Genomic DNA, 72,089 nt, shown 5'->3' with positions numbered 1-72,089 from the left:
GCTCGTTGATGTGGCACGTTTGTCTTGATGCATTGCTGATATGCAGATTGCTTCTCTTTGCTCTTTGTAGGCATTGCATGTCTCCCCCCTTCCTAATTTGTGTGCACGGTAGGTGGACTGTTGGAGTGTATTTGTATGCTCTTGTTTTGCTGAGATCTCTGCAAAATGTTTTATTAACAAACAAGAAAAAAAAAGAATAAAATTTGTTATTGGTGCCAATCACCGAATATAGCCGAGGGGAAAAACCCAGTGGGAGAAAAGTGCCCTGGCTTGTTGATCTTATTGTGGAGTTGATGTGCTTATCCTTGCATTGGCGGTGGATCCGTGTCCACTTCTGTTGGAAAGATTGTATCAATCACTTCAGGATGTAAGGACAACCCTGTACAAAAGCCGGCCTCTGGAGAAGGTGGTAGAGGAAGGAGTGCTTCCTCGCTAAAATATGGTATTGGTTCTATGGAAAGGTTAAGCAGACAATTCCGATTTTGGAATTGCTCAATATAGGTGCTCATAGTGATCCAAAATTGACATGTTGAGGCTGGGGGAAGAAGGGCTTGCAAGATAGGTGGTTGCAAGTCATTTATGCATGTATCCCTCCATTGTTGTGCTTGAACCTCCTCAGGTAATCTACGTTGATTTGGCCCTCGGTCTGGTACTCTCACATCAAGAAGGTTATGGCGTTGGGGTGTAATTCCCACTATTTGTTTCATTAAGCCCGTGCCATATCATCGAAAGTAAGAGCGGCATAGCCAGCAAATGTGTGAATCTTCTCCTAATACGAGTCGTGCACACTCTTGACAATGTGGAAATGGATGATGCTGTTGATAGAATAAAGTGACAAAGTGATGCCCACAACAATTTTCACCTAAGGGAGCATAAAAGTACCTAGAATGAGTTTAAAAAGGTAGAGCACTATAACCCCCACGATGTTCAGGTTGAGAACTATCAAGGTCAATGCATGGTGGACATGTATCTTGCCAAGTATCCATCAGGAGGTATCTGGGCGTAGAACAATGAAATTTAGAAACTTCAAACGTTATACACTTATATCCATCATTACAATCCCTATCAAAAACAATGTAGATAAGATCATCTTAAAAAAAACACAATCGTGTAAAGGCATAAGGAACCACATTAGTAAAAGTGAGGCTATTCAAACACTGATCTACCAAAGAGCTTCAATTGTAGTGTTAATGCCTTACCTTTGGTTTTGGGTATGTCCTTCTTAAGAGGTGGGAAGGATAGTAATTGTCGACGAGGAATTTGAGCAAGATAAGAGGATTTAGGCAGTGAAGTGCTAGAATCTATGCTCAAAAGAGACTCATGTAAAGTTGGATTTGTCTTAGGTACACAAGTTGATGGTGGAAGTGTGTAACAAGAAAAAGTTGGGACAACTGGTGATTCAATACATGTTTGGGGAAGGTCAACACAGGGAGATTTGTAGGTGCTATTACAACCACCTATCCTATCTTGAAGAGGTTGTGTTGATTTCCTTTGCACCCACTGATATGAAAAACCAAGAGTGGCTTTTGGAATCTTATTGATACACTCTTCTTGCCCTAGCAAACCATGGCATTTGGGAAGCCAAAGTGCTGTTGCACCCTCATAATAGCCTTGTGCTTTAAGAACATGCTTTAGGACCCAATGAGTAACAATCTGAGGCTTAGGCTTGGAAAAGATATGCTTTTTAGGAGGTTTAGCAACTAGGCTAGATGGTACAAGTTTGTACGCATCTTTGGGTAGCCAAATTGACAATTCCTTCTTGCCTGGCCTTCTTTGAGCAGTGACTAGAGTAGTTGGAACATGCGAGCCATGGCCCCCACTTGAGGACTCATCGATTATCCACATCATTTGTCTTGGAGCTTGAAGAGCAGATGTTGAAATTGGGTTGTGTAAGGTAGAACTACCACCCTTTTGACATGATAAAACGCGTGGAGTAGCAGATCCCAAGATGCAACCAGAATCAATTTGCAATTTGTATTGTCTATTCTTCCAATCTAATGAACAATTGGTAGCACTTAACCATGATCGACCAAGAACAATCTCTACCACTGCCTTGGACTTACTAGCCACATAAAAGGGAACTGACATCTGGTGATCCTAAATGGACATCATAATGACACATTTTTCCTCTATAGGGTTATCTTCACCTGAGAAGCTTCGTAAGTCAATAGGAATGTGCACAAGTGTTGGTTGTCCCAATTATCTGCACCAGAGTCAATTAAGGCAGAGACAAAGTAGGTAGTCTCATGAAGATGAAGACAATGTGAATATTGAAAGGATCGACATATTGTTCATCAGTAGCCAATTGTAAGGTCAACACAGAAGCCTTGCGACGCTCCTTGGCTTTTGCAACTCTAGCTTTAGCTTCTTCTTGAGTCTGACGTTTAAGTAGGTCATGTGCTTCTTTCCATGTGTGGGCAGCATGCATTTGTTTAAGCATGGCTTCACTTAATGGTTCATTGTATTTCTTGAGACGACTTCCATTAATGAAGTTAGGCATTTGCTCACCTTCTAGTGTCTCTAAACGTACTGCACCACTAGGAGTAAGCTCATTAATCACAAACGGTCCTAAGCCACATTTCTTGAGCTTTTGCTATGCTTCTTAAGTGTGTACAAGAGCACAAGGTCCCCTTTTTTGAATCGGCCCAGTTGTTACATTTCGATCATACCATTGCTTTTGTCTCCTCTTCTCGGCATACATCCCCATTACCGCCAATAAGCGGGTCTCATCAAACTTTTCTAATTCATTAATACGTTGAGAAAGCTCATGACCAGTCCAGTCCAATTGTTTAGCAACTCGTAGAGTAGGTACAAGAAATTCAATGGGAAGAATTGCATTTAGCCCAAAAGCAAGCTCAAATGGGGTTGTGCCCACAGATGTTTTATAGGCTGTTCTATATGCCCAAAGAACTGAGTGCAACTTTTGCTCCCAATCAGTCCTATGTCCCTCAACAATCTTTGTGAGTGCTGTGTAGAGAATCTTGTTAGTACTCTCAGCTTGACCATTGGTCTGGGGATGATAGGGTGCAGAACGCTTGTGAATTACCAGAAATTCTTGAAGTAAAAACTCTATGACCTTATTCACAAAGTGCACACCTTGATCACTAACAATTTCAATAGGTAAGCCATAGCGTGTAAACACGTACTCATACAAGAACTTGGCTGTAGTTCTGGCATCATTTTTTACTGTAGCCTTTGCCTCTACCCATTTGGTCAAATAGTCAGTTGCGACTATAATATATTCGGCATGCGTGTGACGAGCTGAAGGTTTAATGGGACCGACAAAATCAATACCCCATTTGGCAAACGCACGTGTGCTTAACATAGGTCGTAATGGCATATTGTCCTTTGTGATGGGAGGTTTGGTCCTTTGAAAATCGTCACAACGTTTCACATATTCTTCGGCATCCATTTGTAAGGTTGGCCACCAAAGCCTAGACCACCTAATCAACTTAGCTGTGGTATTGCCCAAAAAGTGTCCACCCCCAACACCTGCATGTGCATGAGTCAAGATTTTCAAGTAGTCAGCTTCACATACATACATGCGCAAGTTGCCATCCTTGCCTCTCTTGTAGAGTTTGCCCTCTATCAGCATATAGTTGGCCGCTTCAACTTCAATAGCACGCTTTCGATGTTTAGGAATTGTTCGATTAGTATGACCATGCTTAAGATAGTCCACAATATACTTACTCCAACTTGGTGTAGTTGAAATTTGGAATAATGTGACATTATGAATTGGTTATTGAATATGACATGAAGCATAGTTACGAACAAATTTTTCAGCATCCGCATGCATGGTAGGCCACCATTGCCCATCCTGAGTTATACGTCGCACACAAGTAGTAGCTGATGCATGGATTCCACCACCATTCCAAGATCTCCTCATATTGGTCAGGGTTAGGTATAAGCCGCAACACTCCAGCATTACCCTGACGATATAATCTCCCTGAGATTAACTTGAATGGTCACCATAGGTCCACATTAGGACCCGCTAGTTGTATCTGCCCACTTGTCAAAATTTCTAAGATGGGTTCAGACCATTTAGGAGCTGTCTCTACAAGGAAAAGTGTTGAATCTAACATATCATCATCCACACCCAACAGGAGCTTCTCCAGAGGTGATTCGAGAGAAATGATCTGCCCTAAGATGAGTTGTTCCTTTTCGAACTACCACTTCAAAATCAAACTCAAGAAGGATGACAAACCACCTCACAATCCTTCCAGTTGCACAAGGCTTAATTCACCAAATATAGCAATGCTTGATGGTCCACAAAAAATATAAATTTGTTTGCCAAAAGTGGCGAAACTTTTTCACTGCATATATCATGGACAAACCTTCTCTTTCTGTTGTGGTATAATTCTTCTCAGCATTGTTTAACTGTCAACTAGCATAGGAGATTGGGAAATCCTTATTATGTTCTCCCGATTGAGCCAAAATACATCCAATTGCAAAGTTTGAAGCATCAATATGGACATGAAAGATTTGGTTCCAATCTGGTGCCCGTAAACCCCCAGAACTATCCTCAGTTGTACTAGCCTCATCTTGTTTAGCACTAGGCCCAGGTTGAGGTTGATGCTCCTCATGCACTTCTTGGGAGTAAAAGCTTGATCCTTCATGTTTTGTTTGGAGACTTCTTGAGAACTAGTGGATGCACTCTTAGTTTGCTTGTTGCGGTTCTTTTTCCTCCTAGTGGTCCTTTTTCTATTGGAATGTAGGGTCTTGTCCACTAGATTTGCCTTTGCATCCCTAGTTCGAGGTGTCTCATTAGTCTGCATTTTGGCATTTCGTGTCTGTGATCTAGTCATGACTCTAAGTGGCACGACATCCTCATTCTCTGATGAAGGTGGTAATGGAACTGCCTCTATAAAGTTGAGTGAGACCTTTGGTTGAGAGGTGCCTTCCTCATGTGGTTTCAGTAAACAATCCTTTGGAAAGTGTTCTACACAACACCCTAGACAATATCTTTCAATTGGTGGAAACTGTGGTACTGTTGTATTGGATCGAGCTGCTTGCCTTGGGCGATGTGGTTTCAGTAAACAATCCTTTGGAAAGTGTTCTACACAACACCCTAGACAATATCTTTCAATTGGTGGAAACTGTGGTATTGGATCGAGCTGCTTGCCTTGGGCGATGTGGACAATCACAAGCCCAATGGGTTCTCCGCACTCATAACATGGGCCCATTAGTTTGGCTTCTACTTTCCTTTGCTGCCATTGACCTAAGGGGCCTGGAGTCCTAGGTTGGTAGCCGCCTAGCAACATCAAAGAATTTTGTTCCCCCGGTTGAGGCTCCAATGCTTGGCTTGGATATGCGGGACTTTCAAAGAGATTTTTCTTGGATGAATATGATGCATATTCCTCCTCCACATAGCTTGGGTTTACCAAGTCTCTACACATATTTGAATTGTCGTAGTCAACAAACCTCACAGAAGCAGTCCCAGGAGCAAGAGTTTGAGCTCCAAGTACAGGTCGTGCTTGCTCTTGTGCCATCGGTGGCTTACGTTCAAAATTAGTATACTGTTGATGTATTTGTGGAGCCACTGCACCCCTTTGCTGCTCACGCTCTTGTCTCATTCTTGCAATGCGAGTACATTCCTGTGTGGTGTGGGTATAATTCCAAGCACAGGCCTGGCACCACTTTTTTGTGGGTTGGTTTGTGACTAGAGGAGAAAAGGTATTACATTCTTCGGTTTTATGGTTACCTCCACATGCTCCACAAAGATGACCTGTAGGTAGTACACTCCTCATTCGCTCTGTTGCTGCTGTTGTTAGCTGCATGGGTGGGCGATAGGTTTGTCCCAATCTCCTTAGTACTAGGTTAGCTATCTGGTCTAGATTTACTATTGCGCTAGACCCTGAACTTTGGTCATCACCCCACTGATCTCTAGGTTGCACCTTAGGGCCAGTATCATCTTGGAATTTGAAGTTATTTGTGAAATCCATAGCATCATGGTGGCAACACTCATTGAAATTTGTATGCTTCTTTGCATAGAGATGTGTGTGCAGTGTTGAATTTTTTAGTTCTTTTAAGAAGAGAGAAATTAATCGACTCTGGGTGGGCTTCTCATCTTCTGGGCAACGATTAATGTACTGCTTCATCCTATTTACACAGTCTCTAACACTCTCAGTCTCGCCTTGCTTGAAAGAGTAGATGTTTGCTACTGTGTCATGTTGAATCCCCATCAAGGAAAAAGCAGCAATGAATCTCTCTTCCAAAACTCGTAAAGAAGATTTGTCTGAAGCCTTTAGTGCCTGGAACCAAGCAAGGGCCTTTCCCTCAAGAGTGAGCCCAAACCCTTCAATTTGCGTATGCTTGTCAGCTCGAACTGCTTGCCTAAATGCTGCTACATGGTCATATGGATCTCCCGACCCTTCGTACTTCTTTACCAGTTTCTGAAGATTTGATGGCCTTACTCGTCTTGAATACGGCCTACGGCCTGTCACTCTCAGTGGGAACTGTTCCTCTCTTTGGTAAGATGGTCCACATGCATCCCAAATTGGTGTGGGTCCCTTATTACCTGCCTCACCAACCCCCTCCAAAGATCTTGTTACCTGCATTTCAGGAGGTGCATTTATGGGAGGCCGAGTTGGCTCCCCTACCCTCCGATTGTCATAGTGAGAGAAACGTTGTTATGGTGTGATCTATGGTCGCACTTTTGGTGTAGGATAATATCTTGGTGCTAGAGTTGGGCTACTTGCAGTGGTCCACTTTGATGTTGAGGGTCCCTCTCTAGTGAACTCTGTTAGGGGAGGAGCAACAGTTTCTCCAAGAAAGGCTGTCTCTCCTCGTTTAGCTATATTAGTTGAGAACACTTCCATGAATAATGGTTGTCCTCTCCACGTGAGCTCACGAATCTCCTTCCAATCTAAGGTTTGGTATTCATTGGCCCATTTATCTCAACGATTCGGTTCTTGTATCCTGCAAGCTTCTCGACTACCACCACAAGTGCTAGAGGAAGATCTAGTTCTGGCAATCTAGTTGTGGCATAATATCCTTCTAAAGAGTCCTTATAGACCTCTTGAAGTGGGTCATCCTGAAAGACCTTTGTCACTGGAATTTGTCGTACAAACTCCCATTGGTTCTTAGCCCTCTGATCCATTTTGCTCTTGCCTTTCCTGTCCCTTTCCAAATTTAGATCTACAAAAAGTAAATCATCTATGGATGGCTTTGAGGACTGGGCATTGGATGGTCCAGGCATGTCCAGCTCAATGAGCCAATCATCTCTAGACTCCCATGCTCCGGAAGGCTTCGATAAGTCTAGGAACTCACTCTTAGAGAGTCCTCCTAATTTGTCTACATTCTCTGGATGATAGGTGACTTCGTAGAGTGAACACCATCTCCGCCCATGTACATGTTACCCTGGGCATTGACTAGAGGTGCTCTATCAAGCTCTGAGAAAAAGTCCGCAATCTTAACGAGATACCGTTGTTGTGGATCCCTAAAGATCTTTGCTCCTTGAGCATTCGTGTAGACATATTGAAGTCTCACATTGAGTGGTAACCCCATGATGTCGGCTTCAAATGGATTAAAAGATCTTGTGGGTGCCCTATTTGGGGCTAAGGGATGACTATTTGACGGCCCTAGATTGTCCATAGACAATGAGCTAGTTGTCCTGGAAAGGGTATCACATTGGGATTTGAAAAAGGTTTCAGCAATATCTGCCAAATTTCCTACCGATTGGGTCCCACTTTCCTGCGTAGGCACTCTACAAGGTGTCCTAGTCCCTATGGCAGTGTCTATATGATGTCCCGACCACAAGTGCATAAGGTCAAATTTTAAGGTTTTTTTAAAATTTTATTTTTTTTTCAAAAAAATCCAAAAATTTTCAAGTTGGCTCAAAGTTTGCCAGAACCCATTTGAACCCCCTCGAACATATTAGGGCAAAAAAATAGCATATTTTTCAGGATAAAAAATCGCCTAAAATTTACTAGTTTCCCATACTGAGCTCACTATGGGAAAATGGTTCCGGGACCGAAATTTCGATGATGGGTGTTTTCTAACTCCTCTCGAAAAGTTAGATAACCTCCCAATTTTTTGCGGCAGAAAATGAAAAATTTTTAGACTTTTTTTTTGGCACCCCCTTATCCGGTGCGGTGGTGGTCTTTATGGTGCGGTATGTGGGTCTCTCCGCGCGGTGCGCTGTTCACACACAAACACTTTCTTTTATTATTATTTTTTTTTGAAGTACGTGTGCAGTTGTGAGATTTGCAGCGAATTTAATGCGTGTGCAGTGAACTAAATGCGTATGCAGCTGTGAGATTTGCAGCAAATTCGAAATGTTCAATCTTCATGTGTGTGTACAGATTTCAGTTTCTCTACAGGTGCAGGTTTAATAGAGAACTAAAATGCAGGTTTAACAGAGAACTAAAATGCACAAAATTAAAGATGCAGAAAACTAAACTAAGCTAAGAACAGAAAATAAAACAAACATGCAAAAAATTGAAATTGTAAAAATTATCCTTAAACAGAATGACAGAAATGCAAAAACAGGCACACAAATTGAAATTGGCAGGTTTAGCGCCTACCTCCAATCCTTCCCGTGTGTTGAATCCTTGTCCTGACCTCAAGGGAGAAGCATAGCTAGCCAATCGCACTCAAATTGCAAGACAAATAAATTGAATTTTAGAACAGGTTAGTCTTAAATAAGTACCAAAATTAGTCCCAAAGCCTGCTCTCCTATCCAACAGTTTTGCAACCGATTGAAGCTTAACAACAAGGAGTGGTAGTGTGTGTATGGTGCTCAACTAATGTAGGCACTCGCTCCCCGGCAGCGGTGCCATTGTAGAGCGATTCTCTCTACCGTGCAATATAGTGCTCATAGAGTACTACCGATCAACAAATGTGTTAAGAAACATAATGTCAATCCGAGGACTCGACCCGATTAGTGCATGAAGGCTTATCCCATGAGGGAGAGCTCACATACACGAACCACCACTTGACGATTCAACCATTCAACACCTCAATCAATCTCTCAATCCCTTAAATCCACTACACTAATCAAGAGAACAAGCAATGCATGGCAATCTCTTAATCCCATTCAAACATTGATTAAATCTTAGCTTTCCCTAATGCCAGCAAACCCATAAGCATGCATCTACTAACCCACAAGCTTAAGCAAGTATAGAATGTAACATTCACAAACCCACAAGCTCATATAGAGAGTCTATTCATGAATAACTCATTGCCAATGAAGTGGCCAAGAGCTTGCATCAATGGAGACTACACACATACACACTACAAGCATGCAGCATACACAAGAGAAAGAAAGAAGCATTCAACTAATCATAGATTAATCTACTTCAATGATGCTAAAACAGATTAAGAGAAAGAAGTGGAGCTATACTCATTGGAGCTTGATGTCATTAGAGTATAATAGAGAGAGAGTTAGAGAGTTGCCATAGCTTGAGAGCTCAAGAGCTTCACTCAATAGCTTATGAGAATGGCCAAAAAACGTCCCCTTTCTTTAGCTAACATCTCTTTTATAAAGATGTCACTAACCCTAACCCTAGGCCTCTTTCACACATGGGCGGACAACCCCATAAGTGAGCCTTGCTTAATACACTTAGAACTCTCATTTAGAATCCACATTGACCAAAAACGATTTACATGTCACTAACCCTAACCCTAGGCCTCTTTCACACATGGGCGGACAACCCCATAAGTGAGCCTTGCTTAATACACTTAGAACTCTCATTTAGAATCCACATTGACCAAAAACGATTTACATTGCACTTCGGTACAAAAATATGGAAAAATTATGTGCGTCTTTATGTTCCCATGGCTACAATCCCGCTCTCTCACATTAATTGCTTCTGGCCTCCTTCCATAATCCGTGTTCCCGTGGAACAGACCCCACTATGTACAAGAAGATTGTGGGGAGTTTGATCTATGTCACGAACAGCAAGCCAGATTTGAGTTACATTGTCGGCTTAGAGAGCCAATTTATGTAGGTTCCGCGTAAACCACATCTTGATAGTGTGTGACGCACACTTTGGTATTTGAGGGCTAACCATTGGAGCTATATGGGTACTCAGATGTAGATTGGGCAAGTAGCATCTCAAAAAGGATATCTACTAGTAGATTTATGTTTTCATTGGGGAGTGTTGCTATGACATGGAGCAACAAGAAGCAGCCCACAGTTGCCTTGTTGAGTACAGAGGAGTTGCGGTGGCAACATGTGAGGTAGCTTGGTTACGCAAGCTACTTGTTGATTTGGGGTTGCATGTGGAGAGAAAGGTTGTCATGTATTGTGACAATCTCAGCAATATAGAGTTGGCCAGGAACCTAGTTTTCCATACGTGGACGAAACACATTGAGGTACACTACCACTTCATCAGGGAAAGAGTCTTGGCAGGTGACATCGACTTGGTCTACGTCAGTACATAAGATCAGGTCGCTGACATCTTCTTGGGAGTTGAGAAGCTCTCCAAATTTTGAGATATTCTTGGAGTTCATAAGCTGGAGTTAAGCTTGAGGGGAGTGTTGAGATGTCAAGCTCAACATGAGGAGCATTTATGATTGACCTTCCTGAGATGCTATATGAGCTAGATACTTCAAAAATATTGCATATCACTTCACCTTGCCAAGGAATCTTTCAAGTTACCTAATATACTGGGGAGAAATTTTTTTGGATATGGCCTCCGCCTTAGCCAGATCTATAGCCAATCCTTGGGTTGACACAATGTGTCTTAAAAGAGTTCCGAATTTTACTGCAAAAGCACACTTGGCCGAAATCAACTTCAGCCTTGTATGTCCACACCTCTGCAAGCATAGCCTTAAATGTTAGATGTGCTTTGCTTTATCTCTAGACGCGTTGAAATCATCTACAAATGATTTCATGAAGTCTGTTAGATAGTCATACAAAATCTCCTGCACCATTCCTGGAAGGTAGCAGGTGCATTTTTTAAGCCAAATGATTTCATGAAGTCTGTTAGATAGTCATACAAAATCTCCTACACCATTCCTGGAAGGTAGCAGGTGCATTTTTTAAGCCAAACATCAGAATAGTTGCCATAAAGACACCCCATTCGATGACAAATGCGGTCTTCTCCCTATCTTCTGGAGCCATCTTCACCTAGTTGTATCCGTTAAAGCCATCTAAGAAAGAGTACATCTCCTTTTCGGCTACCTCATCTAGCAAGGAGTCCATGAAAGGGAGTGGAAAAGGATTTGAATTAGTTGCGACATTCAGCTTACAGTAGTCTCTACACAGATCGTGATTTTCATATTCTTTTTGGGAACTACCACAATTAGGGATATTCAGGCAACCTTTTCTACTGGTATTATGAAACCCACTCTCAATAATCTGTCAATCTCTTCTTTCACTTATTTTGCATAATTCGGGTTCATTCTGTACCTCTGTTGCCTGACAGGTATAACTCCTTCTTTCAAGTTGATGCTATGCTAGAAGAATTTAGGGTTAATGCCCTCCATGTCTTCGTATGACCAAGCGAAGACATCTTGGTATTCCTTTAGCAAGGATACCAACTCTTTTTTGAATTCATCTTCCAGTTATTCAAGGTTGATCTTTACATACTTTTCTTATTTTCCATCCCCTAGATTTACCTCCTGTAATTTGTCTGAGCTCCTGAATCTCTTCTTATTTTCCTGGTTCTCCTTTTGCTTTTTTACACCCAGTCCCAGATCTCCTGAATCTCTTCTTGTTGCTCTAGATTCTAAGCCCACTTGATTTCTTTCGAGTCCTTTTCGTGCATAGTTTTGCTTAATTTTGAGCCCTCTATCTTTTCAATATCTTCTTCTTTCTTGATTTGTATATCCGGTGCCTCCTTCTTTTCACTCTCTTCTTTTGCATAATGCCTTATTACTTCCCCCACATTTAACATGTACAAGGGCACCAAGCTTGGGTGTTCATGAAGTATTATGTTCTCTTCCTCGTCATCCAAGCCTTCTGACATGTTAAATGTTTCAGCATGGACTAGTCTCTAAGTGGGCTTCATTTTTCCTCTTGCATCAGAGAGATCAACATCATGCACTTTCTGCTTTCCTTTTTTGATGGTGATTCTATTCCTACCCATAGAGGGGTTTTTTAAATCCCTTTTTTATGGGTGGTTACAAGATGAGGTTATCTAGTTTCTTTTAGTGGGCGCCCTTGGGTTTAGCCTGAAAACATGCATTTTTTCAAGAAGAATAGCTAATCTCTCCTCGTTAGTCAAGGAGTTTCACTTCAAGGTCTTCTAACAAAGCATCATATGCAAATTTGGGCACCTAAAACTATAATTTGATTGAATATCCAATAATTGTAAATCCCCTTTTCTTTGGAAACCAAAATTGTATGCAGGCCCCATCGGAGGTTTGGACAAGTACATTAAATGTGAGTAAATTGCCTATAACTTTTACATTATTACTCATATGATGTTCCCACTTTGCATATCACAAATTCAAATAAACATAGAGCTTAACTTGATTTATCGAGTAATTTTTTATGTGTTCTACTATTTTCTATATTATTTAAAAGGTATTGGAATTATTAAAAAAACATACTATTTTGTCCTCCCACTACATCTACCATTTAAAATGTTCAATTTGTATGGATCTAGTGATGATTAGATTGAGGATGATTAGTAGAATGTGGGTCTAAGGTAAAATTACAAATCAAACGGTTGGATTTTTGTAGATTTACTTTGGAAAATTTGTTATGACTATTAGAGGCTCATTGAATCAGTTGTAATTTAATTCTATAAACTCAAATATTGAATCTTTTAATCTAAGAAACTCTAGGGATCAATATACTTGTTACCATGAATTTATGAAAAAAAAATTAGCTTAATGTGAGTATGGGAAGGTCCATTTTCAATCCTCCCAAAGTGAAAATTCCCATATTGTGTCCACTCTCCCCTTTTCAAGTCTAAAACCAATCCTAGTTAGGTTTGGGAATCTGGGCTTGGTAAACTTCAAAGCCTAGATATCATGCTATGTGTGAGGCTTGGGTAGGCACAAATCTTATACATTAATGCCACTTTATGTCCACATCAACTTCGAGAGGATCCACATAAGCACCTTGCCACCTCCACCCTCCATGATGTCAACATGGTCAACCTAGTTGACTCCCCAGCTCATCATCCTAGTCATATCTAGTTGACTCCCCAGCTCATCATCCTAGTCATCATTAATGCCATATCTTCTTGCCACATTTGCATACCACCTCGCACTTGCTAACATGGCATGCCACATCATGGAATTGCCACATCAGCCATAATAGTGCCACGTGTCAAGAAAAGGCCACGTGTCATACACGCATGTGACACATGGCACCTCCTTCCCACCTTTCCATTTTTTCCAAAAACATAGTTTTGGAAAAGTTAATTAAATATATTTTTAGTATTTAAAAAAAAGAAATAAAATATAAATTTTAAATAATAAAATATATATAACTTATTAATATAAAAGAATTTAAAATCACTAATTTTAAAGAATTATATTTTAGAATTAGATAAATAATATTATTTTAAAAGTTCATGTTATTTAATTTAAAAAAATATATTTTTTAAAAATTTAATATTTCTTGAAAATAATTGATGTGTAGGATAAATCTTTGAAAAAAATACATTATAAAAGAAAATGCAGTTATATAATTATAAAACAAAAGATAAATTTAAAGATATATTTATACATCTAGTAATGATAAATATTTCAACTTGTAAATATTTATTATTATTAATATTTATTTTTAAGTGGATAATAGTTTATCTTTAATTATCTTTATGTTTATCTTAATTATCCAATCAATCTTAGATAGGAAATCCAATGAGATTTGAAGTAGATAACCTATTTTCCTATATAATCACACATCTCTAGTACTATCTCATACTTATCTCTAGTACTATCCCATCATTGAGCCTTCATAATTTTTTCTCTCTTAGCTTCCTTCAGAATGGGTTCTCAAAGTCGTAGGAGTCGGAAACGTGATAGGACTAGACTTCCCCCGCCCACCAAGTTCAAGAGGCGGAGAGGAAAAGGGTAGCTTCTTGTGAGACAAAGAGAGAGTGGAGAGCACGTCAACGAGCAACATCTTCCATTGGCGATGATCCAAGCCTTGCTCCGCCTCTTCCACTTCCTCTCCCTCCGCCCTCTTCCCCCCCACTACCCCTTAGTTTAGATAATCCACATGAACCTGCCCTTCTTGAGCCCCCTTCTCTTCCACAAGAACCCACCCCCCTCCTTTGGGCGCCCATAGTGTGCATAGAAAAGAACTATCAAAGTCAGGGGCGCATCGTTGTGCCCATGCAATCTTCCAATCCTATTTCAAAGACCTCATGCCTTTATCACATGCATGCGTGCTTAATGCTTTGATCAATCTGCCCAACATGGCCAACTGTAGGGCGCTTTCTGACATTGGAGGTTGAAGAGAGAGGAGAGCTGGCATGGCGGTGCTACAAAGTGTTCGTTGTTCCTATATAGTTAACAAGAAGAGGAACTCTGTGGACGCTTTGGCTGCTCGACGGGCTAACTCCCAAATGAAGGGTAAGGTGAGTGCCACATCTCGCATCCTTTCCATAGCACCACACGCACTTAGAGTTGGGTCTATTAGACAACAAAGTGTAGATGCTAATGAGGTTGGTGCTTTGTGGGCGAGTAGTGTTCGTGTAGCTAGGCATGATCGCCTATCTAGATGAAACCACTAGAGCCTTGATAGAAGTTTTTGGGAAGAAAATTGTCATGCCTCGCCAATTTTCAAGAAAGCTGGACAAACATAGACCACGTTGTCACTTCACAGCCACATTTAGGGAGCAAAGGCACAGCCATTGTGCCAAGTGGCAGGATCGTTAGTTCCGAGTATGCCTGGCAGAGTTTCCTATTGGTGTGGTCATCTCTGTGGTTGATATCGCAGAGAACTACACCTTCACTCCTTTTCAGGAGATACAATCTGAGTATTACTTCTCGGAGCAAGTAATGGTTATATGTCATAATATTTGTTTCTTGTTTGAGCTATATTACTTATTTGATTTTTTGTGTCCTAATCGTCTCTCTTGCTTACCTCACTAGGTTGCTTATTTGATCGACATTAGCTATCGACATGTAGAGGTCCATGTAGATGGGATAACGAGTACCCCCGATGCCTGTGTGATTATTCGAGAGTATCGTTTCTATATCAGTGATGATCATTCACATGATGCACATTTTGTGCAACACTATTTTCGTCTACATGACAAATTTTTACAAGATGGTGGGATCGCCTGTGGCCAGCAATGGGTTTGGTTGGATGGCTGTGGCGCACAGTTCAAGTCATCATCACACAACATTTCTATTGGCTCTACAGGTAGTAGTACTTATGGTTCTCTTCTTCGTAATTAAACTAAATTCACTAGAACATCTTAAAGAAAACAATAACTAAGACTTTGTTTTATGGGTTTATAGGTGGCATGTGCAGTCTAGTATCCCAGTGATTTGGTCATTCTTTGAGACTAGTCATGCGAAGGGAGAGCATGATGGTGTGGGCGCGTGTGTGAAACATGCCCTGAGACGTCATCAACCTATGGCAGGATGCTAAGCGGTTCAGAGATGCGGGCCACGTGGCCGAATGGTGCTCCCAACATTTGTGTGGGAGTGCATCATCATCGTATCTCAAACGTGATGCTCGGATTGTCAGGATATTTTTTTTGGCATGTGGATGGTGGCATGATTGACCATAGAGTCTCCCATGATTGTGACACAGTACTTGGCACCTTGGGCTTACATTCCATTAGAAGCACGTGCATGGCGACCCCCACGATTTACACATGACAGTTTGTATGCTTCTGTGGAGCATGTATGGATGGCGAATGGTCACATTGGGCCTCAAGAGGATGGGTAGATGCATGGATACAGACAATCCTCTCCCTCGAGCATCTTTCACATCCAGTGTTGTTCGATGAGCACACAGGTCTTGTGTTCATGGCCAGCTATGATGACCTGACATATTTGCTATAGGAGGGTGATGTATTTGCTGTTATTGCCGGTGAGGATAATAGCAAGGGAGTAGGCTACTATCTGATGAGTTGAACTAGGCCAAAGTGCATCTTTGTTGGATGATCATGGGTTTTATTTTGACGCCCATATCATGATTATGGCAAGTCGGTCCTACCAATAGATTCAACTTCATCGGGGGAGTCTTGAGTTCCAGTAGTGGAAGTGGGAGTTAGAGGCATTTCAGTTCTCTCATCTAGTGGTTGCTACCAAGCTCACTCTTGATTGAGTACAGAGCAGAAAAAAACAGAGTTCTCACCCTCATTTTCGGCTTCGAGTGGGTAACCATGAGAGCATTCTAGAGCATTCGAGAGCTAGAGAGGGTGCTACTGACTAGATCTCTATCTTGATAGTGACTAAACTTAGAGTAGCTGGGTCTATGGGTAATCAGTGTGATCGCATCAACCAATCTATATAACGCATATACCAATATGTACAGCAATGTCACACGGCCTGTCACGCAAATGTAAGATACTAACCACAACAATGTACATCCGTCATCCCACAGTCTAAATCGGCATGTGAGGTCTCTGGCGAGGCTCATCAAGGGCATGCTCCAATACCTAATCCACCTCATGGTGCTTTACCATGCACTCACGACACGAGGCTTCAAAAAAAAACCTTCCACGACCCTCCAAAAGGCTAGCACTCCAGATTTCCAACAAGAATCATGTAAAGATGATACATTCCACAAACGTCATGCATGGACTATCCACATTTACCATGAGTAATGTCATTCCACAGTTGCCATACAAATTGTCACAGACTCCTCACAATGCCACCATCGAGTATAAACGATCAATAGTGCATGACCATGAGATATGGTATCTCAACCGTACGTATAAATATGCATACAACGGAATCAATATGCACAACACACTGTACCAATAGGTACAAAGGCAAAGCCAAACACCTGTGTATGTACGACAACTACTCGAAGCTCGTCAAACACTTGTCATGCCTCTACGTGAAAACCCCAAGTGCATACATGAACTTTAGGAATCCAAAACCTGTAACTTGTTACCTGTGACCGCACGCCTCTGTCGTCATTGAGGGCAGCTGCATCCATTTCTGTCAGAGAGAGTGGTAGAAAGCGGGAGGAGATGTGAAGAGGGGGGGGAGGGGTGTGGTGGCGTGGTGTGGTGTGGTCTGGGGAAGGGGGAGTGGGTGAAGCGAGGCGGTAAAACTCTAGGACACCTACTCAGAATACCCCCGGATCACCAAATCTCTCGATGTCAAGCTAGGGAAGTGATCCGCACTTTGAAAAATGTGCACGCACACGGAAGCGATAAGCAGGCTCTTAAACAAAGGGTTGAATCTGCTTTGATACCAATTGATGGCACAGAGGATGCACGAGCTAGAACGAGAGAGAGCGAACGCACTCTGTTTTTGTGGGTGCTTCAACCACCTTATTTTCTTTATCCTCTATTATAGAAATGATTGGCACAATGTGTACGTATACATGGGGTGCCCACCCGGCCATAGGCCATTGGCCTTTACCCCAACAGTAGGGGGTCTGAGAAAATGCGAGAAGCCATTAGCACAGAAGAAGACCATGAGTAGCAACGCGAGCACCACTGTCCGCATGCGCAAATCTGTTGTATGCCATTAGAAGAGCGGTACACAGCAAAAGAGTGGCACTCTCCACATTGTAAAAGAAAGAGAGAAGCAATGTGTCACGATACAGAGGAAGAGAGAAAGAAAGAGAAAGGTGCTTCCACCTGCTGCTGTCGCACCATAGTTGTAGATCTTCACAAAACAAAGTGACATTTTGGTGGTTGTAAGGGTTTTAACCCTTAAGTGCTAAGGGATCCTTCATAAACAACTTCATTTTCGTTTCAAACCATCAAAAGCCGATCCCAAAAATAAATCTTGTCTACACAATTACTTCAGCAAAAAAAAAAACAATAATAATATTAAGAATAAAAATAAAAAGTAACACAACCTCCATGCTAGTACTGGGTTTATAACAAATCACCCAAAATGTAAGGCATTAGACACTGCCTTGCAAATGATAAGACCTTGGCATTTCAATTCACTACGGTCAAGCCTTTGTTGTGGGAACACTAGTTGTATGGTGGACCTTGTCAAAAATTGTGGTCCCACCGTTGTTGTGTATACCCACTTGTTGTGGCCATACCTTGATTGTCTCTTAGAGAAGAGTACACACACCCTTTGTACACAGTAAGGGGGTACTCTATCTCATTGAATCAAGGAGGATTGTTGTTAGGCAGTGCCCATTGTTAAGTGTCAAGACATTATTCCCAAGTGTCGAGCACCATCGTCTCCACATGCGCAAAAATGTTGCTTGCCATTAGAAGAGCCGCAAACACAGAAAAAGAGTGGCACTCTCCATTGCTAAAGAAAGAGAGAAGCACGGTCTCTTGTAAAGATCCGTCGCGCAGAGCAACGTGTCACGATACAGAGGGAGAGAGAAAGAAAGAGAAAACTGCTTCCACCTTCGTGCATGCTGCCACTATAGCTATAGATCTTCACAAAACAAAACAACATTTTGGTGGTTGTAAGGGTTTTAACCCTTAAGTGCTAAGGGATCCTTCACACACAACTTCATCTTCTTTTCATATTTTTTCCCCATTTTTCCATGGTGTGGGTGGCTGCCACAGGCTGGCAGGAGCTTCTGATGCTGGCCGACTGCACTCTTGTTCACCTGGAGCTGGCCGACTTGATCACAAGGAGTAGTGGGTTTTTTCTCTGTTGGCCGACTGGCTGTGCCTACTCGTGAGGGCTGGTGGGGCATGCTGTGCTGGCTGACTGCACTCATGGGGACATATAAATAGGCCCCATAGCCCCCCCTACATTGTATTCAAATGTAGATTGGGACTTTTGCAGTCTCATGATAGTCGTAGCGCTTCACTAGCTCATCAAGTTTGTGCTTGTTCCCCTGCATTCTCACTAATAGCTCGTCTCTCTCCACTTTGGTGAGCGACTTGAATCCTTTCATCCCCTCTTGATGATTCACCACCGGTGCTCACTAGACAACATTCTTGCTAACAGAAGCTCTACACGGTTTACACTAATCTAGTCTCTTCCATTATGTTCTTGGTTTATACCCCACAATATTAATCTAGTCTCTTTGTTTGAAGGACTCTTGGTCTGCTTCCAAGCTAGAGTCTGGCACAATCAGGGATGTTAACTCCATGCATGGTCCAGTACCACTCCCTAATAGTGTGTGGGTGAGACAAAGTCTCATATTCGAAGGTCGGGTTAGAACATGACTAAGAAATGATTCTACCTAATCGCAAATATATAAGAACCTTCTAATCGAGCACTTGTTGAGGTTCTCTTTATGAGTATTTTGTGATTTTTTGGAGTTTTTAGGGTTTTTTTATGTTTTTGTATTTTTTAAGATTTTTCACCTTAAAAACATAAAAAGCAGATAAACATAGGAATAAAAATGTGCAAGATGCATAAAAACAATGCAAATATGTATTTTGATGCTCTTTTCAAAAATCCAGTCGGATTAGTGATTTGGAACTTAGAATCTTAAGTCATCGGTTTGGATCCAGAATCGATGATCCGGATCACAAGCGATCTAAAAATTGGGGCGATCGCGACTTTGCAACAATCCAAAAAATTGATGATTCGAAATGTGGGACGATTCATATCCTAAATGATCTAAGACTTGGATCGACAATCCTGAATTTAACAACGATCTAGATTTGGGATCGCATGATCTGGAAATGGAAAATTTGAAAGTCCGATCAATGATCTGAAGTAATAAGTTAAATAGACAGACAAAGGAATAAAAATGTGTAAGATGCATATAATCAATACAACTATGCATTTTTATCTTTTTTATTATTTTTTTTGCTCTTTCTAAAAATCCAATCAGATTGGCAATCCAGATCTAGGAATTTTAAGTCAATGATTTGGATTTTGATCGATGATTTAGATAAAAAATGATCTGAAAATTGGGGCGATCCTGACTTTGCAAAACAATCCAAAAAACTGGTGATCCCAAATGTAGGACGATTTAAATCCTAAACGATCTGAGAGCTGGATCGACGATCTGAATTTGGCATCGATCTAGATGTGACAATCTAGAAATGGATGATCTGAAAGGCGTATTGACGATCTGGACTAATAAGCTAGGATCGACGATAAAAAATGGATAGGGATAGGCGATTCAAAAGTGCATTTTAGGTAATAGTTGGTACTGGTCTCCTTGTACTTTCCATGTACATCAAGGATCTTTACACAACTTTATACCCTCTTACAAGAGAATATTTAATTAATACTTTAACATCCCCCCTTTTTACAACGCAAGTGTGTGGAAATGAAGATTATTTTACCGCCATAGATTATCCCATACAACCCACCTTCAACTCTAGTCTCAACGATTTGAATTTCAAATTGGCGATCTGAATAGTGGATGATACAGATGACGATCTAGATCCTAGTAGATGATCCAAAAATTCCAGAGAGGAAAAAACACAGTTTTTGGGAATGTTGGTTTTTTCAGGGTTTTTCTTTATTTTTTAGATTTTTTGACATGATATTGATGCTTAGCAACACTCTAATGCCATGATTAATTCAATGCTTCAAAAAATAATAACTACAAAGATTGATGGAATTAAGCTAAACTTGGTAAAAATTCCCAAAAACATAGTTTTTGGAAATTTTTATCTTTTCAAGGTTTTTCTTTATTTTTTAGATTTTTGAGATAATATTGATGCTTAGCAACACTTTAATGCCATGGTTATCAATTCAATGCTTCAAAAAATAATAACTACAAAGATTAATGGCTAAATTAAGCTAAACTTGGTAAAAATATATAAAGAATGTTAATGTATACTAATTTTCTAATTAATCTAAGGCTAGTGCTCATGGTAATGACGAAAGAAACCAAATAAGAGAGATAACCTAACTCGATCGCACTCAGGAGAGCTTGATCTTTGTTCCATCACTCCTATGAGATAAAGAATAAATCAAATTAACAACAAAAGTATAAAAAAGGTTAAGATTACCTAGGTTAAGGTTACCTACTCTAATCACACAAATCCACTCACAAACACACAAATCACACACATTAACACTCAAAACCCTACTCTAGAACATATTTTTCTAACAATACGCCAAGGATTTACACTCCAAGATCAAGATGAAGTGAGAAAAATCAGTAGAAGATTTCTCTACTTCCTTCCCTCATCCAAGACTAGTTGTTCCAGCACCATTTGTTTGTTCCAATAAGCCCATTTGGCCGCCGCCCAGATCACCACCCGAATTGACTGTTAGCAACAAACCGAGCCTTCCTGTTTTGTAAAAAATTTGTATAACAACATCTTGAAGAATGGGTAGTACTTGTGTAGTTGTAGAGAAAAAAGGGAAATTTAGTATATAGGGGTTAGAGTAGACTTGGTCTACCCGGCTGAGATTGTAGGGAAGGAGTGCATTACTATCTGGACAATCCAAGAATCATGTCGAGTCTACTTGGGCCCAAAGGAGAGGAACAGTAGGAAGACGAGAGGGTTGAATGAGTAGTTCATGAGCAGAGCTCTTGCTAAGCCATTGTACTATATTGATATTACTCAAGAATGACACATGGGTTGGTCCTCAACTCATTGGTATTTGTCTTACTTTTGTTCATTCTACATATCTCTGTCTATTCAATATTCAATCTTATGTTAAGTGTAGTCCTATTTGGATGCGGATCATTGTCCAGACTTAGGAACTAACCTACTTTGCAGTCACGATCAATCTTCCTGCAGTTAGGTGCAGATAGGTAGCTCAACGTCTAGCGTTGGTTTATTGCAGTAAGCACAACTGCAGTAGTCGCTGCTCCTCCGGAGCCACCCGAGACTAGGTGGTCCGGAACCATGTAAGTGCCGGGTCTAGACTGGACTCTGTTACTTTTAACGATCTTGTTGGGGAACTAGAAGTACACCAGGTAGGGGAGTAAGAAGATAGAGGCTAGTTCTAGGTCAGTCTTGCACAATGAGTCAGTAGAGTAAAGCTAGTTGAAATGGATCTTGAAAAGAAGTCTGCACACACGTGTCAGGAATGTTCATAAGAGAGTCATAAGAGTACAACAAAGTATGCATGGAGAATGAAGGTAGCTCAAACAGAGCAGTGTGGCATTGCCCCTGTAGGCACGCCGAAGCTACAGAACATGGACAACTGCATCGTCCAAGAAGACTCCTAGAAGCCACGCAGCTATAACGACAGATTCAAGAACCACTAAGAAATCAAGAAGGAGATCACCAGGAGCCACAAAACCGGAGGTAGGAAGCTCAAGAAGACGAAGAACCGAGCTGTGGAGAAAGTGATAGAAAAGCTGTAGAGGCTAACTTAGAAGAAGAGGCCAACATAGGACTATGCAACTAAATTCTGAGCACTGCTAATGCGCTGGATCAGCCCAACCGAACCTGCTCTAGCCACACTGAGTCAGTGGTTCATGAGGACAAAGGGAAAATCTCCAAACAACAGCGGCCTCATATGACTTGGATGCAATCACCTTCCAACAAGTGGTGGCAGGAGCAACTAGAGTTAAGGGGATCTTGAAGCAAACAAGCAAAGACCCTAAGAAGAAGAAGAAGGACAAAAGGAGGAAACTTCCAAATCGGATTCCGAAGAAGACACCTCAGAACCAGAGTCCATCTAGGAGTCGGATGCCGAAGGGAAAAATCCCCAAAAAAAGAGAGATAGGAAGCAGGTAGTAAATGTTCAAGAAGAACTAAAGGCCGCCCTAGCCAAGATTGCCAGAGGACATGCAAGATCCAGACTTAGACCAGACGTCTAGTGTGTGCAAGGTATAACAACCAAGGTCACATGAAGGAGGATTTCCGTTAAAGAACACGCAGTAGATATGGAACAATCACACCGCAGAGACGTATTTCTATAATACTCAAAACAGGAATGTGAGAGTGATAGAAAGGCAGCAGCAGAGCAAGCCCCATCCCATCAACCAAGTCGCCCCCATAGGACCTCAAATCAACAGACCGTATCGAAGAGGTGGAAGATTTGGGCCAAGGGTAGCTTTCTTCTGCTACAATGGTCTAGGCTGTAGACAAAATGATTGGTCCATATTTTAGTGCCATCAAGAATTGCAAAAGAGGCAAGGCCGCAAAGGGAGGCAAACCCAACAGGAGTTGATGCAGTTGTTAACATGGTAAAAATGGACCAAGGGGTAGGTAAAGAACAAGAAAATCCACTAGAGGTGATGGCTATGATCACAAGGTCTTGTCAAGATGCTGAGACAGGTAGGAATTATGAGCCAGAGCTAAAATAGAAGAAAGTCCTCAAAATGACTAAGATAGTGGTGGGTGCATATCCTATGTTGTTGGAAAGACAGTGGCTCATAAGTGGAAGGATCAAGCACAACTGGGATATGGACAAGATCACAATCCAGAGGGGAAAAACGAAGGTCTGCATCTCGGTTCACAGGAAAAGAAAAGCTGAATCTAGCCAATTGACCCGCTACATGCAAAAGGTCTAAATTACCTAGAAGGGGTAGAAGACAATGAAGAAGAGCATATCATTAAAAAAAATCTAGATCTGCAATCACTATTTGAGGTGAATATAGAAAGGATTGTATAGAGATACGATTCAAAAGTTCTCGTGGCTCACCCTCAAGTGCTACTAAATGAAGAAAGTGCAAAAGAAGATGAGAAAGACACTCATGACAGTGTGGAAGAGCTGCAAGCTGAGCAAGAAAAGGCTATGATGGCTCTCAATAAGTAGGAGGAATCCCAGCTCAGGAAGTGGAACATCAGAGTCCATAAAGATGAGCTTGAAGAAGTGAACCGCGGGGGGACGACCAACAGCCCAAAACAATTAAAGTCAGTGCCAACTTGAATCAGGAATTCAAAGGAAGACTCCTAGAACTACTGAAACCCTACAAAGCTGTGTTTGCCTGGAACTACTCCGACATGAAGGGGATTGGCCCTAGCCTCTACCAACATAAGATCAACCTAAAAGAGGATACAATTCCTATCAAACAGACCAGATATAGAATGAATCCCAACTATGCCAAACAAGTGAAGGAGGATATTGATAAGCTACTGAGAATAGGGTTCATCTATCTAGTGGACAGGGTGGAATGGCTTTCACCAATAGTCATCGTCCTGAAGAAGAATGGGAAGCTAAGGGTTTGCATTGACTACCACAAGTTGAATGCTTCCACCATATCGGATCTGTTCCTGTTGTAGTTTGGCATGAGACATATTCATTTACTGGATGGGTTCAATGAGTACAACCAGGTACAGATGGCCCCAGAGGATAAAGAAAGCCTTCATGACAGAATGGGGGGATTTCGCCTCCAATGTAATGACTTTTGGGTTGAAAAATTCTCCAACCACATTCCAAAGGATGGTTCAAGAAATATTCTACGAATATTTAACCACCATCATGAGGGTCTTTGTGGATGATTTCAATGTTCAGAAAGAAAGAAGACCACATAACACACCTCATGATGTGCCTGGAGAAGTGTAGGAAAGCCAAATAGAATCTTAATCTAGCCAAGTGCGTCTTTGTTACTATAATAATTGGATCCCTCTTAGGGCACATAGTGTCTACAGAAGGGCTAGCAGTAGATCCTGCCAAGGTCCAATTATTGTAAAGCTACAACCACACAAATATGCCAAAGAATTTTCCAAATTCATGGGACTAATCAAGTGGCATAGCAGGTTCATAAGGTTCATGGTGAATGTGGTAGTACCCCTGTATAGTCTGATGGTGAAAGATGTAGAACATGTGTGGTCAGGATCATGTGAGAAGGCATTCTGGAATCTCAAGCGGATATTGTCATCAACACCCATTCTCCACCAACAACCTAACTATGATCTGGTATTTCATGTATTTATTGATGCCTCTAATTTTGCCCGCCGCCCGCCGTTGGTAGTGCTCTGATGCAAGAAGTGCAAGAAGGCTCATTTAGACCAATTTACTATGCAAGTAGGAGGCTATCCAGGCCTGAAAAAAAACTACTCCACCACATAAAAGGAGTCATTGGGGATGATCTACTAGAGCAAGAAGTTTAGGCACTATCTGTTGAAAAAGGTGTTTGAATTCCACGTAGGTCACAAAGCACTCTTGTACCTACTGAAAAAACCAAACATGGCTGGAAAATTAGCCAGATGGATTCTTTTGTTATACAAGAGTTCAAGTTCACTATAAGGCACACCCCCGAAAACAAGCACGCAGTAGCAGATTTCCTATCAAGACTGGAGTCACGAGAAGATCTAGAGGGGGTGGAAGATGACTTCCCAAATGCGCAACTCTTCCTCATAGACGGAGAAAAACCCAGCTGATAACGATGAGATGCTGCAATTCTTGTCAGACTTGTCCTTTCCAAATTACATGTCCAAAGATCAAAGGAAGAAGCTGACTCTCTGGAGCAAGTCGTTCATGGTGGTAACATGACAACTCTACAAGATGGGCATTGATCAAATACTGAGAAGGTGTATCCCCAAACATGAACAACAGGTTGTGCTGGCAGAAGCGCACCAAGGAATAAGCGGAAGATAGTTTTTCAAAGAGGTCACGGGGCAAAAAGTGTTCCAAGCAGGATTGTGGTGGGCCGACTACATTAAAAGACGCAAAAAAAATTTACAAAGTAATGCGATAATTTCCAGAGGCTAGGGAAACCGAATGATATAGGCAAAATGCCTCGCTACCCAATATTGCCCCTAGAGCCATTCTAGAAGAAGTCGGGTCTAGACTTTGTCGTCCCATTCAAGCCAGCAACTCAGCAAACAGGAAATAAATACATTCTAGTAGCTCTACAGATCACTGCACAAAATGGGTAGAAGCCAAGGCCCTAAGAGATTGTAAAGCATCGTCTCAGTAGAGAAGTTCCTTTATAAAACTATCATGATAAGATTCAGATGCCCAATAGAGATAGTGAGCAACCAAGGGAGCCACTTCCTCAATGAAGTGATCAAGAAGCTAACATAGAAACATATGATAATACATAAGAAGTCAACAGTCTATTACCTATAAGCAAATGGAAAAGAAGAATCCACCAATAAAATCTTGAAGGAAATCTTAGTCAAGACAGTGAATGAGAATAGGACTGACTAGGACACAAAGTTGCACTTAATAGTATGGGCATTCTGAACAGCTTACAAGAATGCAATAGGACTTACACCTTTCAGCATGGTGTATGGACCGAAGAAGTAGTGCTCATGGACTTCCTCACATAGAGCCTCGGGATATTAGTAGCAGAAAGGCTCTCTCTGGAAGAATCAGAGGTGCACAGGATTGAGAAACTCCTTAAGCTGGATGAAAGAAGATTGCATAGTGCATGGATAGCTGAAATTGTACAGAAGAGGACAAAGCTGCAAGTCGACAGGAACACAAAATTCAAGATCTTCAAAGAAGGAGATGCAGTCTTGCTTTTCTCATTAAGAATGGGACCCCACCAAGGAAAATTGAAAATGAGATGGACGGGCCCAATCAAAATTGTCAGAAAAATGGGGACAAGAACCTTTGAGCTGGCAAGTCTGGATGGAGAAAGCCTAAATGGGATTAAAGGAATTTGCGGAGATGTCATGGGAGGAGCAGCAAAACTTTAAGGCTGCACAGCAGTTAGAGTAGATATGCAAAAGTCGAACATCATCACGCTCCCATCAGGTGAGAAGAGAGTGCTTAGTTGCTGACAAGAAGGCCGAGATCAAAGTCAGCCCCAATGATGATCTAATTAAGGAGTTTGGCCCGCTAGAGGGCAAGGCCAAAGAGTTTAAGATCACGGGCGTGGGAGATGAAGACTGACAAAAGCAAATGCGTTTTGTGGTGGAGATGATCAATCTCACCCACAAACCATATTGTATGTCAAGAAAGGCCTTTGGGATGGTGAAGGCCGCGGAAGCTGGAACAAAGGTAGCATGGGCAGAGGTGTTGTATCACAACCTGAAGGACCAAATAAGAAAGATCAATCGCCCAAACATGAAAACGAAAATTGGCCCATATCTAATAGCCCTGTTTAAGGAACAAGCAGGAGCCGAAAAAGATAAAGGTGAAGGAGGCTACAAAGAGGATGTACGGGAACACGAGGATGGAGGTTACAGGGAGGACGCAGGCCCTAAAGAAGATGTAGCTGAGAAGCCCCATGAATAGGCAAGTTCTAGACAAGGAAAAGACCAAGTGACATCGGGGAAGAAAAGTGTTTTTGAATTTGGCGAGAAGAAGACCAGCAAAAGAAGGGGAGGACTACCAAGGAAGGTACAAGTGCGGCACAATAGAAGCAAATAGAAGCAAAGAGCAGCAAAAACAGGCAGCTTAAGGAGGACTTGGCCGACATTGGCAAGTCTATCCTCTCACAGAATCTAGAGCAGGTAGTAGAAGGCTTCATACCACCACAGGCTTAAGGCAATGGCTCAGAAAGAACATATAAATGTGCAACTGTAGATCAAATTGGACAGGGAGAGGGAAAGCAAAGCTTTAATGGAGGACCAAGTTTCCCTGATCAGAGAGGAGTACCTCAAAGTCATAAAGGAAGTGCAAGAGGCCAAGGCCGATAAAGATAAGATAGAGCTGGTCAAGGAAGAAACTAGGCTAGCGGTCTTGGATGTAGAGGAATTTTTGAAGGTCTACAAGCTTGACGCAAAGAAGATGAAGCAATGGGAAGGCACGCAATCAAGGACCTAAGGAGGTGTGGGGAGAACACCTAAACAAATTGACAATCATAATGTAAGCCCCCACACCTTCCTGCAAAGCAGATGGTGCCCTACCATTCATAGGATGAAAATTCAGAGGGAGGATCTTGAAATCCGAATCCAGCCAAGCTCACAAGCCTAGAACCAACAAAAGGTGTGGAAGCAGCTGCACCCAACCAAGTGGGCAAGGAGGTTGGCACCAGTGGGGGAGGCACCAGCAGCAAAGGAAAAAGAGCTGCAAACGAAAAATGAGCAGCTCAGGAATGAATAAGAAGTCTGGAAGAGGAGGTTCACCTTCTTGAAGGGAGATGGAAAGAAGCTAGCCGCGCAGTCAAAAGGGAAGGGGAAGGAACTTGCTATATGGAAAGGGTCATCAATGGACCTAATTCCCGATCAAGAGCTGAAAAAACACGTGTGGGCAGCTACAAAGAAACTAGAGCAGAAGGAAAATGACAAGGCTGCGCTAAGAGCCCATATTGAAGAGCTAGAGGTGCTCGTCTCGAAGAATTCAAAGAGCAATAGAAACAGGACGGGCATACAATAAAGGCCCTCAAAAAGGATGTAGAGGCTGCTATGCCTGTAAGGGTAATAAGAGGAAGAGGAGGGAAATTGACAGTGAATGAGCTGAATGTCACATTCACGCTGAGCTCTGAAAAAGACAAGAACAGATGGATGCCATGAGAAGGATACATGCAGAAGAAGTGCAAGCAGCCCACACTGACCTTAGGAAAAGACAGGAGCAAATGGATGCCATGAGGAGGGTACACGTGAAAGAAGTGCGAGGATGATAGAGGACTTCCAAAGCTCGACAAAAAGGGAAAACGAGGAAAAAGAAGACCTACAGAAAAAGAATCCAGGAAGAGATAGGCCAAAGGAGCATGGGCGTCTACTCTTAAATATATGCAAAACTTAATCTAGACATAGCTCAGCACAGGCACAGGGGCCCTGAGACCTTCCAACTAGGAAATTGAAAAATTCATGAACCAGTTGGAAGCGTCAAAGATGGAGAGATAGGGCCAAAGTAGCCCTCAGGCAAGAGCATCAGGGCAAGGAAGAAGCCCCTCCCCTGGATCCAAAGCAATGTATAGAAGCAGCGGGCTCTTATGACTCGCAGATTCGGGTGAGGAGGCAACAGCTCATTTGAAGAGTGACTCTGCTAATGCCCCTCACCAACAGAGCCACCAAGTAGAAAGGGGAAGGGGGGTGTTGAAGACAAAACCTATAGGAATACCGCCGTATGGATGGAAATGGAGTCGGGGGCGAGAAAAGAAGGCCAAAGGAACTTGAGCAGACTGTCTTCGAAGAAGGTATCATCACCCCAGAGAAAACTAAGCCCCATGCCTTCGCCAACATGCATGGCTGTGGAAACAATGAAGAGAGAAAGGGCAAGGTATCTAGAGGTGCGGCCCATTGATGTGCAGTTCCGAAGAGCCGACGAGAGGACGGGCATAGGGCATGCCTGGGTAAGGAGTAGGAATAGGGCTTATGAGGAGCCAAGGTATGAACAGGATCGCCCCATCAAGTTCATCTCAAGGGGCATAACAACAGAGGAGGTACCAGACGAAGGTGGCTAGAATAGGCCATAAGGAGTCTGAACAGGAGGATCCAGACTCAAGCGCAATCCAGACACACAATTTTTCTGAACAACAACTGTGGGCTTCGCTGTTGGCGCAGCATCCACCCTGATCGCCAGGTGTTAGCGGCCAATCAACCCATTTGGCCACACTGCTCAGATTGCCGCCCCTGGACTGAACATTATGCAACAAACCGAGCCTTCTTGTTTTATAACAAATATGTAATAGCTTCTTGAAGAACGGGTAGTACCCGTGTAGCTGAAGAGAAAAAAGTGGAAATTAGTCAGATAAGGGGATATAGGGGTTAGAGTAGACTTGGTCTAATTTAGGGAAGGAGTGCATTACTGTCTAGATAGTTCAAGAATCATGTTGGGTCTACATAGGCCCAAAGGAGAGGAGCAGTACTATGAATAGGAAGATAGGAGAGTTGAGTGAGTAGTTCATGAGCAGAGCAGAGCACTTGCTAAGGCATTGTACTATATTGTTATTACTCAAGAATGACACATGGGTTGGTCCTCTTCTCATTGGTCTTTGTCTTACTTCTGCTCATTCTACATATCTCTATCTGTGTTAAGTGTAGTCCTATCTGGATGAGGATCACTATCCAGATTCAGGACATACTTCGAAACTAACTTGCTTTGCAGTCATGATTAATCTCCCCGTAGTTAGGCAGGCAGGTAGCTCAATGTCCTAGCATTGGCTTATTGCATTGGGCACAACTGTAGTAGTCGGCTTCTCCAGAGCCGACTAGGTGGTCCATAACCACATAAGTGCCAGGCCTAGACTGGACTCCAGCATAGTTCATGTCAAAGACCCTTCTTGCTCTCTTGCAAGGAATCATAGGATAGTGGCCAAACCACTTATCTTAGATCGTGGAATTCCCTTTAGGGGAGGAAAAAGGCCAAGAGGAGTGTCAATCCCTCTTGTGTGAGCTCTTCCTCAACTCTCAATCCTCTAAGATAACCCTTCCAATGGTTATGTTTAAGCTATAAAGCTTGACTCACTCACTACTCCACTCTCAATCCTCTTGTGCGAGCTCTTCCTCGACTCTCAATCCTCTAAGGTAACCTTTCCAATGGTAATGGTTAAGCTAGAAAGCTTGAACCACTCTCCACTCCACTCTAGCTCAATCACTGCCTCACTCAAGTTATCAAGTATGCACGCTCCATCACACTACAAGAAATCACAAAAGAATCCATACCAGAAGCAAGTAGTAAGAAGGTAAGAGCACAAGAGAAGAAGAAAGCTTTGCACCAAAGAAATGATTGATTCTCCCCATCCACATTATTGAAAGTTGCATAATACACAAGGGCTTTGCTCGATTGCCCAACTTAAGTGGATGCCCATTGCATATATCTATTCATACATAAAAGTGGGAAATTGTTATATCAATGGGGCCTATGGTGATGCATAATGTGAAATGCTCTTAGGCTAGAGGAGGAGAAGATTTCCTAATGCATGAAAAGTGTGAACAAATTGACAAAGGGAAAAAAAGGTTACACATTAATAGGAAAAACTTACCCTAAAAGAAAAGTATCGCAAAAAAAAACCTTGTTTAATTAAGAAAAGTTTCTAAAATAAGGAAGAAAACTAATAGGTTGGAATTGCCCAAAAAAGTACAAAATCATTACATAAAAACTTTTGATGTAACCACCTCCTAATTCATCCACATCAATTATGGTCAAGATGTAGTATCCATCTAAGAGGAGCTTCATGGAGATTAAAAGTAATATGGAAAGGTCTATGCTAGTCTTGCATCGCACGGTGCTATGGAAACCATTAACAAAACTAGTAAATGTGAGAGTTGTATGATGGCTACTATGGCATAATGGATTTATGCAATCTATAATTGTAATTACAAGACAAGAAAGCATGGAGGTTCACAATATTGATTACCATTTGCCTCATGAAGATGCTCTTGGATGACCATGTAGAGTGTCACATATATGAGAATGTTCATGATCATTAGACCATGACATCAACAAAAACTACTGGTTGATATCTTAGAGCTTAAAACTCCAAGGATGCATAAAACACACACTATCCCTTGCATAAAAAAACTTCATAAAAGAATCTCCCAAGTTGCAAACAGTGGAACTGTCTTCTCTTAAGTGAGAATTTCAAGATTACCCTAAATCTAAGTAAAGAATAAAAGAATCATGCATAATGTATCCAAAAATTACAATTTCAATGTTTATTATATTCAAACACTTAAGACAATAACACTACTTTCTCCAAAAGCAACATAAGAGCTATAATTGTTAGGATAGATAGGAGAGCTAAAACATTAAAAACTAAATGACTAAATTTCACCCCCATGGATTTGGTGCGTAGTAGATCTTTTAATTACAATATTACCTAGATGCTATGGATATTGTACTCCATGCACAAGCCTTAATTAGCATCCAACTAAAACCGTGCATCCAATAGAATCTTACATGCACCCAAACCCAAAATAATTGATCTCTAATTTTCTAGAGACTATTTTAAGAATGAATAATTGTCTCATAGATGAAGAGACTATTTTAAGGTAATTCAACCAAAAAACCATGGCCAAAAGTTGATAATTTTCTCATAGATGAAGACTATTTTAAGAATGAACAATTCAACTAAAATAAACCATAAAGCATGGTACGCGGAAGAAAATTTATTCATTGAGGACTAGATCATCCATGGTACAGTTTTCCATGCACTAACCAACCTACATGCAAGGCAAACCAAAATAAGTACAATCACAATATATGTGAATATATGTGAAGGGTGCAGGTTGAAATTAGTGACTTTTTCTTTAGAGGGTATGGGAAATGCTTTAGGAGAAAAAAGAAGCATTTTAGGGAAAAAAGTTTTTGGATTAGTTAATGGTCTCCAACACCCACGAGAATGAGGACCCACCAAAGTGCAAAGGAAAGCTCCACGAGCCTCGGGACTAAGTATCACGGGGTCTTAAAGACCCTTGTCAAGTGGAATCAATGGATGGCATTGATCAAAATCGCGACACCTTTTTTGGACCATCGAATAAAGTAAACTAGGCCAAGTAAACTAGTTCGAGTAAACTACGGGTGAAAGGCAGAGAATATAATGGCTTGAAACCACACGGATTTGTTACTTGAAGGTATAGTGTAGTGGTAAGATGTTTCCAATGGTAAGTAACCCAAGGTCTCGAGTTCAAATCCTCTTTTGCACATAACAATCTTGCTCGAAAATTTTCTAAGTCCCAAACTCAAATCTTCATGATGTAAACTACGAAATAAACTATGATTTGTTGAGTAAACTAGGAAGTAAACTATGCCCACTTAGTAAACTAGGAAGTAAACTATGCCCGTTTAGTAAACTAGGAAGTAAACTAAGATCGCTTAGTAGCCTAGTTTACTTTATCCGACGGCCCAAAAAAGGCATCGTGATTTTGATCAATGCCATCCATTTTTACCACCTGGCAAGGGTCTTTAAGACCCCGTAGCACTTAGTCCTGAGGTTCCATGAGCGTTTATGACAAGTAGAGAAATAATTGACGTGTAGGGTAAAGAGGCTAGTTATAAGATTGGGAGGTTTATTAGTGGGCCAATGGGGGCCTGAAAGGTAGTGAAATAGTTTGCAAGAGGACTACTAGTAGGCCCTCCTATTGGTGGTCCACCACCTAAAATGCTTCCTCCTTAAAACATCATTAGTTCACAAAGGACCCAAAATAAGTCCAGATTCCCCCTGATGCTGTGTAATTAGCCATGGGGATGATTCTATCGTATTTGTAATGCGGCTAGTGGCTCACATTGTGGCCAGAGGTTCTCTTCGATTATCTTAATAACGTTGTGCCATTTTGAGAGACACACAGAGAGATGAATGCTGAGCTGTGTGCTTTTGCCTATGAGAAAATGCCATGTTGATTGATTGTAATCGTTGATTGTGAGGAGAGCGGTTGTGTGATTTGTGTATCCGGAGGGTCGCATACGGATATGAAAGGGGACAACCTCCTAGGTGGTCGACTGTGTAAAGGGAGGCGTAGCCTGTATGAGTTGTGAACACAGAGACCGTGAGAGAGAGAGAGAGAGAGAGAGAGAGAGAGAGAGAGAGTAGACTCAGTAGCATCAAGATGGCCCCAGGCCGAGTTTTGATGGCATTGAAGAACGCGACTGCATAGGAGGCGCAAATCAGAGAGCGAGCTTGTGCTGCTGAGAGAAGGCTGCCGTCATCATCATCGTGGTGCCGCAACAGCTTTGAAGGATACAAGTGAGACATGTGTACTTTAGTTATCACAAGGTCTTGTAAGGTTGAAAACCTTTTTTTTAAAAGAAAGGATAAATTTATTATTAATATCGTTTAATTAAAAAAAAGAGGTAACACCTGTTATTAACAGGCTAGGGACTGATGATTAAGCGTTTAGCAGAGTCCAATAGCTCAGAACTTAAAAGGGCCAGTGAGTACTTTTAGCTCTACTACAAACACTTGTTCCTTCCATTCAAGGCGTTGCATATGAGGGCACCGTCGAAAGATGAGTTAATTTCGGGCCAGCCAGATCTGTTGCAGGACTGTGTATCTGACCCACGGCCAAATGCTGGCTAATGCTGGATTAAAAAAAGTGACATCCCAAAGCAAAGCGTGCTTCCATGTAAACTAATCTTGTGTGCCCTGCTTTCTAGCCACTTCCTTGTTCCTCTACATAGAGCTTGAGCTGTTGGGCATGCCTAAACGATGTGAAACGGATCCTCCCTATGGGTGTTACAGAATGGACACATCAGGGCCCAGGTAGTGAGTCTGTCTCTTGTAGGGAGCTTGAGATGCAGGAGCCTCTAGAGGAAGACATTGACTCACAGAGACGGCATTGCAGACCATATTGCCACCGTACGTCGGACCCAGGTTCCAATAGAACTCGGAGATTTCCATCGGTGAGCGAGGCATCCAAACCAGTGCGTCTGGGGCATGTACAGATCAGCTCCTTTCAATTCTAGAAGCGGTTTCCCCTTGTTGGTGGCCCAATTGGCGATCCAGTTTTCATCTTTTAGGCACAAAGCAGTTGGCAAAGGAAACAGGAGTGCATCTGCAGCAACTTGTAGGGTAGCAAGAGCGGGAGGAGAAAGACCAAAACGTCGGGCAATAATATCCCATTCTAACTGTGAAGAAACAGGACTTTTCCAGCCCTATTTTCTGGTTTTTTTTATTTTTTGTTTTTTTGGGCTTTTTTGTCTTAGCTGCTGGCCTACACCTTTATGGTGACCGACGAGCACCCCCCTCTACTATAAATAGCATTGCCCATACCTCATCATGCAGTGTACCACTTCATCGCCATATCAGGTACCATCTGGCCGCCTACAAGCAGAGGCTATCATCTGTGTTTTCCTTTGCTGGTCCAGGCCGCCTGCTTCGGGGCTCACATCAGCCAACAGCAGGCTGTATTCTGGCGCTTGCATCAGGCCTACATCAGCTCACATCTGCGTTTCATCTCAGCACATGCCAACACCTACATCAGAGCATATATCAGCGTTTATACATCAGCTTACATCAGCGTTTTGCTTCAGCAGACACCTGCGTTTTGCTGCAGCTCACATCAGCCACATCTGCGCTTACATCAGGCTTACGTCAGGATTTATATCAGCGTTTATCTCAGCCTTCTTCAACTCATACATCAGGGCTCACATCCACCATATCTTGTGCGTTTTGGCACAGCCCTTGGGACAGCAGCCCTCTCTGCTACTTCGGGACAGCAGCCGTCTCTGCTTCAGGTACGCAGCACCCGTGTCGCCAGAGCTTGCACCACTTGGGACGGCAGCCCTCTCTGCTCCAGGTACGCAGCACCCGTGTCATCAGAGACTGCACCACCATCATCGTCTTCGACGTTACCTTTTTTCCGCTGCCACTATCACCTCGAAGTGCTATGCCTCACATCAACGCGAGCCTTTGTCATCGACCATGCTTCAGCTCCGACGTCCTTCTCTGCTTCTGCACTGGTCTTCTTTTTGCTCAGAGTCACCTCTCATATGAGGGCTCTTGTACATATCTGCACTCACCTTTTTATATATATTCACTCACATATTTCATGGTGTGGTTTTACTCTAATCTCTCGTATATCGAGTCCTTCCGTCCTTTTGCCCTCACACCAACCATTGGGTTGTTCTGCTATCCCAAAGATCATTCCATGTCTGCACACCCTTTTTGTGGAGTTTTTGGGTCTAGTTGATATCCCGCAATGCTTGTGGCTTGCCATTTTCCATGTTGCACACCAACCACCAGATGCTCTCGTCCAGTGCCCCGTCGCTCGTGAGAGGACGTTGGCCTTTCCACTGTAAACTGGTGAAGAGCTCCTGTCACCCAGCCACCAGCCCATTCACGAGAGTTGATTGCTTGACTGTACACTTGCCTCTTGAAGCGATCCTATGTTTCTAAGACAGGTTTGGCCATTGCCCAGGAAGGCCTAAGGCATTCTGAATAAAATATCTAGTGATTACTCCCAATGGGCACGTTGTTTCAATCCTTTGTAGCCATTTGAGTGTGAGAGTTTTAGAGTTCACTTGGAGGTTATTGATTCCCAAGCCTCCTTTCTACTTGGGGGAGCAAACTTGTGCCCATGGGATTGAGAGTGAGAGTTTCAATCCTCTGTAGCCATTTGAGTGTGAGAGTTTTAGAGTTCACTTGGAGGTTACTGATTCCCAAGCCTCCTTTCTACTTGGGGGAGCAAACTTGTGCCCATGGGATTGCACGCCAACTCTGTCCCTCGGCTCTGCTCCACAGGAAGTCACAAAAAATTTATTGATTTTGGCCTAGTCCGTATTAGTGAGGGCACAATAAGAGGCAAGATATGTCGTATAAGATAGCAACACATGTTTGAGCACCACCAGACGCCCAGCAAAAGACAGAGACGCTTTACTCCAATGTGTCATTTTGCCTTGTAGTCGAGGGAGGAACCAGTCAAACCTTTGATTGCTGCTGATGTCTGTGCCAATGGGGCAACCCAGCAGCCTAAATGGAGTCCCGTGGGGTATCCATTTAAAGTCATATTTGAGGTCCCACATTTGTCTATCTCCTCTGTCCAACAGCAGGGCCTCAACTTTAGCAGTGCTATTCAGCGAACCGGACAGTTGACAAAATTCATCCACTACCTACAGGAACGCATCAATGTTAGTCTCTTCATACACCAGAATAGAGCTGTTATCATCAACGAAGAATTGGGTGGTCATTCCCTGCTCTCCTTCCGGGATGGGAAGACCTTTAATAAGTCCTCTCTCCTGAAAGTAGCGAACATTCGGGAAGACCTTTAATAAGTCCTCTCTCCTAAAAGTAGCAAACATTAGCCAACAGTGGCTTTGTGACTGTAGCAAAAAGGAGTGAGGCAAGGGGGCATCCCTGCCGAACTGATCTCTACAAGGCATACTCTCCTACTACCATCCCATTGATTATGATTTCTGCATTGCCATTGATCAACAAGGCACGAACCATCCCAATCAAGGCTCGTCCAAATCCCATCTTCTCTAAAACAGCTGGCATGAAATCACATCTGACTCTGTCATATGCTTTATCCAGATCAAGATTGAGGAGCATATACGGTTGGAGGGATAATGCGTAGTCAATTCCACACTGTTTGGGGTCTATCACCCGGGGTAAAATGAATTTTATTCTGAGAGCAATGGCCTCTGCAAACACCTTGAATGAGGTGTTCAGCTTTGTGAGCGGGTGCCATTCCCCTACTGTCAGCCTATGAACTCTCTTTGGGATGAGTTTAATGTGCCCTCGGTTGACCTCCGAGGATAACTCCTCTCTTTGGTATGCTTCATTAATCATTGCACATAAGTCGGTCTTAATCAGCTGCCAGAAGTGCCAGTAGAATTCTATGGTAGTCCATCTGGACCAGATGTCTTGCAGCATATCTTAGTTCATCCTCAGTGAACCCTATTCAAGACTGTTAGAGAGGATCAATCGATTGAAGCAGTTATCCTTGACAGGAAGTTATCCAATCGCTCGGGTACCCACTCTCTAAAGGCGGTGTCACTCCACTAATGGCTGATAGATGAGAAGTTAAGAGAGAGGCTATCTCATTCTCATCTTCAGTGAGAGACCCATCTGATTTCATTAGTCTCCTTCGATATGCCAACCTCTGCCCCTTTTCACCTAGAGGCAGCAAGAGCCCAAGGTGGGACCAAGATAGATGGGACAGATGCAACAAATTTCTGTAAAAAACATGGCAAAGCCCAGGCCCGGGTCGGAAGAGCCAGACTCTCCCTGGCAGAACAACCTTACCCAAGCAGTGCAACAGGAGGGCCCTGACGAGATCAGCACTACCTTGATTAGTAATCTTGACAGTTAGAGAAAGGTTGAAAACCTTTGGGGCACATTAAGAGTAAATAAATGAATAAATGGGTTGAGAATAAACAATAGAAAAAGTAAGGATCAGAAGGATTTATGTGGAGCAATTCTGAGGATTTGGGGCTGCAGTCTCAGAACAAAGAGGGAGGGAAGGGGCTTTGGGGGCTTTGGGGGGCTTTGGGGGGTTTGGGGAAGGAGGTAGCCAGAGAAACTGGACATCAATGGATATAACAGAGTGCTGTAGAGTGAAGAGCCAATAAGAGGGGGTCAAAAGAGAGGATAAAAGAAGGGTTAGGGATGGGGTCTAGCACAGAATGAGACAAGGATTTGCAAGAATAGGACTAAAATACAGGCTATATTGCAAAAGGGAAGAGTGCGGGGAACCTCTCACGACTGAGAGGCTGAATGCACAACTTATGAGCTGTAGGCAGGGCCAAGAAGGCATGCCACAGGTTTTCAGCAGAAGAAAAGATGCAGGTGGGCTTAATCTTGGTTCTTGTCTACTCGAACCCAAGCTTTCTCCTTGACAAACTTCCTTTAAAACACCATGTACAGCAAAAATTAAGATAAAGACAACTAAGTACATGATGAGGAAGGATACTCATACATGAAGGCATCATACAACCGATGACACTGATACTCTTACTATATAAAAAAAGAATCGTACATGGGTTGGCAAGAAAAATGTGCAACCAACAGATTTACAAGGGACTACTACCAGGTCAAGTTACACCCCGACAGGGGAGGCAGTTTGGTTGACACAACTGGACATTGCCAATCCTGTTAGTGGCTGGTCAAAATTTTTTGCCATGCTTGAAGAGACCAATACCCAATACGACCACCCGCCATGTTCTACATGATACAAACATCTGCTAAGCTCTTCCCACTTTTCATTCAAGCACACACCAGCATGGCAAGACATCAGATCTCTGTCAAGCACCTGATGGCAAAAACTCCAATGTCTGTGACTGAGAAAAAGCCTATACAAGGTTATCCTGCCATATGACAAAGAATAAAGAATTGGTTTTCGTAAACACTGAGTTCAGTAACATCTTCTATATGAAGTGTCATTGATGCGATCCATGGGTGCTCCCCCTCCGGCCCAAGTTTTGAAACATAGTCTCTTCCTCCTGAATGTCCCAAAGTATCTTTTTTATCCAAGTTTTTTTGTCATTTAGTCCAGCCAGATGCACCATAAAATCACCTTTAGAGTAAACCCCTGCAAAAGAACATCAATGCGTGAAAAACCAAAAAAGAATCCCAAAATAGTTGGGATCAAAGATAGTAAAATAATGCCAACCTTGCCACACGGTTTTGGTCAACGTCATCAATCGATGGCCACTTTTCAATGATGGCCGCCACAAGTTAGAATTGAAAACACATTGCATTTCGGGAATCCGAACATGCTGCTTCCGCTCTTCCTCCGGCATATTCCTTATCAAAAACTTCAAAGCATCATTGTCTCCACTTTTTCTTTGACCAAATGACCTAATAAACGAGGTTTGATTCCACCAGAGATCCAGAAACTGCATGCTCCAAGAGGAATTTCGGAAGAAAAACATCCCTAAAAAGTTTCCCAACAAAGTAGGTCACAAGCAGCCATAGAAACCCTTCTTCTAGAAGATACAAAACCAGCTCTAAAACACAGCACTGAACACTGAAGGTGTGTATACCTGCATTTACTCCTGTAACATCCTGTGTAACAATAAAGTCTGGCATCTCATCGAAATTTGTATTTCCAGCTATGGACTCAATTATGTCCTCCTGTAAAACCACAGTAAATTTGGAACTTGTGAGAAGTCTTGACGGCAACATGCAGCCGATGTCTCAAGCAGCTGATGCCATAAGTACTCACCAAAGCAATTGTGGGATTGGTCACAAGCGAATCCTGCAAAAAAGCACACAACTAGCATAAGTCACACCATCACGAATAGGAACTAGAAGGCACAAGCCAACTAAGATAAAAAACCAAAATTTCTTCACTAGGCACAAGTCCAGTGATCATACATGGATGGACCATATGATGCTCAAGACATACTTTAGGAGTGTCTACCAGATATGTAACTAAGATGCTCCCAACATGGTATACTTACCTAGATACCGATTGTCCAACAGATATGTGGCTAAGATGCTGTCAACTTGGCATACTTTACTAAAATGCCCATATGACATATAAATAAGGTTTCCACATGATATTCTTCTCTTCAAGATATTAAAAAACGCTATCATTCTCAGTAAAAATACAACCAGAATGCTTGAATTGATGGGGGTTTTGATAACTTGGCACTACAGCTTACCGCATCGTTCCAAAAGACCCAGTCGTAATGCAGCAGCTGCGTGCGTACGGCCACGATTTTGCTCCAGCTAGGGGGCCTGTGCTGGTTCAGGAGGCCACTGGCATCAATAAACTGGTAGCCATGTCGCTTGGCATAGCTAAGCTTGTTGGGGTTCACCAAATCAGCCAGGCCTTCAAAAGACCGGCCAGGGATACCTTTCCCACCATCTTGGCATGTGACCATGGCAAATTTGAACCTGTTTTGAGCAGCTTTTGTCCCTTCTGCTGGTTTCACATTAAAGCACTGGCGGCCAAGGTAGTTGGCCCTTTCCAGAAGAACCCCGGAGCCATAGATTAGCGTTGCGCTGAGGACCATCACAATGCCCACCAGAAGCACTATAATTTTGAATAACCTTAGCGGCACAGAGGACCACCCCAGTAGGCGATAGTGATCGGGGTCTCCCTTGAAGGAAACCTGCATCCGTAGCATTTCCAGGTCTTCAGGAAGATCCTTGGCGAAAAGGGGGAGCTCGGGCACCTTGGCCGGACGTCGCAGAGGAAACACATCCGGCGAAGTGGGCATGGATGTAAACGGCGTGTCTGGCCTCCCCTGATTATGGTCCCCTGCTAAAATTAGGGTTTCACCTGATGAGATTCCTCTTGCTGAAATGAGATTAGGGTTGCTCGTCTCACTGCTATGATTTGGGTTTCTTGTGGAAATTGAGATAAGGGTGTCTATTTCCTAGTGCTGAAAGAAACGTGTCAAGTCGATCGGAGAATTCCTGCCTCTGCTCCAAGGATTTGTTTCTGCTTCTAGAATTGTCGCCCGCTTTGATGATGAACCCCGGTGAGAACAGAAATCGGGGCTTCTTTTTCCTGCTAGTAGAATTGGGTGATTAGGGTTAATTTCCTAATTAGGGCTTTCTCCGGCTTGAAAACCAACGGGTTTCTTTGATGGTAGGAAAACTAGGGTTTCTGCCTTACGTATCGCATTGATTCAAATCGCCCAAAATGAGAAATGTAGACACGCCGACAGGGTAAATTAGGGTTTATATCAAGCGATCAGAATTTCTCCCGCTCTGCAAAAACATGGAGGGGGGACAGTGAAAATCGCCAACTGGCGATCGATATGTATAATGAAAGTCCTGGATTGTCCACAACAGAAGCGGTAAGAGGGAGGAGGGCAAGAAAACAAGAAGCCGAAGGCACAGCGTAAAGAAAAGACTCTCTCTCTCTCTCTCTCTCTCTCTCTCTCGCTCTTTCTGTCTATGTATATATATATATATACACTCAAATTCCTCTCTTACAGACAGCTAATTTTCTCTCTCAGCCCTTCTCTCACTCTCTCTCTCAAACTCTTAGAACTCCAACACAAGACCCGCGCAACTGTGAATCCGGCCTGCACAAGAAGAAGCCCACACGGAGGAGCTTTTGATTCAAACCAGCAGAAACTGCGAGGAAAGCCTCGTTTCTTGAACTTTCTTCTGAGTTGTACCGTCCTTTCCTTTTGTTGTCGAGTCAAGGAGCCGTTATCCCAAGATCACACAAGTTCTGTTCGCACGTGTCCAGCATCCATCGGCCCTGGCTCAATTCGTGTTTGTTCTGCTATGGGCCCAATTCATGCATCATGTTAGTGTATTTTCCACCTCTTTAATTTGAAAAGTACGTGCATTCTTAAATTTGAAATTATAATACCTAAAATTAGTAAGCATTACTTCCAATTTTCCCAGAGACGGTTTTTCACCGAATTTTTTATTCCCACACCCTAGACCTAAAATTGAACAAAGATAGTTCGAACATACACTTTCACATGGAAACCTTATTGCATGAGAACGGGTCCTAAAACATGCTAGAAAATGGCAGGAAAGTCACAAAAATTCATGTTGACAAAGTTAACAACACTTTACATGGTATATAGCTCAATCTGAGATAATCAGAAGAGAGCAACTCGAGGAGGTGATGAGGAGAGCCAACAATGGAGGTGAGAACCAACAAAACCTGCTCTGATACCAATTACTAGAGTGGAGACAAAGGTAGCGACTGGTTCAAAAGGCCTATCCCTGGATAGGATCTTGGTCCAGAGCTGTCAACCCTCGATGATGTCATGGACATTCGACATCCCATCACGGGTCAAATGGAATACAACCCAATCCATGTCCAAGTTCGAGGTTTGCTCGAACTGGGATGTGTTCGAAGGACATTGACTCAAATCTAATCGGGGTATATGGTATGCTACAGCTCTTGTAGGCACTTTAAACCTAAGAATGGGTGTATGCCACTACAATAGCGGGAGTGAAACTAGGAATCTTGGCGATGATAAACCCAACTCATTGGAGCCCAAGTCTTCCTTTGAGACGAGAAGATACGATCATCTCAATTCTTGCACCTTCACCCTTCGGATTGGATTGAAACGCTATTCCTTATCAAAGAACCCGTGGATTGTTTCTTTATCTATTCACTTAGTCTTCCCTTTTTCCTCTTCATCTTCAGTTCGTCATTCCAGTTCAGTCTTCTTCTTTTCTTCAGTTCACCATTTCAGTTATGACGCATCCCTTCAAACGAAAAAACGAATCAATGATATGAGCAACACACACATATGCACACACAGATGCAGCAAGTAAGGAGAGATACAGATAAGCACAACACTCAAAGTAGATTTATGAGAGTGAGTGAAATACAAGTAAAGTGATATGATAAGATCACTTACATGCTTCTTACTTCTTATCTTTCTTACTACCACATGGCGATTTTTTTAGGCATCTACTAGCTAATAGCAAGAACTTTGTTTCACTTTTCTTGATTCCATGTGCAAAAATGATAAGAAGGGGGAGAAGAAAGGACTTTTTTATATAGAGATGGAGTTTAAAATTTAAATTGGGGGCCATGTTGCAATTCTAAAAGACTAATTCAAATCGTTCTCACACACACACACACACAACAGCCATCTCTCTCTGATACATTTCTTGCTGCATGCAACTCCCATAGCCTTTTGCCGCCATAGCTCTTTCATTCTCTCCCCCCCCCACACACAAGGTAACTCTCTCTCTCTCTCTCTCTCTCTCTCTCTCTCTCTCTCTCTCTCTCTCTCTCTCATGGGCTTAGTATTTTGTGTGCAGGTGCTTACGTAGAGCTTATTTTTTAGCAATCTATGCGCATGGAGCTCTCTCAGATAGATATTATCTCCCCCCCCCCCTCTCTCTCTCTCTCTCTCTCTCTCTCTCTCTCTCATGGGCTTTAGTTGCTTGCATGTAGTTTGAAATCCCGCGTAGGGTGCTTCTCCCTCTCACATAGCTATATTCTCTCTCTCACACAGAATTTACAAGTGCACCCCGCACTTTACAAGTAGGTATACCCCGCAATAAAATGGGGTTACAGAGAGGAAAAACATACATATTACATAAAAATTTCTCGTGCATCAATGAATGAGAAATAGGTCTCATTATTCTTGGATTGAAGTGTTAGCGACACTAATATACCTTAGGCAGAATACTATAATACCGCAAACACTTGTAACCAATACATTGTTTCTAGGTCTTTGTGTGTATCTTCCGTATCAAATTGGTGTATTGTTGCGTGCATAGGTCCAGATCTCCTCAACACTCTCTTGCAGAGCCTCTGCAACCTTAAAAGTAAGGGATTCATCTTGCTCGACACCATTTGTGGAGTGGACTTCTTTCATTGATATCACCATCATTGTCATGAACTTGAGTCCCTTGAGGCCTCCAAGCTCACTTGTTTAGCTCCAAACCTCCAAGCTCCACCTCCACGCTGTCAGTGTAGAGTCGCTCGCACCATCGCATAAGGCAATCACTCTCTCTCCACTCACCCACACAAGCATAAAACATACAAGCATAGAAGAGGCACAAATGCTAGAATGCTCTCTATCAATATATGTCAAGACACAAAGAAGAGCTCTCAACAGCACAAAGGGGGATTGTGTCTTTTCATTATGAGAAAATGCCTTATATACATTTGGCCCTTATTCACACTTGGGTGCCCAAAACTTACTTAATTAAGGCCTTGGGTGGCCAATATCTCATAATATACAACTTTTATAGTGTCTTTTCATGACACTTATTAATGTCCTCAATTGGAGGAGCATACTTGTTAATCCAAAATGGGATTGACATCCCCCCCTACTTGATGTAGGTTATGTCCTCAGAACCTGTTACCGAGGTCGAAAGACTTGGTCACCGAACTTATGACGGTAAAAGTTTTGGCATGATTGAAGATTTTTAAGGGTTCTTCTAAATGCTGAGTGTGATCGTCAAAACCCTGTGTCCACCATGTTCTCGAATGTGACATGTATGTAGGCAAGAAGACATCGCACGCAATGATAGTATAGCATTATGCCCCTGTCAGATGAACCTTGATTCATGTCCAATTGCAGTTATTTAGCTTTATATCCATCATATGGTTCTTTGGGTTGATCAATCAAGGCCGCGAGCAGTTTTAAAAGTCTAACACTGGCCACTATTGTTGAGTCCGAGATACAGCGCCATGTCTGTATCCAGGTTAGCATCTGTTTTTTTTGCTCCCTTATGTCTGTAAATGTTGTTGGCATGAAGATTGGGAAGTTACAACAGACATGCAGTCGCACTGCTTGGCCTCTTGAAACTCCAGCGCGGAGTCCATCTTCTCTTTAGTGGCATGTACAAGGGGTCAACTCGTTGAGTTGGTGGCGCACACATATAGACATGGCTGTATTCTGAAATTGTTAGGAATTCCTTTCTCCAGTCTGGCTATATTCCAAAATCCTCTAACTTGGGGTGTGCAGCATCTGTAATGATTGTTGCATAGCCCCCTCGGCGAGTGTGGACTGGGTGTGGACTGGGTGAGCTTTCCTCCACTTGCGGAAGCAATAACTGATCATAAATGTAACTACTCAGATTTCCAGCAGGTCGGCAATTGTGGATTGGCTAATTTGGTTTGTCGTGCCATGTTAGACCACAATGTACCCTCTCCAGCCAAAGGTAGTAGTTCTTCTAAATCTGGGCGAGGTGCTCGTAGAGGGTATGGTACATAATGTTGTTTTGTTGGCATGACATCGGATTAGGCCTCGGGTAGAATCCTTCGAGTTGGCTCAAATGGTGTTATTTGCATTAACACCTTGAACATTAGCTTTGGCTCTAGTAGTGGATTGCCGAAGCCTTCATACTCTACACCAGACACAATGACTCCAAAATAGTATCATTAGTAAAAGCTTCAATATTGTCTTGGGGGAGAGTATGGCGTACCTCCTGAGTTTGTCGTGGGGGAGAGGGGTCAAGTGCGGGTATCTCCATGGGGGCGAGAGGGTTAGTGGGAAAATCTATATGTTGAGGAGTGAGAGTAGAAAAAATGCAGTCGGCTTGAGACTTGTTAATAGGCGATGCATTAGGATATAGATTAAGTAGTTTACTAGCGACATTAGAATATACTGGGTAAGTGGAGATGGAAGATGAAGTTGGTGTCTCTTCTTGACCATGGCCTGAGCTGGGGGATGGGTGGCTAGGTTTGTAGGATTTCATAAAATCTTGAAGTTCAGTGATATCCTCAGGACTTATGTTAGGATATTCAATATGGGTGTCATTAAAAGTTCAGTGATATCCTCATGACTTATGTTAGGATATTCAATATGGGTGCTATCAAAAGTGTAAAGGACACTGGTTAACATGGATTCTAAATGTTTGTAGATATTATAGTATAGTTTTAGAATACCAAAAGGGTGATATAAAGAAGACTCACAGAAGTTGAAGTGCTAGTTTGTATTGTAGACTTCTAGCCACCCATGGCTTATAATCCATTGATAACTTTGTGCTACCACCTCGTAGTTGGCCGGTGTTTTGGGAATATCATCTGGAACAAACAGGTCTAATTTTTCGACACTGTTGTCCAAGATTTCAGAGTTTTGGAGTACACGACACCAACTACAAAGGTTTAACACAATAGGGTGTAATGGTGGATAAAAGTTAATACTATATCCCCTCGTAAAATTTCCATAATGATAGTGGGATCAGCATCACGCTCAGTATTTTACTTAATGGGGTTAGTTCACCTAGGCTTAGGTCTTCAAATATATTTATATCATATTGAAGCAATGAGAGGGTTAGTTTAGACAAAAAAAGAGTAAGAGTTTGCGGAGGGGCCTGAGGAGTTACTAGCAACTGACCTATCTCTGAGGCTCGCTCAAGGAGTAGGTGCATTTCATCTGTAGGCTCTTATCTTTGACTGCGATCCTATATGGCCAGTTCGCATTCCAATTCTTGTAGACGGGAGTCATTGGTGCTGAGGAGGTTTGATATGGCTGTTTCTCGGACCATCCATGAAGCATCCAACTCCTTGAAGCGCCTTGTTTCCTCCTGGGCACGTTGTGGTAGCCTCTCTTTCCCTGAGCTTTTGTGATTCTCTGAAGTCTTTCGGCAGCCAGTCTTTGACTGTCTTGTAACTGCTGGGTGACTTGTGCCATTGCCTCTTGGTGTGCTATCACCATTCTCTGCATCTCAACTTGATTGGCGCTAATGGTATCATTAAGGACTCTCACCTTTTCTTCATGGCGCTAATGGTATCAGTAAGGACTCTCACCTTTTCTTCATGTGCCTTGTTTGTCTGTTTCCTTTCTTGTTGTTGCAAGTGAGTAGCTCTGCTTTCTGCTTCCTTCAGACTTAAGGATAACTGCTAGATCTGGGTTTATAGCTCTTCTTTGGCCCTCAGGGACGTATGCTGGAGCTCTTGTACCTGCTGGGCATGAATGGCTGTTAGCTCGTGGTTGTGGGTAACTTCCTTCTGAAGTTGCTCTTTAGCCTGCTCCAACTTTGCCTTAAGATCCGTATTCTCTTTAATTCTTTGGATAATAGTTTGGCTGAGAACCAAATTATTGTTTTCCAGTGCTTTGTACCTGGCGTCTTGCTCCTCGGTGGCCTTTAAACTCTTCATGTGATCACATCTAGATGTGTGGCCTCTGCTACTATCAAGTGTTCTTTTAAGGTTTGTACTTGTGTGTTGGACTCTTAAACTTGCTTCCAAAGTGTAGCATTACAATCATGAAGCATATGTGTGGTGAGGAGATGGCATCGCCATACTCATTGCTCCTGCTCCCAAAGCGTTGTACTTGTGCCTGCTGCCCCTTCCAGTCCAGCATGTGGTAGGTTCAGTAGCCCATCCATGTAGCATTATATGGTAGTGATGTGTGTGAACACATTTAGGACCGTCGGGGCACTTTTTCCCTCACTAGGAGGGTTTTTTCCCTGTGCGTATGTACATCCTCTTATCTACTCATTTTGGGGTGTTTACTTATCTTTTGTATCTGGCACACATTTGTTAATTCTAATTTAGTGAGTTTGTGTGCTCTCAAGCTCTCTATCTTGTGTGTGTGTGTGCATTTTTGCAACCCTAACTCTAATTCCAACAATTGGTATCAGAGTTAGCTTAATGTGAAGTGAAGCATTATTCCTCATATTCGGTCATGTAAGACTTCAAAACAGGCATGGGATGCACTTGCTGCATTATACCAGGTGCGCAATGAAGTACGTGTTGCATATCTGCGCAAACAGTTGGAGTCTGAGCACATGAATGAGGGAGACTCAATGGACAGATTCTTGATCAAGATCAAAGATTTTAAGGAGTAGCTTGCTAGTGTGGATGAGATATATCTTGATAGTACATTGGTGCCCACAGTTCTCAATGTATTACCGGATTCTTATCAAAGTTTTGCCTCTACCCTTAGACTCGATGAAGGGAAATCCAAATGCCCTTACATTATTTGATGATCTGGTTTCAGTACTCTTGCAAGAACTTAGAAGAGTAGTCTAGGCAAAACAGATCTAACATGCGAGTTGGTGACCAAACTTTTATTGCTAATCAGAAAGGCAAAGGCAAAGCTTCTTCGCATGGTGGCTATAAGCCAAAATCAGAATCCTCAGGTAAGGATGCAGAGAAAGAAGGTGATAAGCCTAAAAAGAAGGGCAAGTGTCACTATTGCAAGAAACCAGGGCACTACATAGATGAGTGCAAGAAAAGGCTAAAGAAGGAGAAAAAGAAAGAATCTAGCATGGCTGTGGTGGCTGATGGTTGTGGCTGATGCATCTGCACCAATGTAGATGATGGTTGTGGCTGATGCATCTGCACCAATGCAGAGAAGAAGGAATCTGCAAGTTTTGCTCAAGATGATTGGGCATGGACTATACATTGCAGTTATGATCCTTTTGTTCATGATGTATGCATGTCAGTGGCAGAATTGGATGCTTGGTACTTTGACAGTAAGCACATTACTTCACAAAAAAATTTGTTCTCATCTCTAGAATCTGTCCCAAGTGTAGGAACCGTCACATGTGCAAATGGTTCCTCATATCCTATCAAAGGAGTTAGTAGAGTTGTGCTCACTGCTGCAAATGGGGGCGTATTTACTCTTTCGAAAGTTTTATATGTGCTAGGCATTAAGAAGAACTTACTGTCAGTTTCAGCCTTAGCCTTGTCAGGCTTGACGGTGAAATTTGTGGATGACAAATGTACAGTTTAGGATAGAAATGATGGTTATTCTATCATTGCCTTAGGTACCTTGTTTCATGGCCTATACATGATGGATGTATTTGAGAAGTTGCAACATGATGCTTGCTTAGTCTCTACGAGTCGTGCTATGAGTGATGTAGAACTATGGTAGTTTGTTACGCCTTCAAAGGCATGATATGGTGTCTGAGTTGGCAACTCTTGAGACCCCTACTAGACATGTATGTGAGGGGTGTATTCTTGGTAAAATGCATCGGGCATCATTTCCAAAGGATGGATCTGTGAGAGCTGTTAAGAAATTACAGCTTATACATAATGATGTATGTGGTCCTATGAGGACACCATCTATTGGGAGATATCTCTACTTCGTCACTTTTATTCATGATTACTCCAGATATAGATGGCACGATGTATGGTGAAAGCCCAAGATTTACCTCATGGTTTTTGGTTAGAGGCAACTATGTGCGCAAACTATGTGTTGAACAAATGCCCTGCCAAGGCCTTGCAGTCTAAAACTCCTTATGAAGCTTGGCATGGCAGGAAGCTTTTTGTGGCTCATTTGCATGTTTTTGGTTGTCTTGCTTATGCTCTTGTGTGCCTGAGCAACAATGCAGTAAGCTTGATGATAAGGCAGTTAAATGCATATTTGTGGAATACAGTTCAGAAAGTAAGGGATATAGACTCTACCATCCGGCCTCAAAGTGGATTTTAGTAAGTAGAGATGTTGTTTTTGTCAAAAACTCAGTTCAGTGCATGCTTTCATGCAAAAAACAGCAGAATGTATGCTCACAGGACATGTTTGATTCGCTCCTACCTTTGTTTAATGGAGGGCAGCCATATGTAGAGCAATTGAATGCTCAACCAAGTGCTGAAATTCAGCCTTTGGCAGGTGCAAAATCAACCTGCAAATCAGCCTCTTGATGAGGCAATTATTGAGGATGTAGTGGGTGAGGAGAGAGCAACCATAGAAGAACCTAGGTGTATGCCAAAATGGCTTGTGTAAACATTGAGGGATAGCAAGTTGGCAGCTCCTTTACCTAGCAGAACTCGTGCAGGTTCTCATCATGCATATTATTCTCATGTGGATCATGTTCTCATTTCTACTTTATGTAATGAGGAGGAACCTGTTTCCTTTGAGAAAGCACAAGATGATGATCATTGGATGCATGTTATGCAGGATGAGTATAACTCTATACTCAAAGAATGACACCTGGTATTTGATAGATCTACCTCATGGCAAGAAGGCCATTGATACTAAGTGGGTTTACAAGTTAAAACGCAAAGTAAATGGTAGCATTGATCACTACAAGGCCAGACTTGTTGCAAAGGGGTATGCCCAGCAAAAGGGCATTGATTATAATGAGACCTTTGCACCCACATCTCGTATAACTACCATTAGGTGTCTCATTGCTTTGGCAGCACATCATGGGTGGAATGTACATCAGTTGGACATTAAGACTGCATTCTTGAATGGTGATTTACATATGAGGAGGTGTATGTATCGCAGCCTCCTAGTTTTGATGTGAAAGGAGAAGAGTCTAAAATATGCAGGTTAAAAAAGGCTCTTTATGGCCTTAAGCAGGCTCCTAGATCATGGTATGAGAAGATTCATACATACTTGGTTGCAAATGATTTTTGCAACAGTCCAACAACAGAGTGTACCCTCTATGTGAAGAGGAGTAAGGACACATTTTTAGTCATCGTTCTATACGTTGATGACATGCTGCTAAACGGGACCCAATATAGATCAGATTTCAAGGCTGATTTGTAGTCATCGTTTGAGATGTCAGATTTGGGGCCCTTGCATTATTATTTGGGGATTCGATTTATGCAGCGCAATGATGGCATAATTATGCTACAGTCTAAATATATACAGAAGCTATTGAAGAGGTTTAATCTTGAAGACTGTAAACCTGTGGCTACACCTATGGAGACGGGTACTTGACTTAGTCTTCAAGATATTGGAGACTCTTTTGATGCTAGTTTGTATCAGCAGGCTATTAGATCCCTTCTTTATGTCTTTAACACGAGAACAGATATACAGTATGTGGTCTCACAGTTGAGCAGATTTTTGCATAGCACATGTACGAAGAAGCATTAGCATACTATCGAGTGGGTTTTCCGCTATTTGCAAGGCACTCAGTATTTTGGATTGTTTTATCCAAAGGGGGGTGAGAGTCACAGCTACATGCTTTTAGTTATTCAGATTAGGCTAGATGTTATGACACACGAGTGTCCACTAATGGGTTTTGCTTTCACCTTGGTGAGCCATGTATACAAGAAGTAGCGTATAGTGGCCACTTCCAGTTATGAAGCTGAGTACAGGGCATCTTTTACAACTACAGTTGAGCGTGTGTGGATCAGACATCTTATGGCTAATTTGGGTGTTGGACAATTGTCTAGCGCTACGATTTTCACTGACAACCAGAGCGCATTAGCAATTACGAGGAACCCAATGTTTCATGCTCGCACTAAGCACATTGAGGTGCATTACCACTTTGTCAGGGAAAGACTCTTTGCAGGCAGCAGAGATCAGCTTGGTCTATGTGCCTATACATGACAAGATGGCAGATTTATTCATGAAGGCTCTTCCTCGTGAAAAGTTCAAAGCTTTTGGTAAAGCTTTGGGCTTACTGCCTTTTCAAGATTGATCGGCCATACCCTATACATGCTCACATTATCACTCCAGGGGGGATTTGTAGCATTATATGGTAGTGATGTATGTGAACACACTTAGGAACATTGGGCCACTTTTTCCCTCACTAGGAGCTTATTTCCCTCGTGCGTATGTACACCCTCTTATCTACTCATTTTGGGGTGTGTACTTATCTTTTGTATTTGTGGCGCACATTTTTTCATTCTAATCTAGTGAGTTTGTGTGTTCTCAAGCTTCTCTATCTTGTGTGTGTGCATTTTTACAACCCTAACCCTAATTCCAACAATCCAAGCCTTCCATAGTTTCCTGTAAGAATTGTTCATAGTCTATATTCTGTAGGAATGACAGCTGTGGTATTCTTTCTTCGTCCTCCAGAAGCCTTCTTTTTCTCGAACTGGGTGTATCTTCATCTCTTGGACTTTTACGTGTATCTAGGCGCATTGTTGGATCTTGCACTGGGATTGATGTAGATGTATCAAGCTCTCGAGATTCTTCAGCTGGCACTGCTTCTGATGCTGTCTCTAGCTCCATTCCCACAGGTGTGTCTGTCATAGCAGAATCCTTGAGCGGAGACAGGTTTTTGAATATTAGCTGAGCTGGGCTTTTAGGAGGAGTCATTTGCTATGTTTGTTCATGTGTGGCCTCACTGACAGTGGCTTCTTGCAGTTCCAGTACTTCTTGGTATGATTTGATCTCTTGTGTGAGCTCAGCCTCAATCCATTGTGTTTCCTCAGTCACGTCTGGAATGACGCCCCTCATCTTTCTTTCCGTCTTCTTTTTCCTTCCTTTCTTGATCTCCTTCATCATGGCTTTTGTTTCCATGAGGACAGCTTGCCCTTCTTGCATCTCTATAGCAGTCAGCGCGCTGGTTGCTCTGGAAGGAGTGCCAATTACATCTGCTCTGTTGGTTCTGGTTTTGGAAGGGTCCTCTGAGCCACATGGTTTAGGACTTGTGTCTTCATGAGGTATGGGTTGCAAATCTTGGATTGATGGGCTTTGAGGTAGTTCTCCGTTTCCCGGTGTATGTATAGTATGCCCAGTCCTCCTCCTTCTCTTCATGGACTTTCACGATTCTGTTCAGCGGTACCCTGTTGTATCGATCCACTGGCTTCATCTGCATGATTAAAGATATTACCCTGCATGCCTTCTCTATTGCTTCATCTCTGATGTTCTCATATTTAGCTCCATTGGAATTATAGGAGCTCTTCTTTAGCATAGCATCTAGGGGCATCTTGTCAAAGGCATGAGTGTGTGTCTTGATTGGTGGTGGGAGCTGCAGAGCTTCACGGATTAGATCTTCAGTGATCAGGACACCTGCTCTGTTGTGCCATCGGCCTTTGTTTTACTTTACCCTGCTTGGTGGCTTTGTCATATGTTTTTATGTATTCGGCACAAATCTTCGTGTCGATATTCAAGGAAGAATTTGTGCCATTCTGTCGAGGCCCACCTTCTCTAGTTTGTCCTTTACTTCCGCCTCTTCCAGAATCTAGAGGCACTCTGGGCTGTGGTACTACAGTGCCACCTTTCCATGTGCCGTATGGATCTCCTTGTGGTGGCTGATGATGGCACCATGGAAGGCTTGGGCATATGGGCCTAGGTAATTCATCTTTGGTCCCTATGTTGGCCTCTTCTTTTGGCTCACTGAGGAGCCCATAGCACTAGCCTGTGTTATTGCGAGGGGTCTCTGCGGCTTCGGGGTCTGAGGTCGACATCTGTACACGTAAAGAAGATCAGCCTCTAGACTGGTGGGGCATGTACTACTACTTGTTAATTGTGATGAGAAGGGTGTTAGTGGTGTGAGCATTAGCAAGGTGTGTGAGTTGCGATATATTGAAGAGGTCAAATTACGTAATGTGAAGGTGTAGGTGTTCAAAACTGTGAAAGTGCAGGTCGTGAGGATTAATATCATGAGTCGGGGAAAACCCGTGAGATGGATTTCCGTGAGAAGGAAATCCGTGCGATGGATTTCCGTGAGACGAAAATTCATGAGAGTTAAAAGCGTGAAATGGATTTTCATGAGAAGGATTTCCGCGAGATGGAAATCTATGAGAGTTAATAGTGTGAAAGTTAAAAGCGTGGATTTCCGTCTCAAAAGGAAATCCGTGATGAGAAGGATTTCTGTGAGACGGAAATCCGTGAGAGTTAATAGTGTGAGAGTTAAGAGTGTGAAGTGGAATATAGCATGAGATGGATTTTTGTGAGATGAAAATCCGTGAGAGTTAATAGCGTGAAAGTTAATAGTGTGAGATGGATTTTTGTGAGACGGAAATCCATGAGAAGGCGTGAGATGAAAATCCGTGAGAGTTAATAACATGAAACTGCAGGTGTTGGGAAGTTATGTGAAACTGCAGGTTTCTGGGTGTGAAGTATTTATGTTTTGTTTTTCCTCATAGATTTGATTAGTGTATATTGGGATGAGATCACCTATAGTGGAGTTTAGAGTGAACACAAAGAAAATAACAAGAAATCGTTTCATGAATAATGCAAGATGGGTGTTTGATGTGCAACAAAAGACATTTAATTGATTATGATCAAAGTTTTAAAAGATGAAAAGACAAGAAAAACAAAGAAGGGTCCAAGCTTCCACCTCAATGTGCGAATGTCGATTAGAGTTCGAAGAAGCGAGGAGGGATGCGATGCAAGAAGATTGATTGTGTTGAGCACACGATGGAAGACTATTGCAAAATGACCAAAAAAAAGGAAAGATTCTCAAATTTCAGCCATCGGATTGGGCGGCTACCTTAATGAAGAGTTAAAAGGAAAGATTCTCGAATTTCCGTGAGAGTCAAATTTCAGCCATCGGATTGGCCCATGAAGTGACCGTTTCATGATGTGAAGCATTTTGGACCAGTTGACGGCGTGAACTGTTTTGCACTAGTTCACAGCGTGAACTATTTTGGACCAGTTCATGGGGTGAACCTTTTAAGATTGGTTCACGACGTGAACCTTTTCAGATCATGAGTGTGCAAGATTGATACCTTCTATTTTTCTTCATGCTCAGTCACTCAAACATGCATATAAAGGAGTGAATGATACCCAAATTTATCTTGTATCCATTTCGTGACTAATGGATACCTTCATCTTTTATTGCCATCATGTGAACCAAGGTGACACCTTGGCACTTCTGGGTAGGTGTTGTTGCATGTGTTTTAGTTTCGTGTGGGAGTGTTTGATTCTTTCCTCCACCCAACCGAACAGTTTTACTACTACCGAGTCCTGTGGATTGGGTCAAGACGTCTATTCAAACTCAGGAGAACATTCCCAACTTCACAGATTTGGTATCAATGCTGATCATTGAAGAGAAGAATTTGGGTGAAGATCAACAGTCCTCACAAAACAAAAACAGTTCAGAGTAGCATGCCTTCTACACAAGTGCAGGTAGAGGACGAGGTAGAGGTTGTGGACGTGGCCAAGGTGGTGGCTGAACATGTAATCAAAATTATGGTTAACAGAGCAGCAACAATCCCAGGATTGGCAACAACAACACACAAATGGAAGAGGCCAGTTTAGAGGCAAGGGGAGTCAAAGAGGTGGTAATTGGCAAAGGTAGCATAATGATACACGAGGTTGTTTTTACTGTGGTAAGCTTGGACATGTGCAGGAAGATTGCTATAAGAAGCAAATTGACATGCGAAATGAAAAAGTGCAGCAAAACATCTATGCATCCTCTAGTAGAAATAATGAGGATAATGAGAGGATGTTTGTTATGTAACGTGTTTAATGCTCTCTCTAGAAATGATGCATGGTATGTTGATTCAGGTGCTTCAAACCATATGACAAGTCATGGTGAGTGGTTCAAGGAAATGAAGAGTCTTGAAAGACCAGGTTTTGTTGAAACAGGGGATGACATTGCTCATCCGATTGCCCATGTTGGAGATGTGCCATTGTCTATGATGCAGGATGGTAAGATGAAGTACCTTGTAGATGTACTTCATGTTCCAAACATTACAAAGAATCTGGTTTCAGTTGGCCAGATGATTGAGCAGGGTTTGTAGGTCCGGTTTAACCCTGATGGTTGTTATGTAGAAGACTTTAAAGATAAGTGTAGGTTGGTTGCAAAAGGCAACAGAGTGGGCAGAATGTTTACATTGAATGTGAATATGCCTGAAGTGAGTGCAACAATCTTTGCAAATGGTTCAGGATTTGTTGCAAATACAAACATTTGGTATAACAGAATTGGGCATGCAAATGTGCAAAGAATGAAGTCTATGTAGACTAAAGAAATTGTGACGGGGCTGCCTAAGTTTAAAGTTGAAGGTATGGAGAACGTATGTGAAGCATGTCAATTTGGAAAGCAAACAAAGCATGTATTTTCACATGACATAAATGTGACTAGGGATGTACTAGATGTTGTGCATTCAGATGTATGGGGTTCTGCGAGACTATATCTATGGGTGGCTGCAAGTACTACGTAACGTTCATTGATGAGACCACACGAGGAAAGTGTGGGTGTATTTCATGAAGGAGAAGAGTGAAGTTTTCACTCATTTTTAAAATTTCAGAATTTCAGAGTGATGGTTGAAAAACAGACAGGAAAGCATGTAAAGTGCCTAAGGCTAGATGAAGGGGAAGAATACTTCTCAAATGAATTCTTTGAATTCTTGTGAAACAATGGCATTCAGAGACAATTTACATGTAGATACACTCCGCACAAAAATGGAGTTGCTGAGTGAAAAAATAGGCACATTGCAGAGATAGCACAAGCAATGATGGCAGAGAAGAATATGTCGCATAGCTATTGGGCTGTGGACTGAGGCTGTGTCTACAACAGTTTATATCATGAATAGGACTCCTACTACAGTGGCCATACATGATGTGATGCCAAAGGAGAAGTTTACTGGCAGGAAACCTGATTTGCCTCACTTGAAAGTTTTTGGATGTATTGCATATATGCATGTGCCAGATGAGTTGCGTACCAAGCTGGATCCAAAGGCAAAAAAATATGTGTTTATTGGGTATTCCCTTGAGCAAAAGGGATATAGATTCTATAATCCTACTACACGTGAATTGAGGGTAAGCAAGGATGTTGTATTTGATGAGATGAGTAGCTGCTGGTATGCTGCTGAAAAAGATGTTGGGGCTGATGTAAGTGGAAATGTGGTTGCACATATTGCAAGTCAGCAACCATAGTCATTGAGTGGACTAGGAGAGTCCTCATCCAATGGTTCTGTTGATAGACCATGGAGTGGTAGGCTGCGTCATAAGACCATCCTAGAAATGTAGTCGATACATCAATAAAGGCAAAGAGAAAGTGGTTGAGTGCCTTGGTATGCCTGATATTTTTGCAGGGCATTCTCTTGTTGATGGAGAGTCTAGTGGCTCGGAGATTAGCCTTGATGAGGAGCTTGGGATTCCAGCAATGAGAACACCTGGTGTGAAGAAGGCTATGGAATCCATGAATGCAAAGTTACGAATTTGGAAGAGTCAAAAACCCTGTGCAGAGGTTGACTTATGATGGTTATGTGGCACATCACTATGCTTATATGGCAAAAGTTGTGCAGGTTATAGAACTCACATGTTTTGTGTAATGAGGCTATTGGAAATGTGTGTTGGGAGAAAGCTATGGATGAGGAGATGGATGCATTGTATGGAAATGAGACTTGGGATTTGGTGCCATTGCTTGAAGGCAAGAAAGTTATTGGTTGTAAGTGGGTGTATAAGGTGAAACATAACAGTGATGGTAGCATAAGTAGGTACAAGGCTAGATTGGTAGCCAAAGGATATGTGCAGACACATGGGATTGATTATGAGGAGACATTTTCCCCGCGTGCGAAGATGGTAACTGTGAGAGCTATGATTGTGGTGGCTGCAAGCTAAACGATGTTTTTTATATTAGATGGATGTAAAAAATGTGTTCTTGCATGGTGACTTGCAAGAATAAGTGTACATGGATCAGCCACCACCAGGTTTTGAGGATACAGGTCACCCAGAGTATGTATGTAAGCTTCGTAAGGCTTTGTATGGGCTGAAGCAAGCTCCACGAGCATGGCATGACAAGATTGCTGAGTATCTTGTCACTATTGGTTTTCATATGGCAGATGTAGATCACTCTTTGTATATGCGCAAGAGTGATAAGGGTATTTTGATCATCACCATATATGTATATGATCTTATTGTTGGGGGGGGTAACAACTTGGATGAGGTTGAGCATGTGAAAAGTCTTCTCAAAAGGAAGTTTAAGATGAAGGATTTGGGAGATCTGCACTACTTCTTGGGAATTGAGGTCATTCACACACCTGATGGTATTTGGATGTCACAGAGACAGTATGTATTGGACATTTGTCCAAGTATGGGATGGCTAATTGTAAGTTAATCTCAGTGCCATTAGATCAAAATGACAAGCTTAGTGGGGATGCAGGTTATGTGTTGGAGGATCCCACTATGTACAGGAAGATTGTGGTGGGGAGAGTTTGATCTATGTCACGATCAGCAGGCTAGATTTGAGTTACACTGTTGGCTTAGAGAGCCAGTTTATGCAAGCTCCGTGCAAACCACATCTTGATAGTGTGCAACACACACTTTGGTATTTGAGGGCCATAGTTGATTATGCATTGTTTTATGCAGTAGGTGTATCATTGGAGTTATATGGGTACACAGATGTAGATTGGGTAGGTATCATCTCAGACAAGAGATCGTGTGAGGTAGCTTAGTTACACAAGCTACTTACTAATTTGGGGTTGCATGTGGAGAGAAAGATTGTCATATATTGTGACAATCTTAGCAGTATATAGTTGGCTAGGAACCCAGTTTTCCATGCACGAACGAAATGCATTGAGGTATATTACCACTTCATCAAGGAGAGAGTCTTGGCAGGTAACATCAACTTGGCCTACGTCAGCACATAGGATCAAGTGGTCTGACATCTTCGAAGGCCTTGAGAGATGAGAAGCTCTGAAGATTTCAAGATATGCTTAGAGTTCATGAGCTGGAGTTAAGCTTGAGGGGGAGTGTTGAGATGTTAAGCTCAACATGAGTTAACACTCATGAGGCGCCTACATAAATGATGAGGCGCCTACATAAACGTTCGACATTTACATCACTAGTGGGTTTGGTAGCTAGCACCGACATATCTTCGCCACAGAGATTCTACAGGTGGACTACACCAACTAGTCCACACCTACCCACTACACTTAGCATGTTCACATAATGGATCGCTTGTATATACTCTATTATGTGTGTTAGTCACTTTATCTTTTTGTAGACCTCTTTTTTTGTGTGAAGAAGAAGAAGAATTTTCAACCTCTCACGTTGTGTATTCTCTTCTAGGGTTTGTGTGAGTGTGTGTGTGCTCGCAAGAGCTTAAGCCCTCTTCTCCCCTGCATTTCTTCATAGTCGTGGATAGAGTGACAAAGAGAGCTAGGTTTTTACCCACAAAGACAATAGTCAAAGCGTCGGAATTGGCTTCTCAATTTGTCAAGCAGCTATTTAGACTATATGGTCTAAATAGTCAAAGCGTCGAAATTGGCTTCTCCATTTGTCGAGCAGCTATTTAGACTGTATGGTCTACCTTCGGATATTGTGAGCGATCGAGACTCTAAGTTCATGACTCATTTTTTGCAGGAAGTTTTCAAGAAATTGGAAACTACTTTGAGTATGAGTTCCTCACCTGCAGTCTGATGGAAAAACAGAGCGTGTGAATCAGATTTTAGAGGATATGCTTCGTGTGTATATCTCTGGAAAACCATCGAGTTGCGAAAAGTATCTTCAAATGATGGAATTTGCCTATAAAAGTTCTAAGCATACGTCTACTGGCTATAGTTCGCTCATGCTTATGTATGGGTATCAACCCAGGACACCTACTGATGTCGGTCTCTTAAGGACATTGAGCTTGATGCATTGAGGGATTTATTGCGTGATATGCAGGAAATGCTGACCCAAGCTCAGGATTCCATTAGCAGTGCTCAGGATAGAGCACGGTTTTATGCTAATAGGGGATGCTCACCTTGGTCTTTTGAGCCAAGAGCATTGGTTTATTTGAAAGTTCCTAAAGATTCTCAGACTTTATCAACATGAAAGTTCTCAAAATTATCTCCTAGATATTGTGGTTGATTCTGAGTTATACGTTAGATTGGCACGATTGTGTATGAGCTAAAACTACCTCCACATGTCAAAGTTTATCTAGTCTTTCATGTCAGCAGACTGAAAGAGAAGCTGGGTGAGGATAACATAGTTACTCCTCACACAAACTCGTTGAGGTCGAGGATTTATCCTATGTTCCACATGAGCCTGAAAAGGTACTTGAGTTCAAGGAAAGAAAACTTCGTAAATTGCTTAATCCTTGAGGTTAATATTAAGTGGAAAGATAAGGAAATCAAGGATTCGTCTTGGGAGTCAATTGAGAATGTTCAACGTAGGTTTCCTTCTTTTCATTGCAAGAATGCAATGTTTTGAGAGAGGGGAAGTATGTTATGTGCACATCACATTATGTGCATATACTAGGAGGCTAACCCACCCTAGGCATGTGAGCATGGGAACATGCTCTAGTGGGACAAGGGTTAGACCTAACCTTGGGTTGGGGTTAGGGTCAAGCCACCAAGGGTCACACCTGGAAATGGAGAGTCAAGAGTCACTTGAGAGCTCTCCTATATAATAGGAGCATGGAGCTCTCTCAAAGGATATTCTCTTGTGTAGAGCATAGTATCTACTCTCTTGCCATTTCATACTAGAGCTATATGCTACTGGATTAAAGACATACCTCTTGGTGGTATGGGACACCAAGGTTAGGTATGTGGTTCTTCATTATTTTGATGTGTTATTTCTTTAGTTTTATTTATGGTAGATTCCCCCACAATGCCCCACAATTCAAGTACAAATTGACTCTCTGTTGGAGATGCTCGGGGGTGGTCGGGTGGATGAGTATATGTCTCGATTATGTGTGTTTATGCATAGTGATTAGCTAGAGAGATTTATGGGGTTTTAACAGACCACCATCATTGCCTGGTAACCTCCGACATCTCCGACCACTGTCATCGCCAATGCCCTCTTACATCTCTAACCCATCGGGTCCTCCGACTACCAGTGGCACTTACGACATGCATGGTCAACTTCAAGGGTACTCATGGAGGAAACACCCCTCTTCCTTTCCCAAGGTAGGGCAAGATCCTCTTTTAGCAACATCTCCCTTTTCGCGAGACGAAAATATTCCCTTTACACAACGTGATGAGGGGTTAGGACTTCGAGGAGGAGGATACCCAAGGAGAAGATAAGGGGAGCACTCTCTCCACAGTGTATCACATTCTCTCTTGTATCATTTTTTTTGCATTTTGGTATAGAGTGTTACGCTCTTGTGGTCTCTGTGTGTGTGTGTGTGTGTGAGTGGTCAGTGGGTGGTGGGTGTGGTGTGAGTGAGTGGCCTATGGGGATACTCACATGAGAGCACGATAGACGGTGTGGAGCATAGATATTGTGTGTCTAGCTAGTGAGATCAACCCATCCTTGGTAGGTATACTTCCAAGAGAGGATCCACGCTCCCTTTCCCCCAACCATAGTGTTTGTGTAGGTAGTCCGCTAGTTCCCTCTGCGAGAACCGACAGAGCCATCCACACGTAGGATCTGGACTCAGATCAGATGTTTGGTGCACGAGGTGCAACAATCAAGGGCACATGAAAGAGGAGTGCCAATTAAGAGGCAAAAAGAAAGTATGCGCCATCTATGGTGGAAGGGAAAATCACTCTGCAGAGACATGTTACTGTAACACTCGGAATAATAAGCCAAGGGTGCTGTGGAAAGGTAGCAGAGCAGCAAGCCCGAGCCCCGTCAACCAGGTCGTAGGACCCCAAATCAATAGACCATATGGAAGAGGAGGTGGATGATTTGGAGTAGGTAGAAGATTTGGTCCAAGGGGAGCATGCTTCTACTACAATGGTCTAGGGCGGCACAGATAGAATGATTGCCCAATTTTAGTGCCATCAGCAGGAACCATAGGAGGCAAGGCCACAAAGGGAGGCAAACCCAAGGAATGAGGTGGCTGTTAATACGGTAAAAGTGGACCATGATGCAAGGAAAGATATAGAGGAGCTATCAGCGGTTATGGCAACTTGATCTCAAGGACTTGTCAAAATGCAAGTAGGTAGGAATGCCAAGTGAGAACTGGAAAAGAAACCAGAACAATGGGCAAGGCAGCAAAAGGTCCAAGAACAGATCACTAAGTTAGTGCAGAGCGCACAAGAAATGGTGAGGACGATGCACGAAAGCCCACCCCTAGAAGAGTATCTTGTGGAAAATCTGGATAGGAAAAACTTGACCAAGAAAAAGGAAGAGATTAGTGTAGGAAGGAAGCCGATGCCTGCCAAACCGGCAACTGGGGCCAGGTATAGCTCAGAGCAGTAGAAGCATCCTAAGAGAAGAAAAGGAAGGAAATCTGAAGGGAATATAGACATGAATATTGACAAGAGCAAGTCAGGGATAGGAAAGAGAAGAAAAAGAGAGGAGGAAGCCAAGCTCATGAAAAGGAATATCAGAGTCCAAGAAGATGAGCTCAAAGAGGTGAACCTAGGGGATGGTCAGTAGCCCAAGACAGTCAGGAGTAGTGCCAAACTGAATCAAGAGTTCAGAGAGAGACTCTTGGAATTGCTGAAATCTTACAAGGATGTATTTGCTTGGAACTATTCTAACATGAAGGGGATTGATCCAAGTTTCTACTAGCATAAAATTAATCTAAAAGAGGATGCAACCCCAATGAGGCAGGGCCCATACAAAAAGTCCTTGTAATAGGGAGGTGGAGTATTCGCTTTGTGGCGAGACAAAAGGAGGAAAGCAGAGGAGCTTGGAGCTAGCAACCACTAGTGGAGATTGGAGGCTATGAATCTTAAGTTGGATGCAAGGTAAGTCCCCTATGATGATTTTTGTTTATTCCACTTTTGCTAGAATGGCAGAGTTATGGAGAGGTTATGAATTAGCCATAACATTTTTGGTGCCACTATTAAGGATAGCTATCTTGCTTCTTCCAACTCCATTGACTTCATTTCTCCTTCTTTGCATGCTTATAACAACAATTATTTTCAGTTCTATTAAAGTTTTATGAAGGGGTCATGTGTGGATAAGGTTTCTACATAGTATTGGAATGTGTGGAAGTGAGGATTTTATATTAGTTTTGGTGAAGGAAGTGAGTACTTGGGAAACTTAGAGGAAGACATATCCATGATCTTGGAATGTGTAGAAGTGAGGATTTCATATTATTTTTGGTGAAGAAAGTGAGTACTTGGGAAACCTAGAGGGGAAGACATATCCATTACCTTGATTTTTTTTTGAATTTTTTTTTTTGCACATTGCTTTTTCACATGAAAACTCAGGGTGTGAACTTTTGTTCCTTTTTTTAGAAAATCATAAAAAACAAAAAATATATTATTATTTGAGGTTTTCTAAGAGCTTGACTATCTTAGGCATATTGGGAATACCTAAATTGCACATTTTGCAAAGGAAATTTTGAGATTTGGACATCAAAATAAAAAATCTCAATAATTTCTTGGTTTTTCATGTCTATGAATTTTCATGGTCGTGTGAGAAAAACTAGAGATTTTTCACACTCACAAAAAGCCCCAAAAATTTTGGCATTGCTTCCCTAAAAATAGAAAAATATTATCTTGAAAATCTTCTCCTCTTATTCAAAAAAGATTCTAACGTCAAAAACCAGAGTTTTTCACAATCATGAAAGTCTAAGTTTTTCATGTATGAAAAACACCTAGAAAATCACGCATCAAATTTCTTAAGAAATTCATGCCAAAATAATTTCATTAATTGAGGATATTGAGTTGTCCACATGAACTTAATTGATCCTCCAACCTCACTGCAAGTGATTTTGATGCAAAAAGATAGAAAACTTTTGGCATGAAAAACCAGGATTCTTCCACAATCGTGAATTTCTTGAGAAATTCATGCCAAAAATACTTCATGTATTTAGACTTCTAAGATAACCAACCAGTGCAAATAGGCTATGGAACTCCATTGGTAATGAATTAGCATTCAAAATTTGAAAAACATATGATATGAAAAACTAGAGTTTTTTAATGACCATGACTATCTTGGGTTTCTCATGCATGATTGACTATCTATTGATTTTCACGATATGATTATCCTTTGAGATAAACTATTTCTAGATGATGCCTAGTCTATCTAACTAAGAAAACATTACTGATCAGAAGGGTAACCTTGAGTTTAAAGGATAAGTGAAAAAAGTTAGACGTGAAAAAACAAAGTTATTAACATCGCTCGTGAATAACTCAACCTTTTGTTGGTAGTAGCCAAAGGTCCACAAATAAAATTTGGGTCCAAAGATAAATACTTGGCTTGCTAAAAAACCCCTTTCATGCACTTGAGATCATGAAACATTTTTTGGGAAACGAAGTCACTCTAGACAATAGTGCATCATTCTAACCCTTTGGCTAGCACACATCAGAGCATGTTAATTTGGAGAGATCTACATTCAAGCAAGATTAGTAGTGAAGAGTCCATGGAGGATGCTCATATGGTTGATGAGAAAGTGGAGAAGAGAGTTTCCAAGTCCCCTAGCTTGTTGAATATAGAACAAGAGTCTCACTCTGCTGACAAGGGTCATGCAATGAGCAACATTTCAAGGTTGCTCATTGAAATGTTGCTAAAGGGCTATTCAGGATGTAGTGGGCGGATACAAAACAAGAGGCTCACACTACCAATGAGGGTCATGCAACATTTCAAGGTTTCTAAATAAAGAGAGGGATGGTGCATAGAGCACCTCCTCTTCAAATTTTTGTCTAGAGGGAAACCTTAAAGCAATCTCAAGAGCCAATCTCTTACATTCTACGATTAAGAGGGATGTAAAGAGTATCACTAGAACTAGGGAAACCTCTTTTTCCTATGACAGCGATGAAGAGATGGGGTAGAGATGAAGTTTTGAGAGGCCCAAAAATAATTATAGAGTTATAACCAATGGAAACAAGAATTGGATGATAGAAAGGCCCTAGCTGAACAAAGACACCAAGAGAGAGGGCCAATCCTAGAGAGTTGAACAATGCTACAAAGAGAAGGAAAGATCAGAGCCTAGGGCACATTCCCAAGCCCTAGCATAAGCATTGGAAGAGGGAATGTCCCCTCTAGAGCTTGTCCAAGAGGAATCAAAGGCTGAGTGGGCAATGGCCACCCCTTATGGCTAGTAGAAGCCATCTCAAAAAAAGGAAAGAACCCAATTTAGAACAATTATATAGTAAGGAAGGTATTAAGTAGATGATAACTAATCTTGAATTCCTCGCTTACATTATTCAAACAATGATTTTTTGCTAGGTCAAGATAGAACTTTTCAAGGGACATAAGCACTGAATGCTGAAATCCCATCCTTCCCCACAAACTGTGGTAGAGAGAAGTATCACAAAGAGATATATCCAAGAAGGGGAAGGGGAAGAGGGAGAGGAAATACACATTTCACTAAACCAGCTTATGAGCTAGTCCTGACCTTAACTACAACTACCCTAAATAACTTGTTAAGATGACAACTATAATAGGCACGGGGTGGCTAGGGAGTTGCGAATTACTTACACTCATGCCCCAAGGCAAAATCTCTTAAAGACATATCATATCAAAATCTCTTAAAGACATATCATATAGCTAAACTAATGCAAAGCTTTAATGGAGATGGAGATCATATCCAACATGTGGAAATCTTGAAGTCCATTTGTGAAACATGTGGACACATCAATGAGCTCACCAAAATTAATTCTTTTTTTGTAACATTAGGTGGGAAGGCACACACCACTTAAGATCAAACATAAAACTAATTTTAGTCAACTTAAAAATGTCTTTATGCCAAGCTTTACTAGAGAAGCAGTGATAAAAAGTGGAGCCCATTGGCACAATTCTATAACATCAAAGCAACAATAGCATGAGGTAATAATATAAGGGATTATATCTCTTGTCTTAAGCACTTGAACTCTCAATGCAAGCTTCGGGAGAGGCTCATTGATGATAATTTATTTCCGCCAAAGCAAGGGAGTACAAGACCTTAGAATGCATGAGTATGTGCTCTTGTCAAAAAATTCACATTGGATGCATGTTACAAATTGGCCATAGAATTTGAACACAAAATGTTAGAATTATCGTAGTCTGGAGGAAAATAACACTCCATCTTCAATTGCACCATCTTGAGTGTTGTCATTCTGACTTAGACACCATGGATAGGTAGGTAAAAAACATGACTGTTTGTGAACTAGACATCAGCAATTCTAGAAAAAGTCAAGCTCAAAGAGGTAAGGGAACCTCCTAGCAATGCTCCTCTTTATCTAAGAAGGGAGTTAGTGTGGTGTTCAATATGCAAAAAGAATCATATGATCAAGAATTTTCATATATTTGTGACCCAAACCGTTGCTATATTATGCACATTGTAGACACCTTGGAAATCATGAGACATCCATGTGCAGATATGGTGCTCAACTACTAGCACAAGTGCTGGTAGCTAGACCAATTCTAGCTCTACAAGCACCACCAACCTCCAAAAACATGGTAATATGGGACCTACACCTTTTTCAAGATAGTGATACATATGAGGAATTTATAGAGTACTCGATGTACCCTTACCACCACATGTCCGACACCCCTCCACATAAGATTACCCCAATCAATTGAGTTTTGATGGAAGAAAGTATATATCCATGTGAATTTGAACTTAATCATAACTATTATCAGGACTCATAGGATATTGTGCCTAATTTCTATGTCATGCAAGGAGAAATGCCAATGCCCGTTCAAGGACCTCATAGGGTGGCAGAGTGCCCATACAAAGTGGGTACCCCTGATCAGTAGTAGCAAGGTCCACAAATAGGCTATCATAGCTCTAGCATTTACATGTACAAAGTGTGGAGTGGACCACTTGATCAAGGACTACCCCTGCTCAGTAGGGGTAGCAAGGTCCACAAACAAACTATCACAGCTCTAGCATTTGCATGTACAAAATATGGAGTGGACCACTTGATCAAGGACTATCCCATACAAGAAGCGACAACTTTCATCAATCCTTCAAAAAGCCTCCACTTAATTAGTGTACGATCAAGACTTATTATAGCACCATTAAATGAGCTAACATGTGCCCAAACCCACCAAATAAACAAAGGAAAATGTTCACCAATCATCAGTTCCTACCTTTAAAAGAGGTAGAAGGAGATGACCAAAAAAGGTACGTAAGGGTGAGTTGATGGTCTTGATCCAGGATAGTTTTGATGAAGGATAATATAAACAAGTTTGATGGGGTCAAGTTAGGAAAGTGTCCCTATAGAAATAGCTCCTAAACAAATGGCCCTAGAAAGACCAACAACCCCAAAAGGCATAGGAGAATATCCTAACGTAGAATTGGAAATTAAAAACTTGAAACAACTAAGGGGTTACTTAGACAGGACTAAGGGAAAAGTGAACAAAATCTTAAAAGTAATAAAACCCTTGAAATAGTATACCCCAAAGAAGATATGAGACAGAAAAGCAAATTGGGCATTCTAGAGCCAAATAAGGGGATGAACAAGGGGCCGAGCAAGGAAATGAACAAGAGATTAGCTCCTTGAATGAGTCAAAGAATGACCTTATGAATAGAATGTTTGAAACAATGGAAGAGGCGTATAATCTTCGATCCAAAAATGGGATCAAAATCAGGGTAAGGGATAGCAAAATAGTACATGGACCATGGGATGTAGCTAGCCTGGCAGCATTATTATCATCATAGGTGAAAATGCCTATTGGACCCTTTCTTTGTAGCAATCCTACCCAATGGAGAGATGTAAAAGAATGGGTTAAGGAACTTTGGAACCACATGAGAAACCAAAACAAGAACACATAGTCAAAACTCCACAACATCTGAGGGAAGAAAGTAACACCCCCAAATTTAGACAAATCCTAGGGAACCAATTAGGACATTACTATGATAGTGATGACACAAACGAAGCCATACCTATCTACCATAATGGGTAGTACCAAGAAACTGTCATCCTAGATGGTGGAGCAGGTGAGAGCATTATTATCAAGTGAGATGTTGGCAAAAATGGGCTAAACCCGCTTTAAAAAAAGGAACATACCTTCTCGTGAAAATGGCAATGGCCAATGGAACCTCTACAGACCCATGAGAGTTTTTTAGAAAATCAAATTGAAAATCATTTCGTTCTGCTATCATTATACATTTATAGTGATGAACTTATTTTGCCAAACCAGACTTTCACAATATCATACTTGGCATAACTTTTATGAGGGAGGCCAAATTGGTGCATGATTGGGACTTAGATTAAATCTATTTATAAAAAGATGCCCAAGTTCAAAAGGTGGATTTACAGTCTTGGAAGACTCACCCTATGGAGGATAGCCTCTTTGGGAATGAGTAAGTCACCACTATTGAGGAGGAGGACTTGATGTATGCATCACTTCCACCTCTAGATTTTAGTGAAAATTAGATGGATATATATATATATATATATATATAGAGAGAGAGAGAGAGAGAGAGAGAGAGAGAGAGAGAGAGATGGTAATAGATAGAGAAAGAAAGAGAGGAGATAGGTTGGAGGGGAGGAGCTAGATTAAGCTAGGCTAGGAGGTGGTGGGAGGAGATCGTGGTGGGGAGAGTTAGAGAGAGTGTGTTCAAAGTAGAGAGAGAGAGAGAGGTAGCCAAGAAAAGCTACCTCTAAGGCTCCTCCACCAAGCTCCCTCGTTTGATAACCCCAGCCTGTAGGTGTGATGGAAGAGCACGTATTGCTAGACCATGGATGACTATGTTGGATTGTTCCATATAATGGAAGGAACATACCATCAAAGTGCAAATGAAAGATTGCCAAAAGAAGGTGACCGTTTGGTCCCAAAGTTCGGAACAAGATCTAACCTCGACAATGACTCCAGGGAGTTCAAGCTGATGATCTGATGAGCTAAGAGATTGACACTAGGAAAAGACAAGGCAAGAGCTTCGATAGTTCCTGAAAGCAACAAATTTTCACGTCAGCAAACAAACAAGAAAGCAGTGGGTTTCAGTCAACCTTCTAAAGGCACAAGTTTACTATGAAGGAAATAAAGAGGTTTGGTTGCCAAAGAAGAAGAAGGAAGATAAGCTTCTACTGCAAAACCAGAAGGAGCGATGCCAACAACTTCACAAAGAACCTAAGAAAGCTAAACTAAGTCAAAATTGTTGGGTTCCAAGAGCAATGCTAATAGTGCAAGGATACTACTAAGATGCTTTAAAAATTTGGATACCAAATAGGGTACAAAAGGTTAAGGCACCCAACTGCTCAAACACTAGAGTCAAGAAATGTTGGAGAACAAAGGTCAATGCCAATAAAGGGAGAGAGCCCTTTGAAGGCAAACAAGTAATAGTGTGGAAATGAAAACTACAAGTATGACCTTGTCCCATCGATGAGCAAGCCAAAAAGTAGAAGGAATTGGATGAACCAGAACTACCAAGGGAAAGCAACATCAATGAGGGTGAGTGCAAAATTAAGGAGGAAATTACCATAGTCTCCATCATTGATCCCCAAAGACTAGATTTATCCAATGGGGTTGGAAGAGGAAATGCATAGGTCAAAAAGGGAACTCAAAGATCTCCAACATTAATATCCCTCCATAAGCAAATAAAATTGAACTAGAACTAACAAAGGAAAGTAACATCAATGACAAGGGTAAAATTGAACTAGAACTAACAAAGGAAAGTAACATCAGTGACAAGAGTAAGTGCAAAAATGAGGAGGAAATTATCATAGTGTCCATCATTGATCCAATGGCCAATTTTTTCTAGTTGGTTTGGAAGAGGAAATGCATAACTCAAAAAGGGAACTAAAAGATCTCTAGCAAAAATATCCCTCCACAAGAAGATAAGGAAAGGCTATACCATAAATTAGAGGGGGAGAAACTCGATGCTTAGAAAAATTCTTTTAAAAAAGGGATAAATTGATAGAGTCAAGCTATGCCATCCATAAGGTGGTTCCACGTGAAGAAGACTCATGCTAAGCATAACTCAAGGTCAAGGCGAGCATGAACCACTATCAACATGACAAACCAAGAGAGACTCACGGTCATGAGTAAAGTTTTTCATGCTCAAAAAAGTGCATCCAATAGGAAGAAAGACATACCCAATAGGTCAATAGGGTTCCGTGACACAGAAAATCACTTCAAGGGAGAAAAGGTTAGAAGATTCTTTTTCATAAAAAACCAAGAGATGCTCTCGACTATAAGTAACTTGAATTTTCATGCCCAAAGGAATTAGCTTAAGGGCAACAAAAATCATACGAGGTGTTGTAATATAACATGGGGATTCAAGATCTGAGTTCAAATTGACAAAAATCAGAGGATTTTTTTATGTGAAAAAACAAGAGATACGATTGACTGTGAGTAACTTGAGTTTTTACGCTAGTATAAGTTGCAACAAAAATCATGGAAAAAGTGTCAATGTAACATGAGAAGGTATAAGCTCAGCTCAAATTGACAAAAATCAGAAGATTTTTTGACGTGAAAAACCAATAACTTGTAAAGAGAATATAATATGTGGTGTATATAAGAGAACACCCACAAGGAGTAGGATCTTTCAGAGCATAAAACTTTCGAATCAAATTGAATAATAGAGAAGAATAATATATTACTAAAGTGATATAATAGTTGACGAAACTCCACACTAATTTGCTCCTATGAAGAGAGCTTTAATGGTGGCTGATCTGGAACTATTAAGGCGGAGGCTATATGCTAGTAGAAGCTAGGAAGTAAAATCACAATGATTACTGAATTGTGTGGAGAAGGGGCTGGTCGTGTATGTATATAGGCTTGTAGATACGGGGCAGCCCTGATATGACAACATAGGTCCACGATCATAGTCACTGCTGCCACCGTCCAGCAATGTAGATCGACCCATAAAGATGTACTAGATACTACGTAGTTCTTTTTCCCACCTCCCATGGCCATTCAGGATCATCTTGTTCAAGCCTTACAATGTCAAGATAGGGTGTCAAAGAGTAAAGTCTACATACTCCATGTGTGGACCATTATGTGATATGATCTAGTGTAGCATGTAGCCTATTTGATAGTGTGCCAAATTTGATCCAAGCCATCTAGCCTCATAGGGCACCTTCTCGTGTGAATATGCAGATGTCGGGTGCCCAAGTTTCTCAACCATGCAACTCTGGCTGTCAGATTGTAGCATTGTAGGCTGCTTCTACATATGTTATAGAATCCTCCTTAGCCACAATGCCTCACATGATACAAAGCATGTAGATTTATACTCAGCCTCCTCTGTTGATGAGAGTGCAATTGTGGGATGTTTCTTACTGATCTAAGAAATGCATCCCAAACTAAGAGAAAAATAATACCCAGTTATACTAAGAGCACCGGTGTCTAAGTCACTCGCCTAATCTGAGTCACAAAATCTACTAAGGGTCTTGCCCATAGCATAGGAGATGTTATACTCCTAAGTACCTTGGATGTATTGTAACATAGGTGATATCGTACTTTTAAGTACCTTGGATGTATCGCAACACCCACACACCTATTTTCCAATGATTCTCCTAGGTCTTTATGGAGAACTTGCACAAATAGCAAAACTAATGTCTAATCTAGTATTACTCAAGAAGAAGAATATAAGACTACCAACCAGTTTCTTATATAAAGTCTCATACACAAGGTCTAACGTATCTTTGATGGTGGACATATTCACATCAACCTCCATTGGAGTACCAATTGCCTTGCATTTAGTCATGCCAAATGCCTTGAGTGTCTTACCTACATATTTCTACTGAGAGATGAAAATATTATTTGGCTTTGGCCAGAGACCTCAACCCCAAACAATAATGCATGAGCCCAAGATCTGTCTTCTCAAACTCTGCACTAAGTATCTATTATGTTTGTGAGAGTTTTTTTGGTGATCCCCTATCAAGATGAGGTCATCTACAACATAGAGAACAATGACCATATACTCCCCCTCTTCACAAAAGATATACAAATTTATATGTGAAGGGATGTATTAGAGACCAACACTCACAAAATAAATAGAAATCCTCTGCTGGTGCCATGCTCGTGGGGCCTATTTCAGCTTGTAGAGTGCCTTCCCTAGTCTATAAACTTTGCTTTCAAAATCGGGGACCACGAACCTAGATGGCTACTCCTCCTCTAGGTTCTTGTTGAGGAAAGTAATTTTTACATCCATTTGAAGAACATGCCATCCCCCTTGCACTGTCAATGCAAGAATAGTGCAGATTGTAGTTAACTTGGCTATAGGAGTAAAAGTTTCCTAAAATTCAAAACCTTTAACTTGTGTAAAACCTTTTAGCAACCATCTGTGCCTTGTACTTTTCTAAAGTACCATCAAATCTATATTTTTCTTTATATCCACACTTAGTACCAAATAATTGCTCCTTTAATCTTCTAGATCTACGAACATCTTGAGGTACATCCTTGATGGCTCGAGATTCTACTCCATCCAAAATTTTCCTATATTAATTAGGAAATGGCTTAGCTTTTTATGGCACATCATGCTCTTGTTCTTTATCTTAAAAATCTATATTCATAGGAAATGGGACAGATTACCCTCCATCAGAATGTGAAGGAATCCCATGGTGTGTTAATAAACCAAGCTTGATTGGGCTCAAGGTGGATCAAAACATATGAGGGACATGATTAAGCATATTGATTAGGATAATACAACGTGATTAAGATAATATCAAAGCAATGACAAGTGATTAATCACAAACCCACATAATCTCATTGCATTAGCTTAATCCAATTGCATGCTTATATAGCTCTCATAGATCTCCCATCTCACACGATGTGTGCACCCTAGTGCCAACCATGTGTCCATAAATGCTCACACTACATGTGCCTCCTTGCACTTTCCATGTGCTACCTTTTTGACCTTTGACTTCACATTTTGCAAATGACCAAACAAATCAACCCTTGCCAATGTACCCTTAGTCTACATGTTTCTAATGTGCATGCTCCTCCCCTTGCTCTATTCACGTTGCACCCTCCCACATTGCAATTCTTAACAACTCCCCTCAATGTGATGAGGGTCTAACACCTCACATGTATTAACTTGACGTTGCACCCTCCCACATTGCAATTCTTAACAACTCCCCTCAATGTGATGAGGGTCTAACACCTCACATGTATTAACTTGACCTACACTCCATAATCATATGGTTGGAGCGGTCCATCTAGGTTGCTCTATGAGCTACAATGTTGGCTTGGTCTTGACACTTTACTACACACAGGGAGAGTGGGGTTACAACCAGGGGTTAGGAGCCATGCTCATATCATCTAGAAGAGATGATCGG

General features: G+C 41.8%; 1 protein-coding gene across 1 annotated transcript; it reads right to left on the bottom strand.

Moving 5' to 3' along the window:
* Positions 1-33,423: 33,423 nt before the first annotated feature.
* Positions 33,424-41,178, bottom strand: LOC147625332 (alpha-1,2-galactosyltransferase-like). The gene is made up of 5 exons (XM_086818653.1): positions 39,736-41,178; positions 39,294-39,326; positions 39,112-39,202; positions 38,739-39,002; positions 33,424-38,657 (listed from the first exon to the last, which is right to left on the bottom strand). Exons 1-5 carry the CDS (start codon positions 40,294-40,296, stop codon positions 38,506-38,508), a joined length of 1,101 nt encoding a protein of 366 aa, XP_086674779.1. The 5' UTR covers positions 40,297-41,178; the 3' UTR covers positions 33,424-38,505.
* Positions 41,179-72,089: the final 30,911 nt, after the last annotated feature.

The sequence above is a fragment of the Cibotium barometz genome, chromosome 24 (genome assembly GCF_041138505.1).
Source record: "Cibotium barometz isolate CiBa-2024 chromosome 24, ASM4113850v1, whole genome shotgun sequence".
Classification (NCBI taxonomy): Eukaryota; Viridiplantae; Streptophyta; class Polypodiopsida; order Cyatheales; family Cibotiaceae; genus Cibotium; species Cibotium barometz.
This window is presented reverse-complemented; position numbering and strand designations above follow the sequence as displayed.

What these genes read in the sequence shown, in the direction of transcription:
- LOC147625332 (XM_086818653.1), bottom strand. Translation starts at nt 40,296, where the DNA reads ATGCCCACTTCGCCGGATGTGTTTCCTCTGCGACGTCCGGCCAAGGTG. An exon ending in CCAATCCCACAATTGCTTTG is followed by an intron (nt 39,203 to 39,293) that starts GTGAGTACTTAT and finishes GTGGTTTTACAG; the next exon opens with GAGGACATAATTGAGTCCAT. An exon ending in TGTTACAGGAGTAAATGCAG is followed by an intron (nt 39,003 to 39,111) that starts GTATACACACCT and finishes GAAACTTTTTAG; the next exon opens with GGATGTTTTTCTTCCGAAAT.